General features: G+C 38.3%; 2 protein-coding genes across 5 annotated transcripts; one reads left to right on the top strand and one right to left on the bottom strand.

Annotated features, from left to right (window-relative positions):
* Positions 1-14,651: 14,651 nt before the first annotated feature.
* CRYZ (crystallin zeta) lies at positions 14,652-38,711 on the bottom strand. Of its 3 annotated transcripts, none has more exons than XM_089920895.1 (10): positions 38,603-38,698; positions 33,832-33,927; positions 33,593-33,716; positions 31,806-31,958; positions 27,629-27,792; positions 23,261-23,312; positions 18,777-18,926; positions 15,539-15,640; positions 15,343-15,438; positions 14,652-14,878 (listed from the first exon to the last, which is right to left on the bottom strand). In XM_089920895.1, the coding sequence occupies exons 3-10, from the start codon at positions 33,701-33,703 to the stop codon at positions 14,714-14,716; spliced, it is 993 nt and encodes a 330-aa protein (XP_089777021.1). In that variant the 5' UTR covers positions 33,704-33,716; positions 33,832-33,927; positions 38,603-38,698; the 3' UTR covers positions 14,652-14,713. The 3 variants fall into 3 exon arrangements, with proteins under 3 accessions (XP_089777021.1, XP_089777024.1, XP_022436787.2); XM_089920898.1 differs by having other exon boundaries at positions 33,832-33,881; XM_022581079.3 differs by lacking the exon at positions 33,832-33,927 and having other exon boundaries at positions 38,603-38,711.
* Positions 38,712-38,757: 46 nt separating this feature from the next.
* Positions 38,758-55,962, top strand: TYW3 (tRNA-yW synthesizing protein 3 homolog). 2 transcript variants are annotated; one of them, XM_022581085.3, is made up of 6 exons: positions 38,759-39,004; positions 41,595-41,675; positions 42,766-42,864; positions 43,082-43,153; positions 45,340-45,473; positions 55,484-55,962. In XM_022581085.3, exons 1-6 carry the CDS (start codon positions 38,831-38,833, stop codon positions 55,710-55,712), a joined length of 789 nt encoding a protein of 262 aa, XP_022436793.1. In that variant the 5' UTR covers positions 38,759-38,830; the 3' UTR covers positions 55,713-55,962. The 2 variants fall into 2 exon arrangements, with proteins under 2 accessions (XP_022436794.1, XP_022436793.1); XM_022581086.3 differs by lacking the exon at positions 43,082-43,153 and having other exon boundaries at positions 38,758-39,004.
* The last annotated feature ends 16,127 nt before the right edge of the window (positions 55,963-72,089 follow it).

The raw sequence follows: 72,089 nt of genomic DNA, 5'->3' as shown, positions 1-72,089 counted from the left end.
CCAATGTTCATTGGAGCTCTATTTACAATAGCCAGGACATGGAAGCAACCTAAGTGTCCATTGACAGATGAATGGATAAAGAAGATGTGGCACATGTATACAATGGAATATTACTCAGCCATAAAAAGAAATGAAATTGAGCTATTTGTAGTGAGGTGGATGGACCTAGAGTCTGTCATACAGGGTGAAGTAAGTCAGAAAGAGAAAAACAAATACCGTATGCTAACACATATACATGGAATCCAAAAATCTATATATATATGGTTCTGAAGAACATAGGGGCAGGACAATGATAAAGACACAGACGTAGAGAATGGACTTGAGGAAACAGGGAGGGGGAAGGGTAAGATGGGACAGTGAGAGAGTAGCATGGACATATATACACTACCAAATGTAAAATCGATAGCTAGTGGAAAGTAGCCACATAGCACAGGGAGATCAGCTCCGTGCTTTGTGACCACCTAGAGGGATGGGATAGGGAGGGTGGGAGGGAGACGCAAGAGGGAAGAGATATGGGGATATATGTATCCTCATATATGACTGATTCACTTTGTTATAAAGCAGAAACTAACACACCACTGTAGAGCAATTTTACTCCAATAAAGATGTTAAAAAAAAAAGCAGTGAGTCTTCATGAGGGTCAGATAAATAAGCAATGTTGCCAAATATGCAAGCTGTTTTGGCCCTCTATCAGGCCTGTGGGGGACCAAATGTTCTTAACCAGTTTTCCCATAAACTTTGACACGCTTTACATGTAGCCAGGTGGATTCAAAATAAGGGATAAACTGCTTTCTCTTTTGATGTTAATGAGTGAAAGAAAACTATTTTAAATCTATTGAAGTCTTTGGATGTATTTTACCATCATAGGCAAGATGATTTTAAACTAAGCTTTGATTCATATAGCCATACATGTTTCACCCTTGGCTTTACAGAATTGTTTAGTCAGTTTTCAGTAAGATCACACAGGTATATTTCCGCAAGATTTAGAGATGCAATCTGTTTTGTAGTAAAATACATAAACTGTTGAATGAAGGAAGGAAGGAAGGAATGACATCAGTTTAATGAGTGAGTGGACTTAGATTATAACATTTCTTCTAACACAAGATTACACCAAACACCGTCATCTCTCACTGGATCATTGTAATGGCCTCCCATTGCATATTCTGTACACCAGCGGTCCCCAACCTTTTTGGCACCAGGGACAGGTTTCATGGAAGACAATTCTTCCACGGACAGGGTTGGGGTGGGGGTGGCTCAGGCGGTAATGCGAGTGATGGGGAGCGATGGGGAGCAGCAGATGAAGCTTTGCTCGCTGGTCCGCTGCTCACCTCCTGCAGTGCGGCCCGGTTCCTAACAGGCCTGGGGGTTGGGGACCCCTGCTCTACACAGCAGCCAGAGTGGTCTTGTTGAGACAACTCAGATCATGTATTTCCTTGACTTCTTCCTGTGGCTGCCAGTGGTGGATAATAAGTGAATTGCCAGTGATTACATCTCAACTTCTATTGGGGCCTCCTTCTAGTCTGTTTCCCTGTATTGCAAATACCAAAAAAGGCAAGTTTTATGCCTTTCCCTTCCAGTGATGTTCAAGGCACTTATTCTCTGTATAAACCACTCCCTGCTTTACAAAGTGTTTTTATTTCTGTATCCAAACCCAAATGGGTACACTTCTAACTGAGATTAAAAATCTAAGTATTTCCACATCTATAAGGCTCCCTGTTACTGTGCTGTCACCTTCTATTACTCTCCCTCCTCCTCAGTCACAGCTCCCTGCTCTTCCTGAAACCCACCACATGCTCCTTCCTCAGGGCTTTTACTTGCTATTCCCTCTGCCAGGAAAGATCTACATATATCTATCTGCATGCCTGACTCCCTCATTTCTTCTAGATCTCTTGTTCAAATATCACCTTCATGGGAGGTATCCCTGACCAAGCTACATAAAATAGTAATTGCTCCCAACCCTCTCTTGCCCCTTACTCTGCTTTATCTTTCTGTATAGCTCTTATCGTCACTCAACATTCCACGTACTTACCTGTCTATCTGCTTATCACTGTCTCTCTCCACTAAAGTGTAAATGCTATGAATTTACGGATGTATATTCATTGATGTATAACCTGTCTATAGAACAATGCCTGTCTGAGAGCAGGTGCTTAACAAATATTTGTTAAGTGAATGATGTTTATTTGAAGTAGTTACAAAAGGTTTTCATCAGATGGGAAAGGTAGAGGTTTTCACAATTTACCAACTACTTACTATGTGCAAGTACTAGTCTCTACCTTACTTGAGACAAAAGACCATCGCCCATCCCTGGACAAACAAACAGAGCAGTGGGAGTCAGACAAGTCAAAGATAATTGTAGTCAATTATACCTCACTACAACTGGGAAAAATCGATGATTGCCATTCATTCACTCATTTAACAGGTATTTTTTGAGCACTTAATTGAAGAGAAAGAAAATTTTCACAAGCTTTCTCTGGGCCAAGCATTGTGGGAAGGCACAGTAAGATTTATGTAATATATTTTATGGCAACCCAATATGGTAAGTAACTATTATCCCTGACTTACAACCAAGAAATCTGAGACCTACTAAGGCCCCACGTTACCCCACTAGTGAAAGATAAAGATTAGACCCTAGTTCTGTCTGACTCAATACTGTTATTCTGCTTAAAGGGATGTGGAGAAAAGCCATCTAACCTGTTAGTGAGATCAGAACAGCCTTCTGGGGTAGAACACTGACTACCTCCAAAAGTAATATGCTGGAATTAGGCAAAGATTGGAGGGTAGGGCATGCCTCCATGAGTGGTGTGCATGAAATATCGTGATACTCTACTTTCCGTACAGAAAGAAACATGGGTATTCTGGGCTTCTGTTTTCATTAATCAAGTAGGCTAAATTTTGGCCCTCTGAATTACAATAAACACACACACACACACAAACACACACTCACACTCACACACACACACACCATTAGAAACAATGGCAAAATCAATTTAATATGTGATATAACCCAATCATGCAAGGCAAATAATCAGCATGAAGGAATTACATATAAAGATGAGACTGAGGAAGATCTAGTATTCCAGACTCTAACAAAAGAGATATGATTGCCTATAAACAATATTTTCCATTTATAGCATATAATTAAATAACTTACGTGGCAATTAAATTACATGCCAATTAAATAGAATTGCAAGTTTTAATAAAACAAGTTAAAAACAAGTGGAAGTTATTACTGAAGCACATCAATTGCTTTTTTTTCTACTAAGTTGAATTGACATTCTAAAAATTAATACTGACCTATGTTATGCACTTTCAGTATTTAGAATATAAGTATAAGAATTAGGCTGCTAAAAGTTTTCAAGGTAAAAATTAAATAAGGTTAAGAGGGTTACATGCTTGTTTCATCCAAACGAAATAATATAGGAAAATAAATGTTTTGATGGATTGGTTTTACTTTTATTTTTTTAAGCACATCTTTTTTTCTCTTAATCATCCAAAGTGAGGTTTTCTTTGAAGCAAGATGGCATGAGCTGAGCTTTGATAGCACATATGATCCAAATACCAATTTTGTAATTTATAGTTAAGGTACAAACATGTATACATACCTCTGTGTGTTCTTCTGGGACACAATTTAAACATTCCACCTACTTACCGGAGGGAAGAATGTCTTGCTCATCTTCTAAATACTGCACACAGGAATACATACAAATCATCTTAAAATTAATCAAATGATTACTTTCCAACTTTATCTGGAAGAAGGATTATAAGTGGGGAATAAATGGCATGGACAGGAGTAAAGTAAGTTCTGAGTCTGAAGGGCAAATCAGAGGGGAAGGCTGAGCAGCACATGCTACATTCGATTGACTAAACTTAAGTAGATGAAGCCAAGTGGTGAAAATAAGGCTGGAAATTGAAGGTTGATTATGGGTTTGGTCCAGGGTTAGGTTTCATTGAGGAGCTTTTGTAGGACGGTGTTTGAAGGTAGTTGAGGGTGCTCTAGTGACCAGCCTAGGCTTGATGGAATGTGAGGGCTGGTTAAGACCAATGGACTGAGGGGCAATGAGGGATCAAATGAATGAGGGGACTAAGTGAAGGTGAAGAGCAGGTATAATTAAAATAAGGGAAAAGGATTTTAAACTACCTCTGCTCTGGAAGCTGATTTCTCCCCTCTAATCACTTTAGAAAGGAGTATGAAATTTTTCCAGTCCTCACCCCCTGGGTACTCGAAGTGACGTAAATGAGGTCACAGTCACAGTAATAACACAAATTCTGTTATTTGAATTCAGTCACTGGCTCAGGGCATCCAGCTCCCTGAAAAATCTTCCCCAAGTATTTCTGGGGGACTCAGGGCTGTCTAGACTGAGTCTACTTTCCAAGAACCTGAGTGCCGCTGCTTTTCTACTGGGCACTCCATTCCCCCAGTCTGCCTCTGGCCACCCCCCACCCTTGGGAAAAATGGGCACAGTGCTTGGACCCACCTGGTTGCAAATTCCCTATTCCTTGGTGAAATCATAGTGGCCTGAATGTTTACTTTTTTTTTTTTTTTTTTTTTTTTTTTTTGCGGTACGCGGGCTTCTCACTGTTGTGGCCTCTCCCATTGCGGAGCACAGGCTCCGGATGTGCAGGCTCAGCGGCCATGGCTCACCGGTCCAGCCGCTCAGCGGCATGTGGAATCTTCCCGTACTGGGGCACGGACCTGTGTCCCCTGCATCGGCAGGCGGACTCTCAACCACTGCGCCACCAGGGAAGCCCCGAATTTTTACTTTTAAAACGCACTGTGAGTAAATTTTAATGCAACAATTAGGGTATGTTCCACAAATTAATACACAATGAACATTTATTGATTTATTCAAGAAATGTTTGCTAAGTTCCTTCTGTGTGTGAGGCACAGAGACGGATTTAGGAAATGAAGGACAGAGCCCCAGCACTCAAGAAAGTTACACCACTCTGGTCAGAGAAGCAGGCAAATAAATAGTAAACTGCAACAGCGTACGTGTGCTTATTTGTTTCTATGTTTGCGGTGTGTGTGTGTGGGTGTATGTAGACCCATCTTCTTCCAAAAAGAATTTAAAACCCTAGGCAGGGTGGCAAGTGTTCAGTTTTACTCTAGGAGCACAGAGGAAAGGTGCCTGACTCTGACTAGGGGTGGTTAGGGAAGACTTTCTCCAGGAGCTTATCCTGTTGGAAGGCCTGAAATTCCATGTGCTGCCTTGACCTCTTTGAGCCTCACAAGGCTCTAAAAGTTTAGCCATTGAGTTCCTCTGCTCTTGCCAGATAAGCCCTCACCTGGCAGAAAAGTCTCCCCACCCAGCTAGTTCCTCTATCAGTCGGACCGGCTGCAATCTATCCCGTCCTCAACTTAATGGGTTTTCCCTCAATGCCAGCCTGTGAAACGCTTCTAACAGACAAGTCACATCCCCCAGTGGGAACCACGGGGTCCCCTATCCTCTTGTTCCTACAAGGCCTGCTTCCCACACCCCATCTGACTTCTTCTGCCCCCAAGTGCACCTCCCATGTGGCCCCGCAGGGCATTCAGTGCCCTCTTCTCCGGGCTGCGAGGATATGTGACTAATAACTCTTGCTAGTCTCTTCTAACCAGTGTTGGGTTGTGTGTTGAGCCATCTCACACTATTTAGGGCAAGAGATCCCTCCTTCACCACCTGGGTGACTAGCAGGTGATCAGAACAGTCATGTCAGTTAAGTTTTGATGAATAGGGAGGTGGAGAAATGGAGAAAAGCATGTCAGAACAGAGATATAAAAGGCTATGGTATCTTGTAGGAAGGACCAGTAGGTTGGTAAGACCCGCACATAGTGAAGGCTGAGGCTAAAGAGGCAGGGCCCTTTGTGCAAAGCTATGGAGCTCATCATTCTTCCTAAAACACATTAAGAGATTTTAATCAGACATTTTACAAAGAACACTCTGGCCGTGTGTGGTCAATGGATTTAAAGTAGGGCAAGAATAAAAGCCGAGCAGCCAGTGAGAACGCGATGACAGAATTCCAAGCAGGAAGCACAGACAGTTCAGACCAAGGCACTGGCAGTGAGTCAGGTTCCGTAGGCACAAAGAGAATAGAATCCATCCAACTTGGTGGCCTCCTGGATGAAGGACTGGGAACACAGGAGAGGGAAGAAGAGAGAATGACTGCTGGACCTTGGTCACCAGGTTCAAGTTGTCTTCATGCACTGAGACAGGAAATACGAGAAGAATAGCAGGTTTGTGACTGGGAAGAATTCAATTCTGGACATACTGATTTGGAGAGGTTTGTGGAATATCCAGCTGGTTTCCAGTGGGGAGTCCATATATAGGCCTTAGAGCAGGTTGGAGATAAATGTTGGAGAGTCATCAGCTCAAAGGTGATACTAATGCCTGTGTTCAGTATAAGGGAATGCATAAAGACAAGGGGGATGCCAGTCAAGGACAATGCACACAGGAAGGAGTCACAGAAAGTAAAGCACATCCACGTTTAAGAGGTGAGTGGAAGAAGCGATGTTTGCAAAGAAAACTGAGAAGGGTCCAGGGGTATCAGGAGAATGATGTTGTGGAAGTCCAGATGGGAAAGAAATTGAGGTGTTTATATTTTAAAGGAGATAATGAAGGTACAGGATTAAGGGGATAAATGATAGAGCAAAGTTCATGAAGAGGCCAGAGCAATGGGATTCAGAGAAAAGACAGAGAAATTATGCTTAATAAGGGAAGTTATCACTTCCAATGAAACAGGAGATAAAGACAAAAGGATGCACATAAATTTCTGTGAATAGGGTTAGTATTTTCTTCATTGAGAGAAAAAAATTCCAGATAAATTGCCTACCACTGGGTGGAATAAAACTCTGGAAAACAGTGTTCCTCATTTGGTTAACCAGCAGGCTGACGATAAAGAGGCAAAAAAATTACAGCCACTTTAGAGTTTTCATTTATGTGGAAGTGTAATTGGATAGACATAAAAGGAACATAATCTGAGATGCACTTAGAAGCTAGTGATAGGTCTGTAAACAAGAATATGTGAAACCAGTTAATAAACTCAAAACCTACTCTAAGATGAAAGAAACTGCAAGACATGTAAAAACTCAAACTACATGTATAAACTGTGAAATAGAATTGCGGTGTTAATTCCTAAGAAAATAATAGTTCACCAAATAATACAAGGGTACGATTTTGTAAAAAAGCATTTGTCACACCTACTAAAACTGCTTTGATTAGAAGTGATGCTTTCAGTTGGATCTCAAATGTGATGCTGCAATCAAAATCAAGGTCCAAAACAAATTGATGAACCCAGGTTCCTCTTGGGTTTTATTTTAACCATGAGTGAAGTCTGAGAGCTCATTACTAGGAATGAAAACACAAAATTTTCCCAAGATCAGATAGTTCTTATCATCTGAAGAAAACTTTATCTTTTTAAAAGAAAAGGGAGTATTTTCAGAGGGCAATGTATTATTTCAAAAAACAAGAATAAAATAAATAAATCATTATGATCCACTTAGTGCAAATTTAGTACAAATACACTATAATTTTCTATGGAGAATGTCATAAGAATAAATCATGAATTATCAACACAGGTAAGAACTAATTCTGAATGTGCAGATGTACAATTACAGAAGATTCAAGGTAAGATAAATGCATGACTCTGAGATGTCATGTCACTTATTTTGATTTTTGATATTAAACTCTAGATCTTTTATTTTAGAAAGCATTTCTCTTAAATAGAATTTAGCTACTGATTTGTCAGAAATAACTTTTTGTTAAAAAATATTTGAGCAGTGGCACAGTGGTTGGGGGTCCGCCTGCTGACGCGGGGGGCACGGGTTCGTGCCCCGGTCCAGGAGGATCCCGCATGCCGCGGAGCAGCTGGGGCCGTGGCCGTTGGGCCTGCGCGTCTGGAGCCTGTGCTCCACGACGGGAGAGGCCACGGCAGTGAGAGGCACGCGTACGGCAAAAAAAAAACCAAAAAACATATATATATATATATTTGAAACTGTTGGAAAAATAAAAGTGTTGGGGGAAATTATATATATCTCCCCCACTAAGATAAAACATTTTGATAAATACCTACCAGGTATGTCTTGCAATGCATTAAGTAAACACAGACAACTATATGGAAGTAGAATTATATTATGTATATTCTGTATCTGCTTTTTAAACTTAATATTCTTAATACTATGTCTTGAACATCTTCCCATGTTAGTAACTAAAGATCTACAGGATCATTGTAATTGCTACATTATGTTACACTGTATGAATGTATTAGCTTTTTAATCACTCATTTGATGAAAATTTAGGTTGTTTCCATCATTTTACTATGATGAGCAATGCTGCAATAAAAACAATCTTGACATGTATCTCTACACACATGTCTATCTGTTTAGGATAAATTCCTGCAGTGGAGTTAGTGGATTAAAGGGAATCCACATTTTAAAGACATTGCCTATCTGTTCTCCAGAACAGAAACAATTCTCTACTCCCATCAATAGTCCTTTGGTGCCCACTTCTTGTACTACTTAAGGGGTTGAACAACTCTTTCCATAAGTTTGGAGCCACATGTATCTATTCTCGTATAGATTATCTACTCATGACCACTTCTCTTGTGGGGTGTTCATCATTTACTAATTAATTTGAAAAATTCTTTTTGAAAGTCTACTAATCTTTATCTGTTGCTGGAGATCTTTTTCTACTTTTCCTAATTTGGTCTTCCTTTCATAATTTGGGCTTTTGAGTAATAGTAGGAGGGACTTTTCACCTCTCAAGATTGTGAAAATATTCTATCATGTCTTTGTTTTCTGTAATTTCATTTATTACATTTTAAATGTTTGAACCATCTAAAAGTCTTTTGATGTTGCATGTGAAGTCAGATTGTAGTTAGTTTTTTCCAAATGGGTAGCCAGTTCTCTCATTGAGTAACTTTTCCCCCACTGAAAAGCTTTTTTATCACCCACAAAAGTGAGAAGCATTTCTAGATTCTATTTTGTTCCACTGCTCTATGGTTATTCTTGGACTACTATGTCCAAGAATATTTCATATCTTCTGGGACTTGTTCCAACTCTTTTTTTTTCTGAAGGTTTCTGGCTATTTGCCCTTTTTTACACACACACACACACACACAAACTTTAGAAACATTTTTTCAGGTTTCTAAAAAGTCCTATTGAGATTTTAGTATGAATTACTTTGACTTTCCAGAGTATGAGGGGAAGGAAAACCTTCACATGAATCTGACCAAGAATTCTTTCTTTGAGTGTTCTTCTATGTCACCCAGGAGAGTTTTATAGTTTTTTTTTTTTTTAAGATCCTGTACATTTCTTGTAAATTTGGTCACTTATACTTTACCATTTCTGAATTAGTAATAGTTGTACTGCCATTGTGAATGGGATCTTTTCCCATTACATTTTCTAACTGATCAACTGTTTTTTATTAATTTTTTGTATATTTATTATGCAATTAGCCACCTCTCTGAACTCATTCAGTTTTTCTATTTGTTCTCTTGCATTCTCCAGGTTTTAAATAACAGAACTGTAACTAATGATTCTTCTGCACACTCCCTTCCAATATCTGATTATGTAAAATTTAAGAAATTTAAAGGATATGCTTATTACTAGTACTTTTCATTAATTTTGCATAGACATAATATATACTATCAGTGAATAAACTTAGCTCTTTTGGTTAGCTCAGTAAAGATTTCCCTAACTACTATTTTTTTCCTGGGTTTTTTGGAGGGGGCACACATAATTCAAAAGCTGCATTTGTATTTGTTTTTTGTTTGCTCTACCTTATTTTTTTTTCTCATCCCGTTTCTTTACATTTTTGGAGAGGGATAAAATTTATCCATATGACCAATGAAGTTTTCTGTAGTCAGTAATGCTGACCTGTACCTCCTATTTGTAAATAGAGAATCTGTGTTGGGGGTTTCCTTTTATTCTTTGCATATTTCAGGATGCTCCCTCTTCATTCCTCCCCTTTTTCTCAACTTATTCTTTATGGCTAATAAAAATGAAAGAATAATTATTTAGACACATCTTTGTGTAAGACAGAGTGCTAATAAGTACTTCATAGACATTAGCTTGTTTAATTTGTACAAACTCTGAGGTAGATGTTACTACCATGTTACATGTAAGGAAACTGAGACTCCAAATCACTAGGCAACTTGCCCAGGACTCCACAGCTAGTCAGTAGTAGAGCCAGGATTTAAAGCCAGGTCTTTTGCCTCCATAACCCACGCTCTTAACCCTACCAGAGGGTTTCATGTGCCCTGGCTCTCCGCCCTGCTCATGAGGGAGCCCAGTTCTTTTCAGATATACATCTGGAGTGAGGTGGAGTCCTAAGTGCTGGTGCCAGTTCCAGCGCCTGCTCAACTAGGGCATGAGCATCTTCTGCTGTCACCTACAAAGTGGCACTTGCCATCTACCTCTACAAGGATCAAATTATGAGCCACTGCAGCTGCTGACCTTCAACACCCACTGAAAGGAGTTCAGGGCGGAGATCAGGAATGAGGCACTCTGTGCTCTAGGAAAAACTGGCAGAACAGGTCTTCAGATAACTATTTTCAGGAGAAGATTTTATGAGCCCAATTCTTGCATCTCCTCGTATTTAGAAAAGCACTAAAATCCTTCATGGTGACATCTGCTCCTCGTGACTAGCAGTAATCTTCTGCAAAAAATATGTGCTTGATTGTATGTACTTCCCCTTCACCAAAATCACATATATACTGACCTCCCCACCTCTACCTCTTTGGAGCATTTTCTCAGAGCTATCTGGTCTCCCAGGCTATAGTCTTCATTCTGTCCCAAATAAAAAACTTAACTCGCAACTCTCACATTGTGCTTTTTCTTCTTTTTTCAGTCAACAGCTCCACAATTCTTAGTCTGGCTTTGCTACAGTCAAATGTTCTTTGCATGAGTGCTGTATACTCTCCAGCATTTGCTGCAATCTGAGAGTCTGCTACTCTCCATCCATCTACAAGGCCATCTCTGGGGTGACTGTACATCCGAGAGTGCAAAGTTCCCCTTCCTCCTGAATCTGCAGTTGTACTAAAAATTGAATCCTGTAGCCTCTAAAGGAGATGAGGGATCCTGAGGGCTGGACATACATCCCTAGCTGGCTCAGATAATTTCTGTGTAATAAGGGGTTTGATTCTCTAGGCAGTGTATCTCTTGTGGCCTGCGTTAGAGGCAGTGACTGAGCGGAGGCTTTTTCTTACCTACTCTGCAGCTAATGTGGGTCAATAAATCAAACGATTGACACTGAAGTTAATATACATTCCCAACGGATTTTGGTACAGGGTTTCCTCTTATCTTTAGTTATTAGTAGTGTCGCAGTCTTTGTGGGTATTTTTACATGAAACTAGCAAAGGATAAAATCCAAGACTGCTCATCTGTGGCCACATTTGAAACACAATTAATGAGCATCTGTATCATGCAATCAGTTTGGGATCAGTGTTAGACTCCCTCTTTTTCCTCTCCCGTTGCGGAGCACAGGCTCCGGACGCGCAGGCTCAGTTGCCATGGCTCACGGGCCCAGCCGCTCCGCGGCATGTGGGATCTTCCCGGACCGGGGCACGAACCCGTGTTCCCTGCATCGGCAGGTGGACTCTCAACCACTGCGCCACCAGGGAAGCCCTAGACTCCCTCTTGAAGAACATATGTGGACTGTCCCCATCAAAACCTAGTGGTCATTGACACAGGCCAAAGTGGATCTAGATTTCTATGATACATTTCCCAGGCTCTTTCCTTGGATGGAGGAAGCTCCCACAATATGAGCTATTCCTAAGCCCTATGGATTAGCTAAATTGTCTTATGACAATTTTAAATGACATTAAAAAAAAAAATCGCTCTACCGAAAGAAAAGGTAGTGTTGGAAAGAGAATTAAGGATTGAGCTAAGGTGTTTTCCTGTCTGTGAGACATGGTTGAGGAGGCTGAGAGCCAAGGTCAAAGTGACCTGATCAGTCTTGCTGTTCTTGAGTTGTCTTGTGCAGAGAAAAAGCTTTTACACTGTGAATTGTGGAGGTCCCTTGGAACACATAGGATTTCTTGTCTCAGTAAAGCTGAGCTAAGGACATTATACAATGCTCCCTGATTTTTTTTCCCTTTCAGAAGCATCCAAATTATTTTGGTACTTCTATGGCCAAAGCTACTTTGGATAGCAGGAAGTAACAAATGCATTGAAATATTAAATGTGTAACTGGAAATCCCAAGCTACACCAGGTGCCCCTCATTTGTATCCCCATGTCACCCCTTTGTGATGGTCAGCTTTGTGTCAACATAATGTCATGTTTTATGTGTTTACAAAGAGTCACCTGATGATTTTAAGTAGAGTACCCTCAGTAATGCAGGCGGGCCTCATTCAATCAGTTGAAAGCATTGAACAAAAACTGAGGTTTCCCAGAGAAAGAATTATACCTAATACTGCAATATAAAAACTCTGCTAGCCTACCTCATAGATTTAGACTTGTCGGGCTCCATAATTGTAAGAGAAAATTCCTTAAATTAAATCTCTTTATACATACACATGTTTTACTCAGCTCTCATCCCTACTCAGCTCTAAGCTCAAAGATGTTGACTATGTCTTATACATCTTTGTATCCTCAAATTCCAGCATGGTGCCTTCTGAAACTCTAAGTATTCAATAAATACTTTGAAATAATGGATAAATGGATAAACCTTTGGCATGACAGTTTGCCTTCTTAGGCTCAGGGTGGCTGATCCATTTGATCTTTTAACACATTATATGATCCTAAGCAAATACAATTCTAAGGTCAAAGCAAATAGGAACAGAAATTCAGATGGTTGAAACGCAAAATAATGCTTGTTGATTCTACAAGTTATTCTCTACTTCGTATCAGGGACAGCACTGATGAATGGGGTGGTAGCCCTTGGTCTATAAGCACCAACAGTGCAGTGAACATAGTTTGCTGAAAATGGACAAGAGCAGAACTAGAACAACAAGGAGATTTGTACAGGGAACATGTCCAATGCTACATAACCATAGATATGGTAGTTAATGTACAAACTTTGGCTAGCTTTGCCTTTGAAATTAACTGAACTGTATCAATGGATTGTGCAGTGTTAAGTGAGCAGTATGCCTTAGCTTATTCTATAGATGAGGCAAATGTGAAAACAGATTAAACTGACTTTTGAGGAATAATTATTCCTTTATCTTTTTGAATGGGAAGGAATCTTCCATTTTGAAATGTATATAAAATGCTAATCTCTAGATTCATGACATTGTTTTTTTAACAATTTTTAAAAACATGTTATTTTTCACTCTACAAGACTCTAACCTGTAAAAGAAATAATAAACTTGGAAAATGCTAACAGTAAAACCACTTCAGCCATGGCACGTAGAGCCAGAAGCCAAAGACAGCCCTCAATTATAGAAGTTAGCAGTGGTTTCTGTTCACTATGAAAGCAGGATTCCACATTCAAACAAGAAATTGTCATTCAACAGAACAAATCAGGTCAAGAGAATCAACCATATAATATACTAACAGATAGGAGGCTGTGATCACATGAAGAAAAGCAAGAACAAAAATAACAATCAAACCTCATTTCCTGGGACATAATATTGATGGCAAGATTTCTAGGTAATCATTCCTTAATTTAGTTTAGATAAAAACTTCCAATGCAAAACACTATTAGGAAGTAACAGTGATGTAAAAGTGATGTAAGGCAAGTACTATATGTAAGACAAACTAGAAAAACAGTTTTTAATTTCCTCTAGAATTTACTGTAGTTACCATGTCATAATAACAAAAGCAGATCATTCTTAATGTGTAAATTCATTTATTAATTTAAATAAAAATATATGATCCCCACCACACAAACAGGTAACTCTAAATCTACTTAGAAGTTGAATCAATCAATAAGCATCTATTTGGAAACTATGCACCTAGTATCATATTATACCAAAGATAAGGCTCCTGTCCTCACAGAATATGGATCACTGGTAATCAATCATTAACCTAGTGAATGTCATAATATATTGGGGAATATATTGGAAAACTAACAAATTTCTCTGGACATCATTTATCTTGCCGTTCTGAGAGACTTGTAGATCTAGATGAGATTAGTTTGGAAAAGGTGTCTTGTTTAGTCCAGAAAATCTTCAGAGTCCAATATAGTTCTGGGCTAATCAGAGACTAAAGAACCTTTATAAAGTTCTTTTTTTTTTTTTTTAAGATTTTTGGATGTGGACCATTTTTCAAGTTTTTATTGAATTTTTTACAATATTGTTTCTGTTTTATGTTTTGGTTTTTTTGGCCCCAAGGCATGTGGGATCCTAGCTTCCCAACCAGGGAACAAACTCACACCACCGGCACTGGTAAGCGAAGTCTCAACCACTGGGCCACCAGGGAAGTCCCTATAAGGTTCTTATAAAGAAGTAGGCTTGGAAATCAAGCAGTCTTACTTTGAATTAGCATGTTTTAGTCAAAGGTATGGAATCAATGATCAAGTATCAGTTAGGAATTTCTGTAATGCCCTCCAATGCCAAGTGACCACTAATATTCTATTTCCTCCTATGATGAATCCTTGACGAGAGGCAGAAGGCATAAAGAATATTGCCAGCTATAAAATAAATTGCACTCCAATGTCTATGATCGCTAAAGATAAATCTTTTTTTTTAATATAAGAAACTCACTGAATCAAATGAATGCTAATTAAAGCAAATGTAGTGTACGTAAAACTGAGGTAAGAAACCTTTAATTATGCAGGAAATCTGTGGAAGGATTAATCATTTTAAGAGAAGAATCATTTTTCCAGTAGCCCCACTGCTATGAATGATATCTTCATGAGCCTGGGCCACCTTCTCCAATGGATACTGGGGACCTATTACTGGTCTCAACCAACCAATTTCCATTCCAGCTTGAAGAGCTGCTGCAAACTGCTGAAATTCCTCCTGAGGAAAAGAAAAAGTTTTTTCAGTAGAGGAACACATGACTTAATTTTCAGAAGCATTAAAATTTTTCAGAATCTAAGACAAAAAACATTAAGAATTTCTCACAAATACGTAGCTTTTGTCAACTTGTCCAGAACTACAAAAAAAGTAGTTCTCTATAGGTTAACCATTAGTGCAATTTGTCTGTGGCGGTCTCAGTTTACAAAATACCTATCGTCCTGAAGTAATTAGTAATTGTGAATAGTATCTCCTTTCTCTTTCATAAGTGCCTTGGCTTGGAAAATAAAATTATACTGTCACCCTATCTTCTAAGGATTATCTTCTAGGGATGTTATCTTCTAGGGATTAATCCTTAACCCACTTAGATAACTAACTTTAACATCTACTTAAATTTTCAGTCTGCCTGACTAGACAACTTATATCAATGTTTAAGGTACCCAAATCAGAGTCACTTCTTTTCCTACCTTGGTGGATGAATGGAGAGCAACTCCTATTATGCTAGATTCCTTTGCCATGGTGTCCCGTGGGTTTATTTCAATAGGACCCCTGCTGCCAACAACCTAGTATGAAAAACAGCATGTCTATAGTTAAAGATGACTGCAAAACAGAGTTAAATTACGATAAAACTACAATGTGGTAAAAAAAAAATGAAATACTTACTATTACTCGTCCTCCATGTGACAAAAGATTCAAATCGTTGCTAAGATTTACATTAGCTAGCATTTCAATAATCACATCAACTCCTTTTTCACCAATAGATTTCTATATAAAAGAATGCAGAGTAGATTAGGAAAAATAACTGTTATCATAGTCCCATATATTACAGAACTGTGTTTCAAATGACATAAGATGCTATATTTTAAAGGCTAATAATGCAAATTTTAAGATAATGTAATTATATAGTGATGCTGTAATTCCAAGGTACTAGCTACAACATCTAAAATGATAAAGGTCTGTATTAAATAAATTGCTATAATGAAATAAAATTTGTCCAAAATTTTCAGGCACTTAGACTCAACTTGACTATAAAGTACTTTTTCCTTAGCTGAAAATTTTCTATCTTCAAAATGTACTTCAATAGAGAAAGAAGGAACAAATCAAAAATCCAAAACTGGACATTGGGTTTCCCGTTTTTATTAAAAAACAGAAAACAAAAGAAAAAATCACTGGCTGTTTGCTGTTGCAGGATTTTGTGTGTGTGTGCATTCAGTTTTGTTCTAAGTGGTCTACAATCAGCTTGGCAGACTATTTCTTTTCCTTTGGGCTCTCAGATGTCGGTTCCCAGCATCTAAAACTGGATCTTAAATAAGCTATACATATCTACCTTATATTCATTTATTTTAACAAAAAAATGAATACCTGTGTCAGGCACTGTGAGAGGTACTAGAAATGCCAAGATGGACATAAAGAGCTCAAAACAAAGTGAGGAAGATGGAAAACACTACAATCTTCACTGTGATGTGATGGGCTAAGTACTATATTAGCAGAAATAAACCACAGGTTATGGAGGGAATAAAAGTTACAACTCTGATCACATGTAAAGGTCAGAGAAAATTCCACAGAGGTGATGACCTGGGCCCTGAGGGATGAGTAGGAGTTCCTTAAGTAAAACAGAAGGAAGAGGGCGCAAGAGGAAGTTAGACATGAGGCAGTCGGTCTGGACAAAAGAAACAGAAAAGCAAAGATGTAGGGACTAAGAGTACAGGTTGGAACTGGAAAGTGGCCCAGCAGACCTGGAGAACGTATCTGGGAAAGAGATGGGGGTGGGGGAAGAGGTGGGAGACAAGAAATTGCAAATTGGTTCAGACTGTGAAAACACATCAAATGCACGTTAAAAGATTTGGACTTTTGGGGGGCAGGTTAATTAATTCTTATGCCAGACACTGTTTTAGGCACTGAAGGTACAGCAGGGAACAAGAAAGACAAAAATTCCTATTCTCATGGAGCTCTCATTTCAGTTATTTCTGAAGACTTTTTTCTTTCTTTCTTCCTTTTTTTAAACAGAGAACCAAATAATGCTGGAGACAGTAGAGAAGGCAGAGGGGAGATTAGCTCAGCTGGGAATAATAGTCAAGGCTGAAGAAGATGAGGACTAAACTAAGTCACAAGGATGAATGGAAAAGAGAAACAGAGACATATATGAAAGGCATGTCAGAGATGACACTGATAGATGAGGTGACCAATTTGATGGGTAGGAGGGAGAATGGTGATTAAACAACAGGGACAGGAAATGAAATGTGGGTTTCTGTCCTGAGGGACCAGATGAGTGTCAATATCTAGTAGGCTGATGGCATGAAGGAATGAAACAGGCCAGAGGTAGTGTTGGAAACCAGCAGTATAAGGGTGTGTATGAGATGAATCAGGATGGAGGTGCAGCACCAGAGAAGATTAGAGAGCAAGGGGAAAGACCTAAGGAATACCAACATTTAAGTAAAATGAAGAGAAGGGAGACTGAAAATGAAGTCGGAGAAGTAAGAAGAGAGCCAGCTTCTAGAAGGTGTGGTCAGGGTCAGACAGGATGAGGACTGAGTCAAGAGCAGCTGCCTGGTAACTAGGCGCTTACCAGCACCCCTGACAAGCCGTGTAAGTAGCTGGGGTGGAAGCAAAACTGCAGTGGGAGGTAAGGAAGTAAGAGCAGTAAGTACCCCTGACTTTTTCAAGAAATGTGGTGGTAAAGGAGGGGGAGGAGGAGATAAAAGGTTAAGAGAAAGTTTTTGGAGAATGAGAGAGACTTAAGCAGAAGGAACCAGTAGAAGAGACGGAATTTGACTGCAAAACAAAAACATATTCTTAAAATAACTGACAATTTTTCATCTCTGATACTGGTATCATGAGTGCATACTCAATCAATTTTAGGTTCCCTCAACATATAACAAAGGAGTGCCTTTACTCAGTTTTTTGGCAAGATGATTTAGTGGTAATAAACTCTCGGTCATATTTTTCCTCAGTTTGTAATGACCTTGTTTACACAGTAATCAGTACCTGGAATATACCAATTCTTTCTCAACATGAGCAAGTAGTTTGGGGATTAGCAAAGTAATAGGTGTTTAGTAAACTGCTACTATAGCACAAATGGAGAACTTCAGAATCTGTTTGAATTCTGTTGCAGCAATGGAATGGATGCAATAATAACTAAATTCTATCTCGCGCTTTGGATGAGGTAGTGCTCACTCCTCTAAAGTATCCAGTAAACAAATAAACTTTACTCCCTAGGCTAAACAGATCCACTTTTTAATCAGTGGATAACTTCTCTTCTATGGAAAATATACACCAACAGAAATTATATTAAGACTACCTTTTTGTGGCCAGAGGTGGGGTGGAGGTGGGGGACGGGTGACAGGGGTAAAGGTGGGATCAGAAGGTACAAACTTCCAGTTGTAAAATAGGTAAGTCATGGGGGTGTAATGCATAGCACGGTGCCTACAGTTAATAACACTGTATTATATATTTGAAAGTTGCTAAGAGAGTAGATCTTAAAAGTTCTCATCACAAGAAAAAAAATTTTATAGTTGTGTATGGGGACAGATGTTAACTAGACTTGTTATGGTGATCATTTCACAATATTCACAATATATATTAAAAAAAAAAAAAAACCTGCCTCACAGCTGCAAATACAAAGCTGTGGCTTTACTTAAAATGTGATTTGCATTAAAGAGTACCAGTTTTTATAGCTATAAGCCTCTAGAGAGTCTATATTTTACTTAGTAAAAATAAACAAGACAGAAATGATAGTGAAGGTTTGAAAACTAGACATCTCTGTTAAACTAATTAAATCTTTAAAACACACATAAGCAAAACAAACAACTTTAAGAGAGTAGTTGATAAAAGAACTTACAAAAAAAATGTTGTCTCCCATGAAACAAAATTTTACTTTTATAAAATTATAGAACAATTTTACCTTAATTTTATCAATGTAATTAGCTTCTTTGTGATTAAACACTTCGTGGGCTCCATTTTGCAAAACAATCTTTTGTCCTTCCTCAGTACCAGCTGTGCCCAAAACCTTTAAGCCATAAGCTCTAGCAATTTGGCATGCTGCTATTCCAACCTGAAAAACAAAATATGGCCCAACATTTTAGATTCTTTGCATCCCTGCAAACATTTATTAAATACATATAATGAACTTTAGGTTCTTCTAGGTTCTAGCTATTGTTAAGAAGTTTAAGAGCCTAAACAAAGAAATAAGAACAACAGCTAACTATTACTGAGCATTTATAATATGCCAGGTATTACACTCAATACTTTCTATGTATTGCTTCATTTCATCCTCACAAGAAGCCTATGAAGTAGATATTGTTATTGTCCCTGGCCCACAGATGAGAAAATTGAAGCTTATATATATGGAAACAGGAGCTGGACCAAATCAGATTGCAGAGCTTGAGTTTGTAACCACTGCACAAAATGTTCATTTAGCATCTGCTTTGTGCAAAAGATACAGGGTTTAAAGATGATGAAAATGTGCTCACTGACTTTATACTTTAATTGTACATATAAAATATTACATAACAAAGGTAAGGCCTCTACCACTTAAGTGGAGGAGACAGGTACATACATGAGCAAATTAACTTATTCACTAATATGATGAATGTTTATTATTTATTATGTGCAAGACATGATTCTTCATGCAAGAAATTTATGTTCTAAGGTAGGGGGAAGATAATAAACACATGAAAAAATAAATGAATAAAGTAAATTCAGAAAATGAAAAGTACTTGAAAAAAATAAAACAGCCTATTGGATTATAAAGAGATAGGGAAAGGGGCCAGTTAGGTCATCAGGAAAGGCTGCTCTGAAGAGGTGAGACCTGAATGAAGTGAGCGATAAGCACGTGACAGTCAGGGAAGCCTGCTGGAGATGTTGTAGGCAGAATGGTCATGGTTGAACCAGGAATAAGCTTGGGGCCTTCAAAGGTCAGAAAGAGGGTCAATGTGGGACTTCCCTGGTGGCTCAGTGGTTGGGAATCCGCCTGCCAATGCAGGGGACACAGGTTTGATCCCTCGCCGGGGAAGATCCCACATGCCCCGGAGCGGCTAGACTCGTGTGCCACAACTGCTGAGCCTGCGCTCTGGAGCCCGCTGGCCACAACTACTGAGGCCCGCATGCCTGAAGCCCGTGATCTGCAATGGGAGAGGCCGACGTGGTGAGCGGCCCGCGTGCCGCAATGAGGAGTGGCCCCCGATCCCTGCAACTAGGGAAAGCCCACGTGCAGTGGCAAAGGCCTAATGCAGCCAAAAATAATAAATAAATAAATAAATTTAATAAAAAAAAAAAAAAATGAAAGAGGGTCAATGTGGCTTGAGGGTGGGACATGTGGGACAGCAGAAGATGAGGCCAGAGGGGCACAGAAAAGCCAAGGCACACAGGGCCTTGGAGGTAAAGGCTTTGGATTACATTTAAGAGCCATGCAGAACTACTGGAGAGTTTAAGCAGGAGAGGGATATGATCCAAATTAGGCTTTTAAAAGAAATTCCAATTATATGAGAGGCAAAAGGAAGGTAGGGGGAAATGGGAGTAGGAAGACCAGGCCTTCCTTATAGATTGAAGGTGGAAGGTGAGGAAAAGAGAAAAATTAAGGATGTCTCCCAGGTCTTTGGCCAGATTAACTGGGTAGATTGACTGGGATAAGGAAGATTAGAGAGGATCAAGTTAGTGAAAGCATTAAGAATTCACTTTGAACATGCTGAGCTGTATATTGCTCACCTAACTGAAGATGTAAAGTCATCAGCTGAATATGGGTATGGGCTAACAAGAATTCAGAAATGGAAACATAAATTTGAGATTCATCAGTTTAAAGCCACGGGACTTGATGAAATCACTAGAGCACTAGATAAATGTGCTTAGTATACAGGAGAAATAAAATTATTTTAGGAATATAGATAAAAGCAATTATTTAAATTGCAATACTAGGAAATACGTTTGATCACATGCCAAATGAATGGCACAGATAAGGGTCCCATACATTTAGAGCAAGCTTTCTCAAACTTGGCACTATTGGGCCGGGTAACTCTTTGCAGTGGGGACTATGCTGTGCAGTGAAGGATGTTTAGCAGCATGCCTAGCTTCTATCCACTGGATGCCAGACCCCTCTACCCAGTTGTAACAACCAAAAATGTCCCCAGACACTGCCAAATGTCCCCAAGGAGGAGAAGAGATGATACAAAATCACCCCTTATTGATAACCACTGGTTTAAAGGAAGGTAAAATGATTATAGATTAGGCATGATAGAAAAGAATTAAGGTGAAAAATGATGATAGAAACTAATTAAAATTGTAACAGAATCACAGACTCCCAGGCCTGAAATAGACCTTAAAGATTGTATGGCATATGGGAATGATGAGCCTGAACCCACTTGGGTTATGGTGAGGATCTGTTTGATTTCACCAAAACAAACACTGGGAGCTCACTGTCTACTGAGTGCAACAGACATTCAATTCCATGAAATAACAATACACTATGTGGTTAGCATGACTGATTTTTGCTACTTTAATTTTCAATTAAAAAGACAGGGGGCTTCTAAGAAAACCACATTTCAACCTAAGAGTTAATGTAAATATACCTCCTTATGCTCTAACTACTTCAAAGGGGCACTCAGTAGCTATTTTAAAGGTGCTGTTTATTCTATTCTTGTCAACAATTATACTAACAATATTCCTTCAATAGATCATATATCATGATGTATCAACTATTTTTTCTTCTATTTATTTTGCTGACGCTAAAATAGGGCACTCCCCACCAACATATCGGAATAATAGCTGTGTTCATACATTCTACACCATTTTAAATACACAACATAATCCCAAAGGAATTTGATTTAAATGAGGACAGAAAGTACAAACAGAAGCAAGACAAAACCCAGCACTGTTTCCCTCTGATAGGGCAGGGAGGATCAGAAGTGCTTCACACACCAGGTCACCAGCCTATCCCCGCCAGCCAAGGATTTAACAAACTCAGCCAGCACAGGGAACAGTGCGGATTCTGCCTTTTTAAAAAAAATCATGGTGAAGCAACCTGGCTTTTTACAAGAGAGTAAAGGGAATAAAAAGAGATTTTCTTTAAACTCTTCTCTCCCCTTCCTACTGAAATCTCTCCCTTTGATACAGAGCACAAGGTTAGCTCTCTGAAAGCCAAAGCAATTTAAATACATGAATGTTTGACAGATCCTTTAGTTATTTAGGGTTAAATTTAATTTAACCCCCAAATAGCCTCTTCGCTGAAGCTAAACAATGGGCGTTTTTGGACAAGGTATATCTGTCATATTTTCTCAAGCCCCAGAAAGACAATCTTGGTGTTTTTTAGTAAATAGTCTGATCCGTGAAATCCTTCAGAATTAATCTATTGAAGGTACACAGGAAGCTGGGTGTGAAACCTGGTGATACGTTCACATTAACAGATAATGCAGAGGTCTGAATTCTCTGTTTGTATTATCTGGCCATGTTTAGAGGTAAATTCACATTTTCAGGATGCCTCTCATTATTCTGGGAACAATGTGCCATTAACAGGTTACTTCTTTCCATCTACTCTCTGGAATACACAGTGCCCTGAAAGGGTTAAGCAGCTTCCTCAAGGTGAACCATCCAGCCCCAGGCCCTGTATTTTAAAAATGCGAAATCCTGTCTCCAAAATTTCTAAAGCCTTTACGTGCAGGATAGAGGTCATGTGGATTTCTTGTTAAATTCCAACCTCAGAGCTCTAACTTTTCCTCTAAGCTCCTCGGAGGCAGATCGACAGCCAGTTTCTTGAAGAGGTTTCTGACAGCCTTGCGTTGCATGATTTCACTGCAGGGCTGATTTTATAAGTTCTGAGTCCCCCTCCCCTGCAGCCCCATTAGCATTTTAAGCCATGGGTTGTGGTGTGAGGGACACAGCTGTATACTATGTACCCCACGAATGTCATCAAAGCGCAGCAGGCCAGGAGGAAGGGAGCTAGAAAGGACAAAGACTCACAGTGTGGCTTTGCAGTGCTGTCTGGGGCAACAGCGGTAAAGCTTTAATGAGCCTTAATTTCCTTATCTAAGGGAATGTAGAATTTACATTAACCTTAAAGAACTGTTTAAAATTCTAAATAAATATTCTTGTAACATTCACTACTTGAAGAGAAAAACAAAGCCGGCTTATCTAGGTCCATACCCAACACAGGTGGAAAACCTAATGCATACATTTTTGACCTGGTAATCTACTGAATTTATTAACCAAGAAATGCTAAACTAATGACAGGGAATCACCTTCAGAAGACGGAATTTAAAGAAGCCTCGCTACAAAAAGAAAAAAAGCACCCTTGACTATATTTACAAATTTGGCTTTTAAAAACAACTTAAAGAAATACAACGTGAAACGCACAAACGTAAGCTCTTTTAAAAATAAACTTAAAGAACAAATACTTACCCCTCCACTAGCCCCATGAACCAGAACAGTTTCTCCAGCTTTCACACGGGCACTGAAAAAGAAAGTATAGCTTCATCACCTTACTCTGGAGCTAATTAGGCTCAATGCTTGTCATAATTCTTAAGAGAACTCTACCCTCAGTTCAACTAGCACTTACCCAAAGAGGAAACTCATCATGATATATAACCCAAGATATTCTCCAAGCTCCACAGGATCAAACAATGGTTCTTCAGAGCCACAGATAAAAGTAAACCTTCAATTCACTTATTCATTCAACAAATGTTTATTGGAAGTCAATCACATGCCAGTCACCGTTGGGATGCCGGGATCACGTTATTGGGCTACCTTCTCAGAGGCCTTGTTGGTGTGTTAAGTGAAATTGCTTCACCTAGAGGAACTGGAGTCCGCCATTCAGTCCCACAGAAAGTGTCGCAAAACAGGGTCGTTACAGCTCAGTCTTTATTCCACGGTAAACACAGAGTAATACCCAAGTAAACATAGCAGCTACTGCCTTCCTTCTCCATGCCTTTGAACATCTGGCTGCACAGCCTCTAAGCCCTCGCTTCAGGAAGCAATGCTGAGTCAGCGATGGTAAGAGAGTACGAAACACAATAAATCCTGTCGCACAGGTTCCCCTGTCAGCCCCTAAAATGTCCAGACCCTCTGGTGAAATGACATATTCTTTTTACTTCTGGTTCATACCACTGTTTTTCTATTACACTGAAAACATGGAACGTGCAGCAAGACAAAGAGGGATGCCTTATCATTTCAGATGGCCAAGTGCTGATGTCACAAGCCAGCAACCAATGCGTGATCCAGGTCTGACGCCCAGCAAGGGTCCTTTACTCACCAGGACAATAGGGCGTGGCCACCCCGTACAGACATTATGTTCAAGCTGGGAGTGAGAGCACAGTAACCTGGAGTCCTGCTCAAGCCCCCGTGCCAACAGCTGACAAATGACAACTGCGTCAGTAAATGAAGTTTCTCCAACATGCTTGCTTGGAGATGAGGGGTTGAGGGCAGTGAGTTAAACTGAGGGTTTGCAATGATAAACTGAGATAGGTATTACCAAAACATTTAAAAAAGTAAAATACAAATGTAAGGGAATAGGATCACTAATGTTATGCTAGGGGTCATGAAATACTTCCCAATGATTTTTTTTAAATCTTATAAACAACTCCTCACACACTAAGCACATCCTCCTAAACCTCTGGGCCTGCAGTGGGTGGAGAAAAAGCTGGCTAACCCTCTCCTGGATCCCCATGGCTACGATCCATCTATCCTTGTGTAGGATCACTGTGATGGTTAATTTTATGTGTCAGTTTGGCTGGGCCATGGTGCCAGATATGAGTCAAACATTCTGGATGTTTCTGTGAAGGTGCTTTTTTGGATGAGATTAACATTTAAGTCAGTAGTCTTTGAATAAAGCAGATTATCTTCCATAATGTGGATGGGCTTCGCCCATTCAGTTGAAGGCCTTAATGGAACAAAGACAGACTTCTCCCAGAGCAAGAAGGGATTCTGTCAGCAGACTGCCTTTGGATTTGAACTGCTACTCTTATCGGGCTCTAGAGCTTGCCAGCCTCCCCATCAGATTTTAGACTCACCAAGCCTCCACAAGTCAATCTATCAATATATACATTCTGTTGGTTCTGCTTCTCTGGAGAACCCTAACTAACAGTCCTCTGTCCCTGGGGCCCACGGCAGGCCTGAAGCATGTGGCCTGGCCTTCTGTGCTGCTGTAGCACCCCATCGCAGTTACTGAAGGCTAGGACCTGGCACATAGGCTTCCTCCTCCACCCCCAATCCAGCCCCAATCTGGGAGATTTCAACATTCACGGGAGGAAACCCGCAAATCACAATTCCTGAATTCTCCTCTGCTTTTACCACTCTCTCCCTACACCTGGTAGCCACCCCTAACCATTCTACCTGAGGAATATGAGACACTAACAAGCAATATTAACCTCCTATCCTGATTCTGTAAGCCCATACTCTCTCACAACTTCTTCAGCTTCACAGATCGCTGTCTCTCAATTGCTCCTTTTCTGCCCTCTTGCTGCTCCTGGCCTCACTTCCCTCCCTAGTCAGCCTGGACCCCATGGTACATTGCCCCAACTTCTCTCTGTCTTCCTCCTTCAACGTCTCACCTCCCTGCCCACCAACTTTCCATAATTACACTACCTCCTCCAAGCTTTACAGATGAGTTCTCCTTTCGACCTGAAGCCAATCTCTCTATCTCTGTCCTAAGTCGTCTCCTTGCCCTGCTCAGGATCTTGTTCCATCTGCCACTCCGCCCTCTCTTCCAAGCCTTCCATCTCTCCCTCTCTGACAGATCCTTTCTCAGCTACAAACATGTCCAAGTCCTGTCCATCCTTAAAAAAAACCTTTTGTTCCCACACTCTCCTCAAGTACTCTTCTACCCCTTCCTGCCTGTCTCCCCCACTTTTTAAGAGTAGTCTCCATTCAAGAATCGATTTTTTTTTCCCTTCCTCAACCCACTCAATCAAGCTTCTGTCCACCACTCTACTGAAAATGAACTGACGAAAGCCACCGATGACCTCCTAATTGCTAAGCCCGGCTGGTATTTTTTCCCAAATAGCCCTCACTGCTGCATTTGACAACTAGCTTACCTCCTTGTTAGCAACATCAACTACTACCCCTAACACTACCCACACTGACTGTACTACTCGCATACTAAGAGCTTTACATGCACTAATTACCTCATTTAATTCTCAGCACACCCCATGAGGTACGTGCTATTATTATCATCCATGTTTTTCAAGTCAGTAAACTACAGTTGAGACAGGAAAGCAACTTGACCAGTAGTAGGTGGAGACAATGCTATAACCTAGGTATTCCTGTCTTCAACACCTACGAGCTTAACAGATGTTTAACAGACATGGTGACTCTGGACTCTCTTGCCCTTGGGATACACTCCCTTTGGTTCCCTTAGGACTCTGTTCCCTACGTTTGACCACACTCTTCAATGTTAATGCTCACTAAGATTCTAGTCTCACTCCACTGTTCTTCTCACTCCCTGAGGGATTTCAATGACTTTCATTTTGCCAGCTCTCACCACATGCTGACAGCCCCAAATTTATACCTCCAAGCTTCAAGCTTCAGACTCTTTCATCCGACAGACTGCTGGACTTCTCCATGACGATGTCTGTCTTAGTTTCACATTCAAAACTGAACTCAGTTTCCCTTTGAAACTTTTTCCTCCTTCTCTTTGTCAAAGTAAACATCACCCAAGTTTAAAGCTGTAAGTATTCTTAAGCTCTTTCTCTCCCTCATTCTCCACATGCAGTCACCAAATATTTCTGATTTTACCCCCTAAACAGTTGTCCTTTCCTCTCCATCTCTACCACGACCCTTGCTCTAGCCCTTAAGTATTGTTCCTAGAGGGTACTTCTATAAGACCCTCCCATCTCTTTCTCCATTCCTGTCATCAAATCCATCCTTCGCATAGCAAATAGGTGATCTTATTGAAACACAAATATGACAATATCACTCTCCTGAAAAAACCACTGTATGACCCCCCCCAATCCCTTACGGAACAATGTGTGAGCGCTATAATCTAGCTTTTTATTGTCTGAATCCCGCCTATTTGATAATGGCAGCTAACATTTATTGAGAGATTACTATGTCCCAACCTTATTCTTCAGCACTCTTTGCCTTGAAATCTTCTATCTAACAAAAGCAAACTGCTATAGCTCTTTCTCCCCAGATACCATGATGTTTGCCCCCCCACACCAACTATTCCCATTGTCTAGGATGCGCTCCCCACTCCCAGCTACCCTTCCCCAGGATAAGTCCCTCTGATCCTTTTCAAATACCTAGAGAATTTAATTACAATATAGATTCTCAGGTATCATCCATGGAAACTGACCAGTGGGTCTAGGGTACAGCCCTTTTAAGTTGCAGCAATTAGTTTCTGGAGCTGGATAACAAGATTTTTGAACCATGGCTTTAAAATAATCCAAGTCTTACATCTTGCCACGAAGCCCTAGCTCATCACCATAGGCACATCCCTTGTGATCCCATAGATACCTATGCACATCTCTACCACTGCCCTTTCTACATTATACATCAATATTATTACTCTTACTCCCTTACTCCCTCCCTTACTAGACTGTGAGCATGTCGAAGACAAAGACAGTGTTTTGCTCTTCTTTTTTTTCTTCAGTGATTAGAATAGTCTCCCAAATTAGCAGTTTCTACTCCATAAATCTTAATGGGAACCAAATGGGAACCAAAAATGACCGACGGTGGACGGGTGGTAGGAAGCATAAATTATATATTATCCTCCTCCAGTTAATGTTGCCCTCCTCTAGTGCTGATTATAAAGCTGACAGAGGGTGTTATTACCTGTGAAGCAGAGCTCGAAAAGCAGTAAAATACGGGATCCCGATGGCAGCTCCTTGTTTAAAGTCCAGTTTTTCTGGCAGTGTGTGAACAGTGTGATCGGCTGCCAGAGCATATTCTGCGTAGCCCCCAGAGATTGTGCTTGTAGTGAAAACCCTGTCACCTTTCTGGGGAAAGCAATAAATTAATAAATGCTTTAGGGATTAAAAATGATGTCAAAATGGGTACGATCCTTTATAATGCAACCTTTATAACAAGAAATAAATGAGTATTTATAAACTGTTTTCTACATCCTAAGGTCTCATAAAAATAACTTCAAAATACCGAACATTTTTAAATGTTCTATTAATGGGAACTAGTAAGAAGTAAAATCAAGGGAAATAGGAAAAATAAAAGAAAGAATGTCCAGCATGGTCTAATAATAATGATGATAACTAACCTTTATTGAGAGCTTGCTGTGCTAGGCACTGCATTAAGTGTCTAATGAGTATTATCTAATTTGATCTTCATGACAGCCCATGAGGAAAGTACTTTCATTATCTCCCTTTAGATAATCCCACTACACAGATGAGGAAATTGAGGCACATACAAGTTCAGTAATTAGCTCAGATCAAGCAGTTAGTAAATGGCAGTTAATATAAAACTTTTTTTTTCTTTTTTTGGTCCAAAATACTAGGGAGAAGAAACAAATAAAATGTAAGGTTTCTTCCACACACCAAACACCTGTTCTAAATCTTTTCCATAGATTTGTTTCTGTATTTCCCCCATTTTTCATGCATACACCAAAAAGCGGGCAACTCTGCCTGGATCCTGAACAGCAAAGATGAGCCAGGACAGATGTTTTCACCTGTCACAGCACTAGAAACATAAAAACTCTCAATAAACAAACGTCTGCTGGGTCCTTGCTACTGGAAAGCAGATGCATGACTGAGGGTAAGGTAAGGCACCACACAAGCACTACAGGCCTGCCCAAAGTAACCTGCACACTAGGGAAATTAGACTGCTCAGTACAAGCACCTCTCCTAACTCCTATTTCTTCTTTTTCTCCATAATACATGGAAATCTTATAAGATTTCTTTTTAATTGAGCATGAAATAGGCAACAGAGTTGTTGCCACCTATGTAGGATTACAGATTCAAGAATAAATATATATGAGAGTGTACACACACACACACAATAGTTTACAAAGATACAGGAAAATAAAAAACACCTGTAGAAAATATTTTTCATGTTGTTATGCAGGTCAGCGTAAAACCAAACTTAGTGGCCAAGTTTGAGAAAGAACGGTCTTCCATTCCTTTCAGTAATATAAGAGTACACTGTACAATGATGAAAATCATTATCATTTTTTGCCTCTTCTCATTATTGCCCCCTTGCAACACACACACCCAAGATAAAGTAAGAGAATACAGTTTTTCATAATCTATTTCACAGGTCTATTAAAGAACTAGCCTCAACAATCTCAATGTAGTAGAGAGAATATGAACATTAGAGTCTGCCATAGCTACATTCAAATCCCGGCTCAGTCATTTATTAGCTGAATTCTATGTCAGCTATGAATTACAATAAAAGCTAACTCCTATTTCTTAAAGAGAATAAAAAAGGAAATATTCCTTGGAATAAGCAAAACAGTAAGGCAATAATTCTCAATATACTTAAATTTGCCCTATAATAAAGCACTATGTGGTGAGGTAGAGATAAAAAAGGTACAAAAGGCATCTAGGAGTCAAAGACAAGCATCACTGCTTAACAGTGTCGCCTGCAAATGGTCAAGTATGACTAATTTAAGATTAATTCTGTTTTTACAGCTTAAAAACACATTGCATTGATTTCAATATCAAACCTGTTCTGAGAATCCACTATGGAAAGTAGTACTTCAAGTTCTGTGATGGATATTAATAGCAAGACACTCTCCCTAATCTCAAGCTTCTTAAATGCTAGGAAGAGGAAAAAAAAGGATAGAAATAATTACAAAGCAAGGCAAATATGATGGGCCATCAAAGATAGGTACAAGAAAAAGAAAGGAATTATTTCTAAGTTGAAGGACTCAAGAACAGCTTCACTGAGAAACTAGTATTTGAGGTAGGCTTTGAAGGACAGAACAAGATCTTGAATTGAAAACCACACCTGGGAAAAGTCATTATGGATGAAGGAAACAAAGTACGTCAAGGAACAGTGGCAGGAATAGGTGCTGAGAAATCATCAGCATTCATTCCCAACGAATAAGTAGTTTAATGTGTGGAATGTAATAGTTTCGGGAGATAAAATGAAAAGAAATGAAAGCTGGAGGGTAAAAGCCCTTGAACCCATGTTTATAAGTTTCAGTTTAGTTCTGCCACGCAGAAGAGCCAATATGAACAAAGACACAGAGATGAAAGAGCATGGGATATGCAGGGAAGAACAAACAGTTATTACTAAAGAATAAACTACAGGGTGAGAAGGAATGGGAGATAAGAATGGAAAAAGATAGGTGGGGGAGAGAGCACGAAACAGTCTTCTTTCATAACATAAGCAGTTCCAGCAGTACCTTGAAATCTACAGAGAATTAATGCAAGAGTTAAAACAGAGATGTATAATAATCATAAGTACATTTTAGCAAATTACTCCTTATAGAGCAAGGATAGATTCTCAGGGGAAGAAGGGAGGGTGGTAAGTTGTACCTATTACAGAATCCAGGTAAAGGACCATGTAAGATAACCGGAACTACACTACAGGCAGTGGGGGGGAAAAGAGGAGAGAGGAAACAGTTCCAGTAAGGGAGAGCTGAGTGAGGGAGAGTGAATGGAGAGGTAAGCCTCAAACCCCAGATGTCACCAAGACAGTCACACGAGACAGCAGCAGATCTGCTGTGAGAAAAGATGAGCTCCCTTTTAGACACAATGAGTAAGAGGTTCCTGGAGGTTGCCGATGTGGGTCCTGTGCCCTGCAACACAACCTTCTGTGATGATGTAAATGCTCTGCATCTGCACTGCCCAACAGGGTAGCCACTAGACACCTGGGTCTATTAAGCATTTGAGTAAATGAACTTTTAATTTTAATTGAATGTGAATTTTAAATAGCCATGTGTGGCCAGTGGCTACTGTACTTGGACAGCACGGGTCCAGAGCTTATTAGAAGATTCTAAGCTAAGGATATCACATGTGATAATGGAAACCAAGGGTGTGTATGAGACCATCATGAGGGAGAAAATATAAAAAGCAGAGTCTAAGTAGGGACGGCGAGCGCTGGGCAACACACCAAGATGTGAGGGGCATGCAGAGAAAAGGGAGCTTGAAAAAGGATGCCCAGAGAGGAAGGGAGAGAGAGGATGTCACAGGAGCTGAAGAAAAAGATTTTTAAGAAAAGTAAGTGGCTGAGAGTGTCAAATGTCACACAGAAGTCAAGAGAGATAATGACATAAAAGGGTCCATTAGCTCCAGCAATATAGAGGCCATTAGTGACATGAGCAAGCATCGTTTCAGTGGAGCGGTGGGGGCAGAAGCCAGAGTGCCACAGGCGGAGGAGTGGAAAGCTGTAGGAATTTGCACGGCTTCCTGGGCCCGGGCCACGTTAATCTTCGCTGTCTCAGTTCAATTTTGGTAAATGTGCTGCCATAGTTGAGCAGGTCAAGGAATCATGAGGAAAGATGAAAGAACATGAATATACTATGTTTTTTATGTCTTTTGGCACATAAATAACGAAAGCCCTGATCATAACATTTTCATTGACTCGGTCACCTTGGTCTGAGTCACAGCTCTAAAAATGTAGAGCTGACCTTGCATTTTTTCATCTTTTACTGATTATTCAAAAGAATTAGCCTTCCCTGTATTCTGTGAAACTAATTTTATAGAAGAAATAAAAAACTATGCTGGCTGTGTATTACCAAGAGTTAGGAAATAGTATAATTTCCTTGCTTCTTTTCTTTCCTTACGTATTTCTGTCAAATCAAAGGATCATAGTTCAATTCTGCGGGGATATGGAAACACAGAAATGACCCAGCACTTATTCCCAACAATCAGACAAGCAAGGTCTCTGGATAAAAGGTAATTTCTTTTTTGACTAGAGGAGTCCCCCAAGTGGCAGAAATTGTGTAATGGGGCCTTTTAAAGACTTAAACACAGATATATTTTACAGCTATGTTAAAATGTTAAAAATATACATACATATTAAGCTAAAATAGAAATAATTAAAAATGTAATACCTTGAAAGCAGATACACTCTCTCCGACAGCTTCTATTATTCCAGCCACATCTAAGCCAGGAGTATAGGGTAGAAGTGGTTTTCTACTGTAAGTACCAGAGCGAATATATGTGTCCACCGGGTTTACACCACATGCTTGGACTTTAATTAGAACCTGCAATAACAATGTACTTTAGTTCAAACAGAGCATTTAGGCATTCATTCAGCATTATGCTAGGACTGTAGTGATTATGGGAGCTATAAAAATGGTGAGGAAAGCCCTGCCTTCAATGAGCTCACGTTACAGTTTTACAAACCAACATATACACACACTATAATATATAAAATAACTAATAAGAACCTGCTGTCTAGCACAAGGAACTCTACTCAGTACTCTGTAACAGCCTATATGGGAAAAGAATGTAAAGAAAAAAGAGAGTGGACATATATATATATATGTATAACTGATTCTCTTTGCTGGATACCTGGAACTAACACTACATTGTAAATCAACTATACTCCAATAAAAATTTAAAAAATAAAATCTGAGTGCACTAATAAAAAGAAAAAAAAATAAGACAGAATGGTTTATGTGCTATATTATAAACACTTGGGAAAACCAGTGGCGGAAATATGAGCGGATGTGTGGCAGAGACCACTATGTGCTCATCAAATCTATTTCCTCCTCCTCCTAGGCAGGTAGGAAGAATATTCCTTCCTGGCTCCTTCACAGTTACGAGTAGCCAAATGGAATGTGAACAAAAGTGATGAGAGCTCCTTTCAGGCCTGGCCCACAAAGACCTTCCTAGGCAATTCACATAGTGTCTCCACCCTTTCACAGCAAACTCAGAAGAAAGGTGTTGAAGGTGGCAGAGCCACATGATGGAAGAAATCCAGGTCCCTAAATCACTTTGGAGGAGAACTCTATCCACCAACATTTTAGAATTGTGAAATTAAGTGAATGAGACACCATTTTCTATTGTTGAACCCTTGACGTTTTGAGGCTACATCAACAATAGAAGCTAATTTTACCTTAACTGATACAGAACGATTACTTCTGATATAGAAGTAAGGAAAGGTCTTACAAAGGAAGTGTATTTGAGCTAGGTCTTAAAGAATGAGTCGAAATTCTTTCAGAATGGGACAAAAAGGCTATTTCAGGTTAAAGGAATAGTATGTGCAAAGACAGAAGGAATGACAGGACCTCTCGGGGAAACCAGATAAAGCTTGTGTTGTTACAGCAGTCTGTTGAGAAGGAATGATAAGAAATAAATCTTTGCCAAATTATGGCCACACTGTAAAAACTCTCATAAAGCTTGCTAAGGAAATTAGACTTGAGAGCCATGGAAGGTGCAATAATAAAAATACACAATTTTTATTGAAAAAGTATATTGTTGAAGTCACCGGAAATGATTAAACTCTGCATTTAAATTTTCTTATATGCGAAAAAGCATGTATGCAGAAGAAAATTATTTTCCCCATGCATAAAACAAAGATCATGACTGAAAGTCTGTAATAGAATAACTTGTTCAAACCTACTTATGACTCCATTCAGAAAAATCCAATTACACAGATGATTCTCAACTTTAAAACTTTTCTTACAAGATGTTATTCCTTTTTATACATTTACTTCACTAGTTAGAATTATGTTAGCCTTGTCAGAGCTTATAGAGGCAAACAGTGTAAACTCTGTCCTAATTCAATGTCTTTATAAAGCATTGTGAGTTTGCTTCTTTCGAACATTAGCTTGATGTGCTAGAGATGCACACTCAGTGTAATTATTGCCTGTTTTTAAGTAATGATTTCCACCTGATGGTCTTTCGGAATTGGTATGGCAACATTCGACTGGAGTTTCAGCACTTCTGGTCCACCAAATTCAAAAACTCTAATAGCTCTCATCAACTTCTGTCCAGTCGCCATGGTGACCTAGATACTAAGGAAAAAAATTAACATATTGTCATATTGTATCTAGGCTATCACTATGTTTTTTCCCCTGGAGGGAGAAGATCAAACAATTTTTCAAACAACAGTTTAAATCATGGGCTTACCACTGATCTCATTTCATGTTTGAGGACCTTTCATCTTACAAATCCTTCAGCTACAAAGCAAAGTACTTCATATTACTTCCTGCAGGGATTCAGTGCCTTCAACAAGGGAATCAAACATACAAACAAAAACATCTGGATAGGTGAAGCATGATACAATATCTTAGGTTTCCTTTGGTGTAAGCTTGGGCTGCAACATCTTGGAATTCTAGGAGCTAATTTAAGTTTTCTTAACATTAGATAAATAGATCTTCTTTTGTTAGATTATGTAATATTTCAAATATAGAAAGAAATATAAAGAATATAATAAACATTTAACTGCCACCCAGCTTTAACAAATCTTAACATTGTAAAAACCTACAACATGTACATGTAACCAAAGCCTCCGGTACCCATCCCCAATCCCATTTCTGTCCCACAGTTTTAAGAGATGACTATTCCCATAAACTCAGTGCTCATCCTTCTCAGGCATGATGTAATACCACTGCCACATGTATTTGCATTGGTAAACAATATGTGCTATTGTTATTGTTTTGCATGTTTTCAAACTTTATTTAGATTGGATCATATTGTACTGAATTCTGAAACTTGCTTTTTCTTCTCAGCATTAAGTTTTTGAGATTTATCAATGTTGAAACACTTAGTTTTATGAAGCTCATTCATCTTTACAAAGAAGAACAAACATTAAAAACTAAAAACACTGCTTTGTATGTAATCTTTTTTAATCATGAGGGTAATTTATAGTTAACCTTTCTCCGCTACCACTGTTAATATTGAAATGAAAACTCAAGAGTTAAAATAAGTTTAGAAAAGGTAAAGAATATTTATATAGAGAATTGGATAACTTTGAAAATCTTATACCTATAGAGATGCAATGAAAGGGCTTTGACTGATCTCCATAATTTTATTTGTGTGCTATGACAATTTCTTGAAATTAACCATATCAAATATCGTTAGACTCTGCCACCACCGGGAACATCTTTGCTAACTTCTGGAATAATCATATTCACCAACCATGAGCCACTGAAACATCAAAAAGAGTTGCAGAAACTAGGGCTTGAGATGAAAGATCTTTACTGTACTGCAGTTCAACACAGGACTCCTCAGAACGGAGCCCATGCTAACTATAAAGTAGCCTTCCACGTGTGAAGGGAATCAAAGCACTTTGATGGTATTAATGGGAAGTTCTTGATATAATTAATCAAAAGTTGTGTCATTTAAAAACCCTTTATTTAAAATGATTTAATATAGTACCTAGCACAGAGGAGAAAGTAAACTCTCCATTGCTAAAAGGCTGTTTAGCAATGACATATCCTGAAGGGCAGCCCTCTTATAAAAAAAAAAAGGGGGGGCAGAAGCAGGCAGAAGCCTCACTGCACTGTAGAGCACCAAGCAGTCCTAGGGTGAGAAGTCCTGTGCAGGGAGCTAGGACCAGGAAAAGGCAGCTCACGCCATACCTACCCAGCAGTCTCACTACCGCATTTCTATTTGGGTCTTCGCTCAAGCTGAGTATTTCTTAGAGAAGAAAGTGAAATATATACATAAAGAAAATAAAACAGAAAAAGAAAAGGTCGCACAGATCAGACTTTTCCACTCTGAAAATAAGAAGATTTTTTTTTTTTTCCTTTTTGTCTTCAGCATGGTGTTGTGGAAAGAGTGTGGGCTGTGGAATCTGACAGTTCTCAGTATGAATCCCAGATCTATCATGAACTAGCTGTGTGGTCTTGGGCAAGGCAGTCACTTTTTTTGAGCTTCTTCATCTGAAAACTTGAGTTCCACTCAGGGTTACTATGCAAGAGACGGCAAGTATCAAGCACAGAACCTGACAAATGTTTACTCCTATACATAGTGATATCACAGTTCCTTTCCCATCTATTTTCTCCTTTCCAATTTCTTATTCGTTAAAATATCTTTGGTTCTATAATTCTATAGTCATCTTTGATTTAATGTGACAATATTTACAGCACTTCTTTGTAAAATCAAGTCCTTAGCCTCAAAGAGTTCACAGTCCAGAGGATCATTTAAACAAAACACTAATACCAAACACTGGTTGTTATTCATTCAACATGTATTTTTTGAACGTTAACTGTAAGCAAGGCACTGTACCAAACTCAGAGAGCACAGAGGGCAAAGAGAACAAGCCCCACCCCTCCCCAGCTCCTGCCCACTCCGCCCTCATCTCCCCCAATGCACGCACATACCACGTTAAGAGGAGTAGCTCTTTTTCCACTTTCAATATCTACCTACTTCCTACCTATTTATTTCTTTCAAGCTCTCGCATCTATCTTTTCATCAACAGACATCACTGGTACCCTCAAAAAGCTGTAGCAGTAATAAAAGCAAAATTACCCTGAAATAGGATCTGTCAAAAATATCTAGCACATACATTTTTTCCCCTCACTTTTGGACATTTGCTAAGTTGGAAGAAAAGAACAAAGGAAGGAGAAGATTCATCCTTAACTCTGGATTTAGAAGACCCCCCTTCTTTGCCCAGTACTACACCTTATCCTATGGAGCTCGTAAGGAAACAGGGCATGACCTTGACAGCTCTGACTTCTACTTTGTTTCTGGAGATCTTACTTCCCACTGAACCTTTGCCACCATGATTGATCAGGCTCCAATCTGCACTCATTGCCTTTGAACCCCCTCAACTACCCACAGGATCCTCATCTGCTTCACAATATAGGTACTATGCTAAAGAAATAATAAAATGACACAACACACTAATAGTAATTACAATCCTTAAACCCTTGCGACACCTGATTTCTTCTAAAAAGCACATCTTTCACACCCATTGATATAATTTTCACAATAGGTAGAAAAGCAACAGTTATTAAAACCACCATTTAATTGTATGCAGAAGTGGAAATAAAATCACCATCCATGTTATGGATGAGAAAACATTCAAAGGGTTAAGAGGCTCACCAGGGTCACACGGAAGCACAGCTGGAACCCAACACCTTAAATATTGTTAGGTGTTTTTTTCCCCTTACTGTAAAATCCTTTTCATCTCACCCTTTGAAATGCTGGCATATAGGACCTTTAATTTCTTAGAGATAGCAGGTAGCATTACATATTTTATGATTAAGGTATCTGCTCTGAGTCTGAAAATTTTCAAATGCCCATAAGTTAAGGGCTCCACTAGAGATACACTGGATATGATTCTATTAGGAAAACTAATAATTTCCCTATCTGTAAAATGGGGCCAACACTCCCTAGCATAGGGTCCTTGTGAAGATGAACTGCAACAGCACATGGTGAGTGCTTCAGAGCACGCTTGACATGCTGTAAGCTCTATTATTCAGAGTAAATCATTTGCAGTCAGCAGCAGGCTTGTCACACTGCTTGTGTATTTTAATTAAGCCTATACTTCAAATAGGTTTTTCTATTTATCAAATATAAACTTTAAAAAACTAGAGCACCTTGGTTTAATGTTGGTTTTACTTTTTACCTCTGAAAGGTTGCCAACCATACTTTGCAAATGGAGGAAATACAGAATTTAAAATTCTTCCTCAAAGAGTGATATTTTCCAAGCTACACTTGAATCCATTTGGTTTAAATGAAAATTAAAGAGATAGGGAAAATGTGGGAAATACATTTTCACACAAAATGAACAGATCAATTCACAAAGCCAAAGCAAAGGCATATCATAAAAGCAAACAGAAAATTTTTAAATAATTCTTAAGTAAGAATTTCTAGCAAGAAAAAAAAACTTGGAAAGAGAATAAAACACTACAAAATGTGCTGCTTTTGATCAAGAATGACTCATGTCAGCATATTATTTTTTATTCTTAACCCAGAAAAAATTTTAACAATTAAAAGTAGCCACAGCAAAGTCTCTTCCTGGCCATGTGACCTTGTCGGGTTACTTCACTGGCCTGGATCTCAGTACCCACTTCTGATAAGAAGGGGTGGAGGAGGAGTTGAATAGATAATTATCCTAAACCCCGCCAGGTATTCTGAGGAAAAGACTGGATGGAGCAGAGCTCGGTGGGATTTACTACTGCTGACCAGACATTCATGGAGCATCCCAGTGGTTTCAGTGGGAATCACACCGCCATTTCTACTAGTTGCGGACCAACAGTCCAAACCTTAGCCTTTCAGTGGTTCAATCATTAACACACCTTTCTTGGTCACTGATATAAGTTTCCTCTAGGAACTGCGTAAATATCCCACGATGTGTTCACAGCGTGTTTTGTTAATTTTCTTTCTTTTGAAAATTCTTCTAGGTGGGAGCCATGGCGGGGGGCGGAGGATGAAAAAAATCTACACATTTCTCTCCAAAAGTAAGACGGCAACTCTGATGGCAAAGCAGGAGGAAAGGCCGGACAGAAAGAGCCCTGGGAAACAGGAGCCTGAAACGAGAAATTGGCTCCTCCGGCTGCCTGTGGCGGGGGGTCACAGCAAACGCGCGCGGCCGCAGGAATCCAGATCCCAGGCCGGGCCGAGGGGAAATCTAGAGGGAGGATAGGCAGGGGGAGCGGGATGCGGGGAGTACCAACGGGCGCCCCGCTGTGGCACCCGAAACGCTCACGCTGCCAGAAAGCAAAGCCGGGCTCTCAGGACCAGCAAGTAAAACTGCCCTGGTGATTTACGGATGACCAACTTGCAGCCCCTGGAGGGGAATAACTTCGGCCACGAACACCTTATTCACTGGTTCTAGGGGAGGACGGAACGCAGGACAGGAGCGCAGCCAAAATCCGGCTCGGTTCCTTTGGGACGAGCGCGGGGGAGTTCAGCAGCCTGAACTAAGGGGGCTTTTTAAACCACTTACCCGGTTCTAGAGTGGGAAATCAAAATCTGTGAGGGATCCCTCAGGTTCCACGGAAAAAAGACACGGGCCGCGTCATCCGCGGCGCTTTCAGGCTCCGCCTAGCCCCGCCCCCAGGGGCGGGCCCGAGGAAGGAGTTTGGACCTTTCCGGCCACCACTGGCTTCAATATGGCTACCCCCAGGGAAAGGCGGGGTTAATGTGAAAGTACAGACCCTGACTCCCTCGTCGCATGGATCGTAGCGCAGAGTTCAGAAGATGGAAGGCGCAGTGTCTGAGCAAAGAGGACCTCAGCCGGAAAGGCAGTGTGGACGAGGATGTGGTAGAGCTTGTGCAGCTCCTAAATGGGCGAGAACAGTTTTTCACCACCAGTTCCTGCGCTGGCCGCATCATCCTTCTAGACCGGGTGAGCAGGACCCTTTGTGTCCTTCCAGCGCCTGCCCTATAGTGTGCAACACCAGGAGCCTTGTGCTCACCCAATGTAACACCCTGTCTGTGTTTATTCTTCTGACCGGTGGTCTCGGTTTCTTTATCAAGGAAACTGAGAGGGTGACTTAAACCAATGCTTCTAAAATTTTAATGTGTCTGTTAATCACTTGGAGATATTTTAAAATACAGATTCTGATTCTGTAGGTCTAGAGTAGGGTCTGATCTGTATTTCTAACAAGCCCCCAAGTGATGCTGAAACTACTGGCCTGGGAATGATCTTGAGTTGCAAGGGTTAGAGAATTTTATTTTTTTAATACTAAGGAATTTTAAGGACTTCCCAGCCTGGCGAGGCGGCTGTCTTCTCGTTAACCGCTCTACCAAATCGTTGTTAACCACTTGATTGAAGATCGCTATGGTTAAGAAGTTCACTGCCTCCTAGTGGCTCACTCCGTTATTACAACTCTGGTAATTTTTACATTACCTGAGAAAGTACATTAGTATGTAGTCTGTGATTGTGGTCAGTTCCTCAGGCTTTGGAGTGATACTGCTTAGATTCTAGATCAGTTTTGGGTATTATTGGCTATGTGACTTTAGGGAAGTTATCTAAACTTAGCCCCTTCTTGTCCCATGAACTAAGGATAATAGAGTATCCACTTCATAGGGATTCTATGTAGAGGAAATGGGATAATTTATTTGAAACCTTTAGCACCGTGCCTGGCATATTAAGTGCACTGTAAAAGTTAGCTGTGTGTTCATTTTAACATTAGGACTGAATTCAGAGCATGAAAGACAGCACACTCATAAATTCACTCTTTAGCTCCTCACTGACAGACCATTTGTCTGTCTCCCAGGTGAGCAGAGCCTGCTCATTCTTATATTGCTTCCATTTGCCTCTCTCCCAGGTGAGCAGGGCCTGCTCATTCTTATATTGCTTCCATTGCCCCCTGAGCACTGGCACTCTTGCTTGTCTTGAGCTCTCTCTCTTTCTCCATTTCTCCTGCCCTGTCTTACCTGGATTTCTGCAGTGGTTTCCTAACAGGTCACTGAACTCTACATGTTCACTGAACTCTACCAGTCTTTCTACCCCAAACCATGTTACATACAGTTAATAGATTCCCCTTTCTGAAGCACAGCTCTGTGCATGTCACTCATCTATGCTGAAATACTCTAGTATACCTTTCAGCTCTATTTTCCACTGTTTCTCTTCATCTTAATCTGTTTACTGAAACAACTATTCTCTTTTCCCTCTTATATTTATCTGCCTTTGCCTTTGCTCATGTTTATTTTTCCTAAAATGTCTTCCCCCATTTCTGCATATCTGAGACGTACCTCCCCAGACTCCCCTTTTCTACCTGAATACAAACACACACATCCATTTGGAAGCCATGACTATTTCTTCTGAACTGCCTTAGGACTTTTTCTGAACCTCTTTTCATTTTATGTATTATCTTATACCTTGTGTTTATTTTCACTTTGCCTTATTTCTGGAAGAATTTGGATCAACTTACAAATAGGCAATAGAAAAAGAAAAGTGAGAAAATCTGCATAAAGGGAGTATAGATAAGATGAAGCAGAGATGGCATTAGTTCTCAAAATATACCACTAGACTCTGTAAATTTGCTAGAGGTGGGCCACACATTTGGCTGTAAGATTTAGAGCAGCCAGCATAAGATCAAAAACATAAGTCACTGAGGTCATTCAGTGAAAACAAATCAGTTATTTAGGACAAGCACAGCTCTTCTCCTTTCCAAAGCCAGACAGCAAAGTCCCCTGTGTACCCACTGTATAAAAGTTACGTTGTAGAAAAAAGAAAGAGAAAATGCATAACTTTAAGAAAAAAAAAAGAAGTTACCTTGTAGAAGTATAGTGATTTAAAAGTGCATGTGTTTCCTGCATCCTCTTTCCAGTGTCCTTGAGGGTAGGATCTGTTTATATCTAAAGTACCTCATAGAACTTAGCAAATAAACATTTTTCTAGTTAATAAGCAAAAAGTTACGTTAAAATATTTGCCCTCTTGAAATTTTGATGTTTCAATCCTAGCTCTGCCCTTTGGGACTACACATAAGGTCTAATCCAGAGGTCACAAATTTATGCCTATAGCGACTAGGGACATAGGAAGGTATGAACAGATCAGGTGTCAGTAAAAAGTGGTAGGTCCTGTGTGGGACTGGAACAGTGCTTTCTTACAAAAGGAATTCAAAAAAAATTTTTTTTAATATTGTGCTAATCATATAAAACAGCTAGAGTACAATTTAGGGGCTATTCGTGTACAGTCCCTTGTGATAATCCCTTTGCTCCTGACAAAATCATGACCGTATTTCAGAAAATATTTATTAAGTTCTTTTACCTTAATAAACAAATTACTTTCTTTCTATCTCAAATAATTTGGTTTCATTTTTGTTAACATTTATGTTAACTTTACCCAAAAGCCTGTTGAATTGTTCTCAGTAATACTTAAAATCACGTGGGATTATTAATTTAAGAAAGCCTAAAATATGCTATACATTGTACTTATTATTTTGTAAATATTATATGATAAATTAAATTATGTTATTTTTTCACTTTAGGGTATAAATGGTTCTGAGGTTCAGAAACAAAACTGTTGCTGGCTACTGGTTACACATAAACCCTGTGTGAAAGATGATGTGGTAAGTTTTTATATATAAATTTAGAAATAAACTTTAATTCACAGTCACTTTAAATACATATGAAAAGAATAGAAAATTCAAGGTGGTTTATGTATAGAATCATAATGACTAGATTATAAAGCCTAAAGAGAATTCATTACAATGGCTTTTTTTTTAAGTTGTGGGAGGTTATTATCTGCGCTGGATTATTTAGTTTCCTAAATTAAAATGTTTAGATGAGTTCATATAAGTTTGCATTAGTCAGGCATTTTACATTACTGGCTCAGGTGCTTAAATGTTGTCTTCAGAGCTCACTCAGTCTCCATCTCCTTTGGGTACTGGTTCTCTCTGTATATTTGCCCTTCTCTTCTGTGGCAGATAATCTTTGTGGCAGGAAATATAGCTGCCAGCAACCCCAGCAGAAAAAGATTTACTTTTTAAGATCCATGTATCATTTCCAAAGGACACTGAGTCATCCTTCCTGGTTAGGTGTTCTCCCCACTGAGATCAGCTATTTTTGCCAGTAGAATGGAATGCTATCCTTGATCACACCTAGGCACTTGGCGTCTCTGATATTATGATAGTGGGAGTGATGAGTGATAGGGTCACGCTTGACAGTGCCACCAGAATCAAATGATGTGAAGGAGGGAAGATGGTGCAAGGAGACTAGGCAGACAGAAGTAACAACTGCCTTATATAGCTTGTAGCTGAGACATAATAGTATATGTGTCTCAAACCTCGATCTAACAGCAAAACATTTAGACAGACCTTCTAGTACCTTCTAGACCTTCTAGTCTTTATGTACCATATTCCTTAATGAAAAACTTGCTATGGAATTAAATAGAGTAGTAGTTGACTTTTTTGAGGTATGGTTGAAAAGAATGACACAGAAGGTTTATGGGAGAATTAGAAATCAGGTCTCTTAAAAGAATAAGTGGATCAATAAGTTTTGGAGAAAGAGGACCAAGAAAACAGAGGGAAAAGTTACTGTGGAAGGATGCAGAATGAGTCTGAAAGTTCCTTGGAAGAATTGAAGTTACGTAGGATAAAGGTTCACCAAAGAACAGGATCATGTACTTGTGTCTGATCCTAACATTTTCCGTTTATTTAGATTGTAGCCCTAAAGAAAGCGAATGGCGATGCCATTTTGAAATTTGAACCACTTGTTCTTCATGTGCAGTGTCGACAGTTGCAGGATGCACAGATTCTGGTAAAATTTTGCGATTATACTTGAATTTATAGGTATGTGAGTAGATTTAATTTTAAACTTTAAATTTTCTACCAAAATTAATGCAATGCTAGTTTAATCAACTAGTGTTTTATTTAATTATAGATTTGGGGTTATAAATGTTTCTGCGGTTTGTAGGGCTAAAGTGTTTATTTGATTAGCCAGATGGTCCAAATTTAACAAATTTATTTTCTTACAGCATTCAGTGGCAATAGATTCTGGTTTCAGGAACTCCGGCATAACAGTGGGAAAGAGAGGAAAGACTATGTTGGTACGACACCTTTTGGCAAAAAGCAATTTTTTGATCATGAAGTAATCCAGATTATTGAATAACCTTCTACTCAAATCTTCTTGTCATTCCCTTGCTCAGAAACCTTCAGTGACTGACTTTTCTGTACAGGGCGAAGTCTAGAGTTGTTAGATTTACATTTGAGGTCTTATTTTACAGTATTCCCCTCCACTTACTTTTAACTTGATTCTCTCCGTCCTCCTCATCCTAAATAGTCAAGGCCCAGTTTAATCAGCACCATGATGTAGTGGAAAGAATCACAGACGGGGGTCTAAAGTCTTCTGCCTGGATCCATCAGGGACTGAATTGTCTCAGCTATATCAGGGATCTATCGAACTACTGCCCTAGGGCCACATTCAGCCCCCAGGCGGGCAGTTCCAGTACACCCATTTGATTAATTACTGTCTAAGGTTGCTTTTGTGCTACGATGGCAAAATTGAGTAGTTGTGACAGATATTATATGGCCTGCAAAGTTGAAAATATTTATTATCTATCCTTTCACAGAAAAGGTTTGCCGACCCCTGGACTAGAAGATCTTTAAGGCTCCTTCTAAGTCCCACAGCCTCTCTGAGTCCTTTTCTGGCCAAGCCAACCCCTAGTGATTTTGCCCTATTCTCTCTGATCACACGTGGTAGCTACTGTTTGTGTTTACTGTTTGGCATGGTGTACATTGTTTGCTTTTGAACTACTTCAGATCGGCTTCCATTCTAGCTCCCTAGACTTTACTTTTTTCTATTTTTAACAGATAGCCTGTTTTCCAAAATGAGGTGGCTTAAGAAGAAGACATCTGTAAAGCATGACTAAATAGAAAATGAAAGCTTATAGTACTGATTTGCATCCCCATCTCAGTCCCCACTGCATGTGGTGGCCCAGGCAAGAACAGAGCCACTCTTTCACCTTCTCTCCTTTATCTTCCATATTCAATTAGCGACAAGTCCTGTCCCATCTACCTCTGATTCCTCACTCCTGACTCCACCTCTCCAAGCCCTCTGCCACTGTGCCTGCTTGAGCCGTCATCGTCCCTCACCTCTATCTTTATAGTGGTCTCCTGACTGGTCTTCCTCCTACCCATCTTCATACTGTCAGAATCCCCCTTTTAAAGAAGTCAAGGTCTCCTTGTGTTTTCTCAGGCCTTATTTATGTTCATGTTCTGCCAGCATAGTTCCACCCCAGCCAGACAGAATACTATTTGTTATTTCCCAAATGTATTATGCTTTTGATGTTCCCATGACTATAGAAAAGTTAATCCTCTGGCTGGAATGCTCCCCTTCTCCCATTTTTACATCTGGTGAAATTACACTTACCCTTTAAAATTCCAATTCAGATGCCACATTTCCCGTAAAACCACGACCTGTCTCAGTTAGTTGCTCCTCTTCTACATTTCCTTAGCATTTTGTGTGCACATGTACGTGCGTGCATGCACATGTACACGAATGTGTTTCTTCTGTCACAGCACCATGATGTATGGTGATTCTCTGTTCACTTGTCTGTCTCCTGTTCAGAAGTGTTAGCTCTTTTAAGGGCAGGGACCATGTTATATTCATCCTGTACCTTCGTACCTTACATGGGGCTTAGAACACTGCAGATGCTTAGCAAAGGCTTGTTGAATGAATTTTTATGCCTCATAATAGTTTTTGTTGTTTCTTAACCTATATCCAGTGTTTGGATTTACTTGGAATATGTTGACTGTTTCATCGGCAACCCTAAAGCATTGAGAAAGCAGCCACTTTGTGAGATAGAAAAGGCATGGTTTATCTTGTAACAACGCTGCTCAAGCAGTGCTAAGAGGCCCTTTAGCATCCAGTCCATTTTGATTTTCCCTTGAAGCTTCTGTTGAGGTTTCATTTATTTCTTTTCTTTAGTGTATTAAAGCTTCCTTAGCTTTAGTGACAGTGATACTGTTACGTTCATTGGATTCTTTGATAATATGTGCTTCTCTGAAAGACAATGTATAGCATGACTTGCTTTACAAATGATTTTATGCGATGGGAAAATCTATTTGAATCTCCTTTGTTTCAACTGTATTTAACTAAATTATATCAAAGCACAAACTTAAATGTTGTAATGGAGCTAAACTATATATAAACACAGCCCTGACTGGGACTTTTCTTTAGTTATCTTCAGTTTCTCTAGTACATAAGTCATCATATATAAATTGCTCCTTGCAGGCTGTCCGGAGCACACATGGCTTAGAAGTTCCATTAACCCATAAAGGAAAACTGATGGTGACAGAGGAATATATCAACTTCCTGATAAAGATAGCAAATCAAAAAATGGAGGAAAACAAGAAGAGAATTGAAAGGTATAGTCTTACATGCCTAGGGCTTCTTTGAAACTATTAATATACACCATCGTCAGTTTATACTCCCAACTGCTTTTATATTTGTAGCCTTATCACGAATAATTAAGATGATGCAAGTAATTGATGAGAGTAGGCCAGACTGCAGTGGGTACTAAATGGAGCATAAAGGGGAGGAAGCTCCATGGAGGCTAGTGGGACACGTGACTGCCAGCAACAGGCATAAAGGAGAAACAGTCACTCAGGTAAGTGAGCCCAGCAGCCCCAGGGACCATAACTGATCCAGTTGAAGGCAGCCAGGGAGGAGGTACACTCTGCCTCCTGGTTGTGACCTACTGAAGACTACCTAGAATCTCCTTTTGAGAAGAACAGCCTGGTTAATTTTAGTCTGATAAATATTTTATACCTCTGGCTAGCTCAGAACCCCACTCCTGTCATGCATTAGATTTGAATTGGCATAATTGTACCAGTCAGAAGGATTATGGCTATCCAGTCACTTCTTTATATTTCTCTTGTTCTTAAATCTCACCTCCTGGTAGATTAATTTTACATGACTTTCTTTTTCAACTTTTTCCTAAGAATAGAATCTTTGATGTAAAGAAGTTACTATTATGCTGCCTTTTATATATGAAGATAAATGCCACTGACCTACCATCAGTAAGATGTAAATTTCTGAGTTATTTAAGGACTGATGGTCATCTTGTTGTCATTTATAATTTTCTTTTTGCTTTTTCCCCCACCCCTTTGGTCACCTCACAACTAGCCAATCACTGCCTAAGTAACTCCTGAGTCATTCTTCTCTCCCCACCCTTCCTGCCATGTTCTTTATTCAGGACCATTGCAGTAACCTTATTAGCTGGTCTCATAGTAGAATGCTTCCAGTATGTCTTTCTGCTAAGCCATTCTCCGTATCACCATCAGAATCCTGTCTGGAATGAAAAGGAATACTATTGCTTAATTTGCCTGCTTAAAATTCTTTAATACCTAGAACTTTTTATGAAGCAGCTAAGGCCAGAAGTGCCAGTGGCAGCAGTGTGGCATGGTGGAAAGGGGTAGAAATGGGCTCCAGAGGCAGAACTGAGTTCAAATCCTGCTTCCCCCACAACTTACTCAACTCTCTTGGCTTCATTTTTCTTGTACCTACTTATCATAAAGAACAATTTTAGTATACACTAGATGGCATATGTATAATGACAGGCCCTGTCCGTGTTATGTCATGTATTCTTAGGATAGGATAGCCTTTCTCCTTGTTCACCGACTCATACAGAGAATAAACCTATAATCACATCAGTACCACCATCCAGGCTTTCTTAACCAGGGCTCCTTATTTGAACCACAGAATTAACAAAATTATTCGAGTGACTATTTCTCAGTTCTCCCAACAGTGGTATATAACTTGTACTAGTCTAGACATATTGGAGAGAAGTAATTCATGACATACAATGGATGTCCTCAGGCATTAGGACTGAATTTTTTAGCGGAAGCCTGGCTGAAAAAAGCTGAGAGGTTACCTGGCCACAAGGTTCTTTGAGCAAACATTCTAAATATAGTGATGATTTCAAGTAAGCAACTGAAGGTACCCAGCCACTCCACCAGACTACAGAGTTTGAACTGTATGTAGGTACTTACTGGTAGCATTCCAAAAGTTGACTACGGTTGTTAGATAGTATTCTAGAGAGACTGTTTGCGAAAATGTATGAGGTAGCAACTCAGTTTCTCTGTTTCCTTACTTGAATTTCAATAAGATTATAAATATAGCCCAAGATCAACTAACTATACACCTGGTGAAGTTAATTGAGTCACGTTCACCAACTATAAAATCAAATTATGCTTTAAATCCATTGACTCAGAAATATGTTTCGAGATTATGGTGTGCATGCTGCTATCAAGAGAGTCATGCTCATCATATAAAATCAGTGAAAAATTAAAGAAGGGTAAAAAGTTTCTTAAGATACTGATTAGAAGATTACATGTGAATTCAGAAAGGGTGAACAAATTTGGGAGCTCCTTTGGGAACAGCTGTATATTCAACCAAATGCAGAGAAAGAGTTACTCTTCTGCTGTGGAAAAGAGAAAAAATAAACACTGGAGGTGATGAGTTCTGCAATCAGACGTTGAGTACTAAAATTGGTTTCTCACAGGACCAAAGTTTCATAATTCAAACAACTATAATAAGAGAATTTTTAAAAGTTAAAATCCTAATGTGTAACATTCCAGCAATAAGAAATATTCTTGAGATACGAAAATCAAAAGGTAAAATAATTTTAATAGAAAAAAAAGCCTCTTTTGTAAAAAAACAATTCCTAAGCCCACTTCTTAGTGGGAAGAGTAAGAAAATTTCATACATAATGATTTCCAGGTAAAAAAATATGAAGTTTGGAGATCTATTTACCCATTACAAGTGGAGGGCTATCTTTGTAGCTGTTAATAAGAGATCAGGACTGACTTGGGTTGGATGGAATGAGCCATGTTCTTCTTCTCACCAACTGTAATAAGACAATAAATGTTAAATAAAATGTAGAATAAACAGAAATAGAGTTATAGATGTAGAAAACAATCTTATGGTTACCAGGGCAGAAGGGGGTGGTGGGAGGGATAAATTGGGAGGTAAGGATTGACATATACACACTACTATATATAAACTAGGTAACTAATAAGGATCTACTGTATAGCACAGGGAACCCTACTTAATACTATGTAATGACCTATATGAGAGAAGAGTCTAAAAAAAGTGGATATATGTGTATGTATAACTCATTCACTTCGCTGTACACGTGAAACTAACACTACATTGTAAGTCAACTATACTCCAATTTAAAAAAACATGGCATCTTAAAAAAAATTTTTTTTAAATATAGAGTAAAAGGGCCAAATATATTGGCATATAAGATTGATAAAAATAAAGCAAGTTAGACTGAAAAAGTAAATGAATATTTCCAATGGTTGTTTTTTTTTGTGGTAAAATATACATAACTAAAATTTATAATTTTAACCGTTATACAGTTCATTGGCATTAGATACACTCACATTGCTATGCAACCACCACTATCACTGCTATTTATCTCCAGACCCTTTTCATTTTCCCAAATTGAAACTCCATGCCCATTAAACAATAATTCTCCACTCCCCAAACTCCCAGCCCCCCGTAACCACTCTTCTGTTTTCTGTCTCTTATGATTTTGACTATTCCAGGTACCTCATACAAGTGGAATCATACAATGTTTATCCTTTTGTGTTTGGCTTATTTCACTTAGCATAATGCTGTCAAGGTTTATCCATGTTGTAGTGTGATCAGAAGTTTACCTTTTTTTTTTCTTTTTTGCGGGCTTGCTGTTTTTTTTTAATTTTTATTTTATATTGGACTATAGTTGATTTACAATGTTGTGTTAGTTTTAGGTGTACAGCAAAGCGTTTCAGTTATGCATATACATATATCTATTCTTTTTCAAATTCTTTTCCCATTTAGGTTATTATAGAATATTGAGCAGAGTTCCCTGTGCTATACAGTAGGTCCTTGTTGGTTATCTGTTTTAAATATAGTAGTGTGTATATGTCAATCCCAGACTCCCAATTTATCCCTCCCCCCACCTTTCCCCTTTGGTAACCATAAGTTTGTTTTCTAAGTCTGTGAATCTGTTTCTGTTTTGTAAATAAGTTCACTTGTATCATTTTTTTAGATTCCACACATAAGTGATATCATATGATATTTGTCTTTCTCTGTCTGACTTACTTCACTTAATATAATAATCTCCAGGTCCATCCATGTTGCTACAAATGGCATTATTTCATTCTTTTTAATGGCTGAGTAATATTCCATTGTATATCTGTACCACATCTTCTTTATCCATTCATTTGCGATGGACATTTAGGTTGCTTCCATGTGTTGGCTGTTGTAAACAGTGCTGCAATGAACATTGGGGTGCATATATCCTTTCCAACCATGGTTTTCTCCAGATAGATGCCCAGGAATGGGATTGCTAGATCATATGGTAGCTCTATTTTTAGTTTTTTAAGGAACCTCCTTACTGTTTTCCACAGTGGCTGCACCACTTTACCTTACCATGAATAGTGTAGGAGGGTTCCCTTTCTCCACACCCTCTCCAGCATTTATTGTCTGTAGACTTTTTGATCATGGCCATTCTCACTGGTGTGAGGTGATACCTCATTGTAGTTTTGATTTGCATTTCTCTAATAATTAGTGATGTTGAGCATCTTTTCATGTGCCTCTTGGCCATCTGTATGTCTTCTTTAGAGAAATGTCTGTATAGGTCTTCTGCCCATTTTTTGGTTGGGTTGTTTTATTGATATTGAGCCACGTGAGCTGTTTGTAAATTTTGGAGATTAATCCCTTGTTGGTCGCATTGTTTGCAAATATTTTCTCCCGTTCGGAGGATTGTCTTTTCGTTTTGTTTATGGTTTCCTTTGCTGTGCAAAAGCTTTGGAGTTTAGTTAGGTCCCATTTGTTTACTTTTGTTTTTATTTCCATTACTCTAGGAGACAGATCAAAAAAGATATTGCTGCGATTTATGTCAGTGTTCTGATTGCGTTTTCCTCTAAGGGTTTTATAGTGTCTGGTCTTACATTTAGGTCTTTCATCCATTTTGAGTTTATTTTTGTGTATAGTGTTAGGGAGTGATCTAATTTCATTCTTTTACACGTAACTGTCTAGTTTTCCCAGCATCATTTATTGAAGAGACTGTCTTTTCTCCATTGTATAGTCTTGCCTCCTTTGCAGAAGTTTACTTCTTTTTAAGGCTGAATAATATTCCATTGTATTTAACATATATTGTTTATCCATTTATTCATCAATGGATGTTTGAGTTTTTTCTACCTTTTAGCTATTATGAATAATGATGCTGTGAACATGGGTATACAAATATCTGTTTGACTGTCTGCTTTCAGTTATTTTTGATATTTACCCAGAAGTGGAATTGCTAGATGATGTGGTAATTTTATATTTAATTTTTTGAAGAACCTCCATACTCTTTACCACAGGAACTACACCATTTTACATTCCCACCAACAGTATACAAGGGTTTCCTTTTCTCAACATCCTTGCCAACACTTGTTGTCTTTTGTTTTTCTGATAATTGCCATTCTGACAGGTGTGAAGTGATATCTCATTGTGGTTTTGATTTGCATTTCCCTCATGATTAGTGACATTGAGCACTATTTCATATACCTGTCAGTAAGAATTTCTGTTACATCACTTTGCTGCTTTCCTTCGTGTTCGTGGTGCTTTTTCTTAGCTTCCTTCTGGATTTCTCTTGTTATTCTATCTGTTGGTTAAATGCTGTCGTTCTCCAGGATTCCTTTCCTGGCCCATTGCTTTAGCTACTTCCCCAGATACTGGTAGATCTTCCAAATCTCTCCTGAGTCCTGGGCCCATATGTCTAATAACCTGTTGAATATATCTAACCAAAATATCCCATCAGCCTTTCCTTAATATCTTTCTTATCTTAATCTCAACGTCATTTACCCATTTCCTTGGTTCAAATTCTCATTATCATTTACCAGCATTATTACAGTTTATGCCTCAGTGAAAACAGAAATGTGAACCATATTAAATTACAGTTGTTTAATTGCACATGTCTTTTTTTCCCCAGTACAACTTGGTCACATTGTGTATAGGACTGACTTTCCCCTCCCACCAGCCAAACACATACCCATACATACACACACTTCAAATATCTCTCATCCTAAAACCTTATAGAGTGTCTGGCTCACAGTAGAAACCCAATAAATGTTTATTGAGTTCATCCTAAACAATAAAGGAACTTAAAAGTTAACACAGTATATTGAGTTCACCAAAGGCAAAGACAGTTTCTTATTATTTTCTGAGTGTCTGACAGGAGCATAGTGGTCAATAAATATTTGCTCAATTTAGCTGACAGACTCTAACAGTAGTACTACTTTTATGGCTTCAAAGCCTTAGGGTGATTATTCTGGAAGATGTAAAATGGCTTACTCATGGGGCAAGCAGGAGTAGGCTCTTGCTACACAGTCCAGGCAAGAATTAACAGGACCCTGAGTAACAAAATGAATGGGAGAGATACTGCAGAACATAACCCGAATGTGGCAGCAGATAGAAATGGGGGGAGAAGAGAAGGAGTCAAGTCTTATTTTTTGTAATGGAACTAAAGCTAGTAAATAAATAACTCACATATTTCCCTATATACTTAAGATCAGAGAAGTAGATAATGAAGATCAGAGAAGTAAACAGTGAAAACACGTATTTTCTGATAGTTCCTCCTTGGATGTCCCCTCCCTTCAATTTTTCCTCTCATAATTCCTCTCCCTTTACTAGCCAGCTTCCACTCATCCTTGCAATTCAGCCCAGGCATTGGTTTTTTTTCCAAGGAATATTTCATGATCTTTCATGGCACGTTGAGTGTATCTTTATGGCTCTGCAGCCCCCATTAAACCCTGAGCTCCCTGAGGGCACAGACCACATTTCTTACCTGTTTCTAGCACTGGCATAGGCCCTGTCACATACATGTTTTTAATTTTTTATTTATTTATTTATTTTATTTTATTTTTTTGCGGTACGCAGGCCTCTCACTGTTGTGGGCTCTCCCGTTGCAGAGCACAGGCTCCGGACGCGCAGGCTCAGCGGCCATGGCTCACGGGCTCAGCCGCTCCGCGGCATGTGGGATCTTCCCGGACCGGGGCACGAACCCATGTCCCCTGCATCGGCAGGTGGACTATCAACCACTGTGCCACCAGGGAAACCCACATACATGTTTTTTAATAAAAAATTCTAGAGCTTAAAATCAGTTAAAAATCCAAATACATGATATATGAGAATAGCCTTCTTTTGTTATTTGTTAATAATGGAAGCCTTAAAAGGGTATGAAATTGTGCCTAGATTTCATTAATTTTATGTTCCTATTTCTGAAGTCAACGAAATACCAGCTTTTTATTGCACATGGTCCTCTAACAGATCCGAGAAACAAGAATTCATTTTCCCAGGACTGTTCTGAAAAGCTCTCATGAAGAGAAGTATATACAGGTTGCCCTATGTCATGATAATCTTGACTGTGGAAGTAGAAAAACTGAAGACAATTTGATTTTCTTTTGAGGGGGGAAAAAAACAGTTACCTGAGCATACATTTCTTTTTATACTCCAAACTCTTTTTGTTGCCTTTGAGAGCTGAGAAAATTACACTTTGAGAATTGGGCTTTAGAATGCTGTATAAAGGGTCATATCATGAGAAGAGAACATGTAATTGGAAAACAAATTTCTGACTTATTGAGTAAGATAGTTTCCCAAAGGACATTTTAAAAGTTCCCTTAACCAAGGAAAACAAAAAAGTAGTTGAAGTTTTATTCTTGGCTTTCAACACGGAAAGGTCTTTGTTCCATTTTACCAGTTGTATTTTTGGTACCCCAAGGATATAGCTTTGAATTCTTAGGTTGTTTGATAGAAGATTAAAGTAAGGCACCTGTTCCTCTTTAATTACCTTTTTAATGTAATTGACAAGGTATTTTACACAGCTGTTAATTCTCTGTGATCATAAAAGAGGAATTTAGTCTTATCTTTAATTTTCTAGGAATGCAGTAGAATCCAGAGAAAAGACTTGGTTACCTAAGTTTAAAGAGCAGGGTTGGGTAGAGAGTGATAGAAGATAAAGTTGCACATCATGAATAACCTCTTGTTATCAGATAAGGGTGATTCATACCCTTTTGTAGCATGCTTGGATTTGATTTAGATAAAATGAGTTATGCTACTGGGTCATTTTTTAAAACCATTCTAAATAGGCATTGTGGAAGATGAGAAGAAAACCAGTCATTGAAGTCACCCAGAATGATGGCAAGACCTGGAGACAAAGATAAAGCCAAGTGTAGACGTTTCCATGAATGTAAAGGACTGAACAGAATATTGTTAGATAACCAGAGGGGCACATGAAGGAGTTTAGTCTGGCAAACTGTTGGTGAGGCAGGTGAATTCTGACCTTATCACTCAACTCTGAGGCAGGGTATGGAAATAATAAGCAGTCTTCACTTAAGAGGAATGCAGGGCAGTGGTGTCTTTGTGGGAAACCAGGTTTCAGTTAAGTAAGGATATAAGGAATGCATTAAATGAAAAGGTTGTTACCATGTTATGGGGTCTAAAAAATTAAACATCAGTTAATTTTTTCAAAGCCTTTTGCTATAACTCTTAAAATACTGTTTTCCCTTTTACTGTACCTCCCTCTTTGAGATTGATTTATTCATTTTAGAAATATCAGTTAGCCCTTATTATCTGCCAGGCATGGTGCTGGATATCAAGGTGCACAGTGATGAGTATATAAGTTCTTGAAATATGGATAGGATATTAGTAATCATGTTAGGTATATGTTAGCATTGTGTGGAGTATTTGCTAAGAGGTGATTATCTTGGGTTTTTAAGGGCAGTTTTAGAGCTTTTGCAAGCAGAGCTTAGCCTGTTCATTGAATTAAAGAAAGAAGAAAATTGGCCCAAATAGCAATCTCTTCTGCAGATGTCAGAAATTTCCTGTCATAGCCTCCCATTATAATAGGATATTAAAGCATGATGAGATCCCGACAGTGGCAAAGGAGTTCTCAACTTTTAGATCATTTTATTTGGGACCTAAGATAATACATCCATATTTACCTTTTTTGTTCAGTAGTTATTTATTCACTGATTTGGCATATTTTTACCCAAGTGTGGCTGTACTGTACTCCATGCTAAGCATGTAACAGAAGACGAGATAGATGGAGTCCTTGGTCTTATGGAGTTTATATTCCGTAAAAATAGTCGTTTTTGAGAACTTACTCGGTGCCAGGCACTGTGCTAGGTACTTACATATATATCCCTCCGATAGCCCTGCTAGGTACAGGATAATAGCTAGTTTTATAAATGAGGAAATCGAGACTCAGTGAGGTTGGAATTAGCCAACCTCAGCTTTCCCAGGGGACCACTCGTGTGAAGCACACACAGCATACCAAGCCATCCTGCTGCTTTCCAACGTATGCTGAAAACTAACACAAAAACTCCAGCAGGAAAATGAGTAAAGGAAAAGAATAATTTACATTAAAAAATTAAAATAGCTAATAAAAAATGTTCACTTTCAAACAAAGCAATGAAAATATAAATAATGAGAGACCGTAATCACCTATAAGTAAAGCGTGTTTTTTGATGTAATAGTCACTGTATGAGTGAAGTGGTCTCTCAAGCTCTGCCCTTAGAAGCATATTTTTTGAATACCCATTCTGGAAAACAGGTAGTACTTATCAAGAGCCTTAAATATTTATAACCTTTAACCACGCAGTTAACATTTCTAGGTATCTATCCTAAATAGCTAGAAACTCAGATCACATCATTTCCAAAATGTTTATCACATTGTTGTTTGTATTGGGAAAATTTGAAAGTAAATTAAGGCCAATCTAAGTGGCATAATGTTATACTACCATTAAAAAGTATTATTTTGTAGTTCATTTAGTGATATGGAAAGTGTTTTCAATAAATATTAAATTTGAAAAAACAATGTAAAACTTTATATGTAATATCACAATTGTATAAAAGACAGTAGGTGTATGTATACATGTACAGATGTATTAATTCAGAATACACTAATAAACTGGAAGGAAAAAATATGAGAGTCATTATTTTTAGGTAGATATGTAAAGGTGATCTGTATTTGTAACTTCACATATTTTGCAAATTCTCTAAAATGAGCCTCTATTACATTTATGATTCTTTTGAAAGAATATGTATTTTCTTTTTTTTTAATCTTTGTTTGATTCCTGTATCTGGAATAGAAATTAAGGTAGGATAGAGGTTATCAAGAGGTGATTCCAAACAAGTTTTCAGGACTGTTCTTAAAGAACTGAAACATTTCTTTTCCTAAGTAAAAAATCATAAAAGCAAGAAGCACGTTATTTCTGTGATTTATTCTATATCTTGAGGTTAATATGAGACATCAGGTTTATGTAATTTATAAATTCTAGGTGTATTTCATTTTGTTTCAGAGCACACAGATATAACAATAATACCTTATTTCTTTACAGGTTTTACAACTGCCTACAACATGCTTTGGAAAAAGAAACTATTTCTATGACCTCATATCCCAAAGAGAAAATCAAAGAGAAAAATAACTCATCATATACTCACAAGAAAAAAAGAAACCCAGAAAAAGCATGTGGCAAATATATTACTGAAGAAAATAATAAAGAACTTGAAAATGATGATCATGATGATCCAGGAATCAGTGTTACTATCTTCCCTGAAGATTACTGAGATTTGGTTCTGAAGTGTCTTGGTAGAATAATGTTTCTAATAGATATTATAAAGCTGCTCTTTATAGGAGTATTTTAGTTAGTTGAGTGTATCAGCCTTTCAGAAAAACAAGATTTAATTTTTCTCTATATTTTAGGGAAACCCTTAGCTTTTAAAAATAGCTGTGTATAATATCAATATTTGCTCTTAAATACCATTGTTTTTAGTCACATAGTCATTGCAAAAATAAAATTATGATTTTTAATGCTTATCCTTAAGTTTCAGTTTCTACTTCTATAAAACAGAAGAACTATAATACCCTTTCAAGAGAGCCTTAACATTAGGAATATTAGAGTAAAAATCATAACAACATTTTACTTTTTTTTTTTTTTTTTTTTTCCGGTACGCGGGCCTCTCACTGTTGTGGCCTCTCCCGTTGCGGAGTGCGGAGCACAGGCTCCGGACGCGCAGGCTCAGCGGCCATGGCTCACGGGCCCAGCCACTCTGCGGCATGTGGGATCTTCCCGGACCGGGGCATGAACCCGTGTCCCCTGCATCGGCAGGCGGACTCTCAACCACTGCACCACCAGGGAAGCCCTACTTATTTTTAACTTTGAAACCTCCAACCTTCAAGGGGGTCACTTTGCTTCTTGTTGCCATGGAGTCCAAGGACAAGTTTTTTCCTCTCTTTAGCCATTGTGGATAAAACAACTGATATCCTTTTTGTTCAGGACAAAATATTATACTTGAACCCTCTTTCCCATTACTTTTCACAAACCAGAGCTTGCCACTGGCACATCCTCCATGAAGCAGGTGGGCATAGTTTTTCACTACGCCTGGTCAGAAATGATAACTTATGACACAGGAATCTCAATAGAACAAATGTGCTATGAAAAATTGCAAAGAATCAGAAGCCTCGGGTTTGAGTTCTGACTGCTACAGAGAAGTTGGTGGTCCTTAAGCGAATCACTTAATTTCCAAGTGCTTCCATTTCCTCTTCCGCATAATAGTAATTCTGATCCCTCCCATATTTACACCAGAGGAGTGTTGACAGGATCAAGTTAAATAAAAATGTGAAAGCACTTAATAGACCATTTTGCATATATGTTATTATTTACTTTGCTATTTATTTTCATTATAAATTGAAGATTTTTCACAATGTATTTTCAGAATATCAAATCATAGAAAGTATACATTTAAAGAGAAATTTCTAGTTAGTCATAGAACTAATAAATTGAAAGACAAAAACACCAGAACATCAAGTAAGAAAAATTATATGAGGCAGTCAACATTGAGTTGTGATTTTGGCATTTCCTAATATTTTTATAATTTGCTTAAGTCCTTATATAAATTAGATTTGTATCCCAGACGCTTATCTTCTGACAGACACCATTTCATACTCTCATTTTTTAAAGTCAATTGATTTTATAGCTATCTGTTGTCCTCTAAGCAAATTTATCAGGGATAGGGTCCAGGAAGCTCCAAAATTACTGTGAGATTTTTCTTTACTTCTTTTTTCTTTCTTTTTTTAAACTATTATTATTTTTTAAAATTTTATTGAAGTGTAATTGATTTACAATGTGTTAATTTCTGCCATCCAGCAAAGTGATTCAGTTATACATATGTATATATTCTTTTTCATATTCTTTTTCCATTATGATTTTATCACAGGATATTGAATATAGTTCCCCATGCTATACAGTAGGACCTTGTTTATCCATTCTATATATAATAGTTTGCCTCTGCTAATCCCAAACTCCCAGTCCTTCCCTCCTCTGCTCCTCTCCCCCTTGACAACCACAAGTCTGTTCTCTGTCTGTGAGTCTATTTCTGTTCCATAGAAAAGTTCATTTGTGTCATATTTTAGATTCCACATATAAGTGATATCATATGTTATTTGTCTTTCTAACTTCACTTAGTATGATAATCTCTAGGTCCATCCATGTTGCTGCAAATGGCATTATTTCATTCTTTTTATGGCTGAGTAATATTCCATCGTGAATATGTACCACATCTTCTTTATCCATTCACCTGTCAATGGACATTTAGGTTGTTTCCATGTCTTGGCTACTATAAGTGCTGTTATGAACATAGGGGTGCATGTATGTTTTCGAATTATAGTTTTGTCTGGATATATGCCCAGGTTTACTCCTTTTTTCTATCATGGCTCTGAACTCTCTCTTTGGCCTTTAAAGTAAGATACTAATATTTCCCTTAGTCATTTTGAGTCCTCCATCTTCTTGCCATCCTGCAACATCTGGCCCCATTAACACTCTTAGACCCCTGAATCTGCCCTTTCATCAGCATCCTGAATGCTTTCTTCTCAATCATTTCCCTGTTTATAGTGAATCATCAGTTATTTTTCTCTCCAACACTTTAATATTTTTCAACATTTATTGCACCTTAGAATCATCTTTAGAACCTTGAAAAAAATGCAGAAAAGACCTGAGAATCTCCAGGGATAAGCACGTGTATTTTTTCTTTTAAAGCTCTCAAGTCGTTCTCTAATTGGAAACTAAAGGGTAATAACGCTGTAGGCATTCCCAAGTTTCTGTCTTTGGCCTTCATCTTGCATTCCTGTCTGCACCCCAGCTAACTCATCCATCCCAGTAGCCTTCACCTCTGAGACAATGACTCCCGCCTCTCCTGTCCTGTTCTGTCTCCTATGCTCTGACTAACTGCTGGGCCTCTCCAGTAGAGCTGTTACTTTTCAAAAGTGTTCTCTTGTTTGACTGTTTCCTGGTTCTTTGGCTAGAGAAAGCAGACTTTTGTTGGGGCTTTTTGTTTGTTTGTTTGAGCCCATTGACATTTCTGGGTTGCTGGCTTTTCCAATGCCCAGCCTGGGATATGTGAGGTAAAAAGAAAACCCAGGGAACTCACAATTACGTTGTTCTTTAGGTCCCCAAATCCCTAGCTGGTCTACCTTTCCCTTGTCATCTCTCAGAGTCTTCTTATGTTTATTCTATACATAGTGTCCAGAGTTTTTATTTTTATTTTTGGCTGTGCTGCGTGGCTTGCAGGATCTTAGTTCCCCAACCAGGGACTGAACCCAGGCCCCAGCAGTGAAAGTGCCAGGTCCTAACCACTGGACCGCCAGGGAATTCCCTGTCCAGAGGTTTTAGTTGCACTTAGTGAAAGGAATAGGAAAAAGTATATCTACTCCATCTTCCAGAATCAGAAGTCTAATATATTTTTTAAATTAATAATATTATCACATCATGGGGTATTGTTGAGGATACCTCTGGAACCCATCCAGATTGCCCAGATAATATAATCTACTTAGTGCTGTGCCCCATCTCCCAGTTTGTATGCTTGGCTGTTCTTGCTTTAGGCTGCTGGAGCATCTTCATTCTAAAGTAGAGGAGACAAAGCCTGGGAGTCTGTTTCCTGCCCTCTACCCACCCCCACCACACACACACACTCACTGTCTCACAGCCAATAATGACAAGTGCAGAGTTTCAAAACAGTTCTGTTGCCCAGAAATGGGATAAACTTGGATGTGCAATTGCCATTTAAGCTCCCAGCAGCATCACGCTAAGGCTGGGACGTCACCTTAATCCTATCATGTTTTTCCCACTCCCTTCCCCATTTCTTCTGGGAGCTCCTGCTTAATAAATCACTTGCACTAGAATGTTGTCTTCTTTTACAAGAACCTGACCTAAAGTACTGAGATTATTTTGTCTATATTTGAGAAAGTGATGGCATACGTTTATTATAAAGAGCTGATGTTTTAATGTGCTACAAATTATATCATTGGTAGTGATTTAAACTTATGAGGCAAATAAATTTTTATATTAAGTACAGAGTTTTAAAAATTCTTTTGGGGGAAGTATCGAAACAACAGTATTTGAGGATCACTTCTACAATACATACTGTTATAAGAACTTGGCAGGAATAATTGATTCTAGGCAACGGAGTACTACCATCACAGTTCAAGGGGATACCAGGTCATTTAGGTTTTAAAGGCCAAGAAACAAGTTCACTTGACAGAAAAATCCAAGCAAAACTCTTGTAGACAGAGGAATGTGTAATATGAGGCACCAAAGAACATGATGTATTCAGTGATGGTGAATCTTCCATTAAAGCTGAAATACAACATGTGGTATGAAATGAGTCAAGCTGGTTGAAGCACAATTGTGAAGGGCCTTGTGGTCCAGCATGGAGGTAGACCAGTGTTTCCTAAACAGGGCTGTTCAACAGAATTCCCTGGTGGGAATGGGACTGGGCGTGCCAGGCTGCTTTCTAAAACACTGAATCCCAGGCCCTACTCTAGACCTCTCAAGCCAGAATCTTCAATCTGGAGTCTTGGAATCTCTTTTTATTTTTTCCTTTCTCTCTGGGAATCTTTATTTTTTAAACAACTCATCCAAATGGTTCTGATAAAATCAACCCAGCCCTTTTAGAAGCCACTGGTAACAGACGTAATCCTGAAGGCACTGGAGAGGAATTAAAGATTTTTTAACGAAAAAGGAAAAAGCAACGATTATAGTTGCAGTGTATCTATATCACAGATTTTGTGTATTCATGTTATATTCATGTCATAGCTCCTCCTATAATATAGGAGGAGCTTCCAATATTTTAATTAGTTAAGTCACTGTCCTTATCGTTAGGTCTCAGGCAGCTGCCAGGAGGAACGGCCACATGTATAGCTACGTGTTGGACTCTGTACAGCTCCAGGAGAAGGAGACATTCCCCACAGATGACAATGTGCATGCCACTCTTTGAAGTCGTGCAGTGCACATTCTTATATACAGTACTGCTAGGAGGGAATTTGGGGAGGAAAAAATCTTAATCTCAGAATATCTGGAACATTTCTTCTAATTTAATGAGTAGAATATGGAAATACTTGCCAGGCAGGTAGATGGAAAAAGAAGGAAAAAAATTTTAGAAAATAAGCCCTAAATACATAAGAATTGTAGGAAAAGCGTGTGCGTGTAGAGGACAGCATCCTGTGATGGAATGACTACACATTCTATTGTTTAAAAATCTCTCTAAAGGCCTTGTAATCCACTGACTTTCTTTCACTCATCCAAACTGACCCCCAAGGGAACTATGTTTCAAAGATTCAATAAACAAGGTCCTACTGTAAATAAACAATAAGGTCCTACGGTGTAGCGCAGGGATAAACCATACTGGAAAAGAATATTAAAAAGGATGTATATACGTGTATAACTGAGTCACTTTGCTGAACAGCAGAAATTAACACAACATTGTAAATCAACTATACTTCAATAAAAAAGAATTCTATAAAGTATCTGCATGAGACTCTGGAAGAGAGGGGCTGCCCCCTAATCCCTTTGCCTGATGTAACAGAACCACCCTGGACCTTTTAGGTTAGAGAAGAGCGGCCAGGCGCTGCCAAGAGCCCAAGAAGACACTGAATCCCACTCACTCCTTAGCGTCCCTTAACATGTTATTTTACTTATATATTCAATCCACATGCCTGATCAACAATATTAATAACTGCGGCAGGGATATTTAGTAATAAAATACAAGATAACCTATTGAGAGTTGCCTTGTCGTTTGTTTTTATTGTCATCGATCCGTCCATAATGAAAGGAAATTTTTTCCCTTCCCCCAGGACGGAGGCAAGCACCTATTGCTAAGTCCTGGATTCTCCATTGTTTAATTTTGTTAACTACCTTTGTGTACTAAAAGAGAGGGAAAAGTTTATTGAGTCAAGTTTATTGAGAAACAGAGAGGGAAATTAAAAAACATGGTTTTGTTTTTGAAATCTTAGGCCAGACATCATAAACTAGTGGCTGAGTTACAGCCAAGCACATGTGTTTTGTTTGGCCCACACAGAGGATATTTTTCCTAATTGAAACAATATTTTAAAATATGATGACTTTTTTTAAAGTACATAGTTTTTCTTGAAAAATTGGAGGATCTGGCTACACTGAGCCAGCTCTTAGCAGAGCCGAGGACTGGCTCCCCCTTTTGGACACGCTTGTTTTCCTGTTCACTACAGCTGCAGCACCACCTACTGGCTCCCTGTCTCACCTGCTGCAATCATTCACACTTCAACGCTTGGTTCCTGTGGGCACCAGGGTTGGCAACACTTGGTTAGAAATTCGGGGGAGTTAAACTATGATGTTAGTGTACTATATAATAAATAAGAGATTAGAGCAGGACAGGCTATATAATTTTCAGAGGACACTGCAAAATGGAAACGTGGGGCCCCTCGTTAAAAATGTTTAAGATAAACAAGGATTTACTGTATAGCACAAGGAACTGTATTCAATTTCTTGTATTAACCTATAATGGAAAAGAATCTTAAATATATATATATGTATAAATGAATCACTTTGCTGAACATCTGAAACTAACACAATATTGTCAATCAACTATACTTCCATTGGAAAAAAAAAATCCTTATCCAAATACACACTGAAACAGAATTTTCATGTAAATCCCAAAGAAAAGTTAATGGACTTACAAAAACATCTAATGCTTTCTTAAGTAAACCTCATCTCACGGTTTAAAAAAGAAAAGAAAAGAATAAACCTCCATTGTTTTCAGCTAAAAAAATAATGTTTAAGAATTACAGGGACTTCCCTGGTGGTGCAGTGGTTAAGAGTCAGCCTGCTAATGCAGGGGAACATGGGTTTGATCCCTGGACCGGGAAGATCCCACATGCCGCGGAGCAACTAAGCCTGTGCGCCACAACTACTGAGCCTGCGCTCTAGAGCCCGCGTGCCACAACTATTGAAGCCCGCACATCTAGAGCCCGTGCTCTGCAACAAGCGAAGCCACCGCAGTGAGAAGCCCACGCACCACAGCGAAGAGTAGCCCCGCTTGTCACAACTAGAGAAAGCCTGCGTGCAGCAACGAAGACCCAACACAGCCAAAAAAATAAATTAAAAATAAAATTTTAAAAAGAAAAAGAATTACAAAATGGGGCTTCCCTGGTGGCACAGTGGTTAAGAATCCACCTGCCAATGCTGGGGACACAGGTTTGAGCCCTGGTCCGGGAAGATCCCACATGCCACAGAGCAACTAAGCCCGTGCGCCACAACTACTGAGCCTATGCTCTAGAGCCCGCATGCCACAACTACTGAGCCCACGTGCCACAACTACTGAAGCTCACACAAGAGCCCACAACAAGAGAAGCCACCACAATGAGAACCCCGTGCACCGCAACAAAAAGTAGCCCCTGCTCACCACAACTAGAGAAAGCCCACACACAGCAACGAAGACCCAACGCAGCCAAAAATAAAATTAAATTGAAAAAAAAAGAATTACAAAATGGTAACAACAGAGCATTAAGGTAAGTTCAGGGCTCTTCTAAGCAGGGGGACCTGTGCAACCACACATGTTATTATACCCATAAACCAGTCCTGGACTGCGGGCTTGGTGCTTTAAGAGCTGAAGACAGGAATAGCTGCCAGGGTGTTTAACCCTCCTCCCTCACTAGGAAAGGGGCAGAGTGCTGCAGGTTCTGTGATGTGCCTGAACTTGGAGCACCCTTGAGGTGGCGGGACCATGGGTGGCTGTTTGGGAGCCTGCAAGGCCTGAGCACTCATCACTGATGTTCTGGAAGCTAAGGCAAAGGTCTCGAGGGCTGAACTTAACCCCAAAGAAATAAAGCCTCCTTCAGAGCCACCTTATTTCAAATGAGAGCAAAAACAGTGATGAGCACCATGTTTTGAAAACAAGGGCTTCCCCCATTTTTGACAGGAGTTGTGTATGTTCCTGGGCTAAGTGTTGAAGAATCTTGAAAAATGGCTGCTGTCACCCTTCTGTGGGTGGTCCTTGAACAGGCTTTAATTTGGTTGTTGCTGATGGGGGAGTAAATCTAGCCCTACCTTAGAAGTTTTATAATAAGGAAAAGTTTTTGGTTAGGACTTTTGGCCTTTAAAAATGAGCTTTGACCCTCAAGCCTCTCCTTTTCCTGCTCTACCATACTGCTCTCAACATGCAGACTTCTTTTACTGCAAAATAATTTTAATACCCATAAATGCTTATGTTCAATGTCCTGGATTTTTAATGCATTTGTTTTTTGCTAGTCATTTATTTCTCAGCCCTTTTTCTTTTTTCTCTAAAATGGTTCAATTTAAACTTTAATTTTAACCCATTGCATATGTTACTATTTATTTATTTAAATTGATTTTATTTTTTAGAGCAGTTTTAGGTTAACAGAAAAATTGAGAAAAAAGTACAGAAAGTTCTCATACATCTCTCCACTTCCCCCTTCCCTGGCACAGTTTCCCACTTAAATTAGTGTGGTGCTTTTGTTACAATTGAGGAGCCAATATTTAAACAGTATTATTAACTAGAGTCTATAGTTCACAATTCTCCTCATCTTTATTCTCTCCTTCTGAAATTGCTATTAGTCATATATTGGACCTAGTTTATCTATTCTCTATCTCTCTTAACCTTTTCATCCACCCCCAACCCCTGCCCCTATCTCTTTGCTTTATGTGCTTCAATCTGTGTCATTTATTCAGGTTATCTTTCAGTAAATGCATTCCCTCTTCAGCTGTATCTAATCTATTGTCTAGCTGGCCCACTGAGTTTTACATTTCACAGACTATACTTTATTATTTTATTATTTCTGGACATTCTCTGGTTCACTTTCAAATCAGCGGCAGATTATTTAAATGCTCTAGGAATTTCTTTCCCTTTCTATATACCTTTTTCCAGATTTCTGTCAATTTTATTAACACAAAGTTTTCACACATCTGAATATCACAGAAATGACCTACTTTCTTTAGCTATTCCAAGGATAACTGAAAAGAAAGTCCTTCCTCCAAATATACACCATGAAAGAGGAAAAGTGAAATCTTTCCCAATAACCAAATTGTTTACTTGCCAGTAAACAGCTGTTTACTTCACAGTAGGTCCTTATTAGTTATCTATTTTATATACAGTAGTGTATATATGTCAGTCCCAATCTCCCAGTTTGTCCCTCCCCGTCTGTCCCTTAACCCCTGGTAACCATAAGTTTGTTTTCTACATCTGTAACTCTATTTCTGTTTTGTAGATAAGTTCATTTGTACCCTTTTTTTAGATTCCACATATAAGCGATATCATATGAATTTTGTCTTTCTCTGTCTGACTTACTTCACTCAGTATGACAATCTCTAGGTCCATCCATGTTGCTGCAAATGGCATTATTTCATTCTTTTTTATGGCCAAGTAATATTTCATTGTATATATGTACCACACCTTCTTAAAAACAATAAAAAAGGGCAGTTTAACATGTATTAATTGCACATATACATATCCACCACCACCACCGTATTGAACTTTGACTACTTGAAGGAGAAAGCTATATTTCCATCATTTTTGTATCTCCAATGCCTTGCACATTGTTGGTTTCTAACAAATATTTTTCCAATTATTTTAATTTATAGTTTGTTTCCTTTAATTGAGGTATAATTGACATATAACATTACATTAATTTCAAGTGTACAACATAACAATTCTATATTTGTATACATTGTGAATTATCACCACAATAAGTCTAGTCAATGGTACATCACCATACATAGTTACAAAAATTTTTTTTCTTGTGATGAGAACTTTTAAGATTTTTCTGTCTTAGCAATTTTCAAATATGCACTACAGTATTATTAACCATAGTCACCATGCTGTATACTACATCCCCATGACTTATTTATTTTATAACTGGGAGTTTGTATCTTCTGGTCCCCTTCACCCATTTCCTCCACACCTCCCCCATCTCCCACCTCTGGAACCACCCATCTGTTCTCTGTATCTATGAGCTTGATTTGGGGGGTTTTGTTTTTGTTTTTAGATTCCACATATAAATGAGATCATACAATATTTGTCTTTCTCTGACTTATTTCACTTAGTATAATGTCCTCAAGGTCCATCCACATTGTCACAAATGGCAAGATTTCTTTCTTCTTTATGGCTGAACAATATTCCCGTGTGTGTGTGTGTGTGTGTGTGTGTGTGTATCACATTCTCAGTCAAAGAGATCTGATTCCCTGGCATTTAGAAACTACATTCTGAACTCTAGGTGTGACATGACAGCAAGTGGTTTTTTTTAAAAATAATTATGGAATGATTCATCAGTGCATAATAATCAGTTACTAAGTGATCGTCATTCAAAGGTTGGATCCAGGAGTTCACACCATCCATGAGATGTGATGACAGAAATGACATATAAAACTGTCTACTAAGTTCATTCCTCTGTGATGTAGCAGCAGGAATGTTCATATTAATATGTGGAAATGCTGTTTCATTATATTCATTTAATGAATTCCTTTGTTCTTCAGCTTTTCATGACTTAATATCTATCCCTACCTAGTTTGCAGAATATGGTAAGACTTAAATAAGCTGTTCCTCACTCTTTGGAGGAAAGCACTATGCAGAGATGAAGAAATTCTAGCTAATTTCATTTTACTTAACAATTGCCAATAACTTATGCGAACCTCCTGTTAATCTTGCAGCTAATTTGTACTGATGCTTTGAAATGAGGCAAGAGAAAATTAGTAAGTCACATGAACTAGCCAGTGTTTCCCATAGCAACAGGCATATTGTCAAACTGAAGTTTAATTCATCAGTTCTGTAAAGGAGAGGGTAAAGGAAAAAAGAGAAACAGAATGTCCACACTGTCTAGATCTTTCACAAGTAGCCACCAGGTGGCAGAGCACCACACACAGTGGACCTAGCAGAGCAGTTAGAGCATCATTTAAAACTGAGATGGTGTGGGTTTTGCTTTGTTTTATTTTCTTTACAACACCAATACAGAATATTTTGGTGTTTTTATTTTTAAGAAAAAATAGTACTAAGAAAATTAACTCTCCCACTTACTCTTCTAAAAAATAAGATCACATAACATCAAATGATATTTTCATCATTTGGTATTTTAATAACAGAAGCTAAATATCCAGAAGCTTTCACCTTTGTTGTTCCAGTATGCTATTAAAATTACATTATGTCTAAGGCACAAAAGGAAAGAAATACTGGGAACAAGCTATGCTTCAAATTTTTAGTCTTCTTGAGTCTAAAATCTACATAGAATTATAAGATCATCTTCATATCTTTAAATATTTTTCATACACATAAGTCATGTGTCTGTGTAAAGAATTCATAATAAACATTTTTATAAATTCAAAAGATAAATCTATATATCTATATGTGCATAGGCTCCGAAGGAAATTGCTGTCTCTCTCTGTACAGTATATCTGTATTCCACCTACAGGTGTCCTAGAAAAAGGGTGGGTAATTATAGTGAAATTTATCTGGATTATAGATTTCCATGTCAAACTTTTTCTTTAGTGTTTTTAATGTTACTATGCCTCATGCAGTCCTGTTTATTCTTTATGTTAAATATAATGTTCAATACTTAGACAAGTAGTTACAAAATTTAAATATCTACATTCAATCGCCAAGTCTATAAATAATCCATTGCTGTTGATTTAAAACAATCATTCTGAGATTGATGTTCCTTGATTCCTGATGACAACGTATCCTAGATTTTGTACAGGCGCTGACAGAGTTTTTTGATCTCTGGATTTTGAGGGACTTCTGTGACACTGAATTATTTTCCTGATTGTATAGGTAAAATGTAAAAGGTACACTTTCAATTTAGAGTATAGTGCTGAGGATTTCAAAATACAGCACAGCTGGGTACTTAGGACTACAATTGTAGTTTGGTGTGGATGTGAAGCCTGGTATGAAAGAGTGTCCTTAAAGATAAAGTTCATCAAATGCTGACAAATCTTCAGCGATTTATTTCCTTCTTACTGCTGTTGTGTGTTAGATGTAGTCACAATAACACCTGGTTTGTCCTTGTAATCTCTAAGTTACACTTTGCATTTGAAAAATGAAGGAGCATTTTTCTTCAATATTACATTCTTATTTTCACTTACAAACTTCTGGAAGGACTTGGCATGTTTCCTCCGTGAACTTAGGTTTTTGCTTTCTTGCCTGGATCTCCTTTTTGGATCCTAAACTTAACTGTTTCCCCAGACTTCTCTATACTGCACTCTAAGCAAATCAACCCTCTAAATGGGAAAATACTATTTGTGGGGACATTCTTTCACTCAAGGAATGAAGAACAGTTCCTTAAAAGAGTTGCTTTTCATCAGCCATTTCTACAGTCACTACTTATTTCTGTTTTTCCATACTTTTTTAAATTGGAAAGCTACGTAGGATGCCTTAACTCTTGGTTCATCAGTCAGTGGACTGCCGCAGTGTTGACGCTGAGCAGTCTAAATATAGAAATGAGCATATAGCTTGCATCAGTTCCAGTATCATGCCTTGTTTCTATGGAAAATACACGATTCAATTTAATTACATAATCTGCTGTTCTCTAAGACAGGGCTTCCAACAGGGCCAAACAATTCTGAAGAAGATTCTTCTCTTTTTTTAAGACGGCTAATCAGAAGGGATTTGTGATATTCAAATCACTAAGAGGTAATTATGAATGATTTTGTGCAATTCAGAAATGAAAAATTCCTCCCCAAAGCCCCAAATCTTCGAGTCTATTTTGTTTTAAAAAAATGGAAGTTTGTTGCTTCACTTACCTTTCACGTTAGTGTTGTGCGTGGATTTCTCAAATGCCGAAAATGAAAATATATTCCTATAAAGAAAAATGAATAAAGAAAGATGAGTGGATTCAAAGTGACAATAAGAAATGACACATAATGTACTTCTGGAAGCAGAAATTTCCACAATGATGAAAGACAAGAGAATTTATTCCATGAAAAAATATTAATAATGGGTTTCAACAGTGAGATTTTTTTCATTGTTTCTTTACAGTCAGAGAAGAAAAATATTTTCCAGAAAACTTTCCATAGTCTGTTGACACGAACATCAATTTTTGCTATTAAAGTAGAAACTAGTAATTACATTTTTTTAAAATGACACTCTGGTAATTATATATTTTAAATATGCATCCCAATGTTTAATTAGGTCATATGACTGTAATATCAGCTTGCATTAACAGCAGATTATCAAATCCTAGCAATTCATCCCTTAGAGAAATACAAGAAGAAAAGGCTGCTATAATTGTGAGATTTAAATAGAATAAACCATAATGCAGTACAATATTCTTTAAATATTTTAATGTTTACTGATGTTATTGAGTAATGAAGTTTATCATCATGGCATATTCTTCTTAGATAATTACTCTGGCAGCAATAAGCACATAGGAAGAAACATGGTGTTTTCCTCTTTCAGGAAATCTTTCAAATTAAACTGAGAACAAAATTCAAAACATATATTTGAAAGTGGTTTTGTGTATTTTTAACACGCAAAATGTATGTAATATTAACTTATTCTGAATTTAATTACATTGTGCTTGATGTTAGGTAAGTAATTTTGATTTTTTAACCTATATCATAAATCTGTATTTTATTAGCTCTTACTTTTACATTTTTTCTAATATTCATTGAGAAATTATGCAGTGCAAACAAAATCTCTTATTTTAACATAAGTAGCTATCATTTACAATCAATAGCTTCTAAAAAGCTTAAACATATGCCTATATTTTGTATTTTAATGTTTCATTTTGCGTTTACTCATTTATCACAAGCGCAAGGTTTTTTTGTTAATTTTTGTTTTCTTTCCTCTTTGCTTCTTAAACCACATTTGACGTTACTAGTTTTATTTATTTTTCACACACATAAAAAAGTCATAATTGTGTTTAATTATTCATTATTGAATCTTAATGCAATCTTCCTTCGGTACTGTTTTTCTTGGTAAAGAGACCCCTTTACAATGCGTGTGTTGCATTTCTTTGTTACCTTGTGGGAACTCTATTCCTTAATGTTATATTTTCCTTCCAAAATTTTCTCTTTAAGATATAAAAATTAACTGTAAAATGGCTACTGCAAAATTCTTGTGTGTAGGTTTAATGATACAAGTGCTTTTAAATACTTACAAATTGTAGAGTTTCGTTATAATGTGTCTAATGATTTACACAGCTAAAACAGCTTGAATAATTTCCCATTTAGTCCACAAAAGCTAGGATTTCTTATACAGAGGTAACGTACTACTCAAGAAGCCTGCCTTGAAATTGTTCCACACACTGTCCTTGACAATGCTACCAGAATTTTTATTAAAAAATCCTGCCTTTTTTTCTCTTCGTAGTTACATCTGCTATAACTCATAGCTATAAGCATATGTTTCGCAAAAATAAAAAAGTCCTTTCTGAGGACAAAAATCTAAAATTGCTTGAGTGGATCTGAGGATTAGATATTCTTTTATTTAATGGGCAAGAGAAAAGAGATTGCCTATCATATGCTTTATGTCTTTGTGTACGCTAAAGCTGCTTATTGTATTACAAACAGTGACAAAATGTGTGTGCTAACATTACTATATTTATAAATGATATTGGTGCTTATGATTTACCCTAAGGGATCTATTTCCTAACACTAGGGGTCATTTTTGCTTGTGGAAATATTCTAAGATATTTAGTTTTAATAAAATAGAAGGTTAGGAGTATGACATTTCCTAGAAAAGTACTGTCCTTGAAAAACATTTTCCTGGGCTCAGATCCCTAATTTTTCCCTTAGTTGGACTGTGAATGAATTTTGTTACTTTGTCTAATTTTAAAACTGTAAAACAAAAGTATGCTTTGAGTTTCTTATCTAAAGTTCATTTTTGTTAATTCTACCAAAATGCTTAGGCTACTTCTGAGGGCATGATGCTTCATCTCATGTTTTTGCCTGTGATCACTACTTTATATTTTGTCAGCTTTCAGGTTTACTTGGTCTTTTTCTTCAAGGCGTTACATTCTGACGCTCCTGAGCCACAGTGAAAGTCTTATTGATTTTTTGCTGATTTTCAAACTGCTGTGAAGTACAGCAAATGTAGCCATCAGAACAAAGCTCTTTCCCTTCCAAAACAAAATGAATACCTCCCATTACAATATCTCAGATTTCCTACTCTTAAAAGTTTTAAAATTTCAAGCTCCTTTCTAAAGTACTTTGTTGTCCCACTCTGGGACTTAATAATATCAGTCCCTTACTTCTTTTAAAAAATTCATGTTAAGGCCATGGTGAGGGATGTGAGAGATGATATAAGAAAAAAATTTTTTCCAGAGTAGCATTATGTATTTTAGAATGTGCTACAGATTATGTAATATGAATTATGATCCTGTTTATATTGAATGGAGTGGGTAATTGCAAGCTATAAATCATTTTTGGGTATCTGAAAAATTTAGCCTCCTTACTCCAGTTACACACATAAATAAAGATAGTTATATTTGTTTTTCTAAATCCAATTTTTTAGATCTGCTTAAAATCTGTTGTTCTTCAAAAAGCATAGTATATTATGTTTAACATTTTCAATTTAAAATCAAAGTATTTCCTTTGATTCAAAAATTCAAAAAATTAGGTATATTTTCTATACCTAGTATTTGCTAGACATATGGAAAATACCAAAAGGAAGTTATTTTTTCTACTAAAAATGAATAATTTTCAAATACGCATTACGTTTACATTCATTCAAACGATAGGGAGTTGCACTTTTTTTAACTTAGAATCAGAATTATGGCCTAATTTCCCAGACATGTCAATTGCCTTTTGTACAGCTGCAGAGGCCTGTAGTCTGCCCACAGAATTCTTCTGCTGGTTGTCTACCTGAAAAGGGAAATGAAAGAACAATACTGTGTTTTGGTTCTGCTACTAATTGTCTATTCTGTTTTGGGTAACTGGTCTTAATTTGGGAAATTAAAGAGAAAGAAGTATATATTCAACTGATGATATTTTAATCATCTTATACGTAAGGACAAAAGTGTTCTAAACTACAGCGAAATTTTACTACAAGGATAATGGAAAGTGGCGAATCATGCAGAAATAATATTATTGCTCACATGATAGGCTTGAAGCTGCATGTTGATGTTAAGCATATCCTATTACAAAACTCACCAGTGTCTGCACTATATGAGGCTAACATGGCATATTACCAAAAACACATAATTTAAAGCCACTTCGAAGAATGGTATTGAAAGAATAAGATACAATGCAAAAGATGTGGTGGTGGGACTACGGATATCCAAGTCTTCATTTAATCTCTGTCACTTACTAGCCTGTGACCTTCAGGAAGTTAGTGCCTCTTCCCAGCCTTTGTTTCCTCATTTGCATAATAATTAAGAGGCTGAATAGGGTGAACTCCACTATCTTTTCTGCCATTGTGATTATATATATCCCTCTGTCCCGTACTCTTATCATCTAATTTTCTTTCTCAGAAAGCAGCATGGTCCAAATCTGTTTCTTACATTACATGAAATACGTATGCTCAGCTGCTTTGTGAAGAAAATGTTACATACACGTGTATGTGTGTCTCGCTCAGTAGAATATAATTACATTAATCTCCAAAATAGTACCAATGTAAAAGGTATCTCACGTTTATGAATGTAAAAGGTTAATGAAATGACTGCCACATATATATCCATTCTAATGTACAAATTCA

This window comes from Delphinapterus leucas, chromosome 1 (assembly GCF_059928025.1).
Source record: "Delphinapterus leucas isolate spDelLeu-1000000601 "Yukka" chromosome 1, BTC_Dleu_Yukka2, whole genome shotgun sequence".
Lineage (NCBI taxonomy): Eukaryota > Metazoa > Chordata > Mammalia > Artiodactyla > Monodontidae > Delphinapterus > Delphinapterus leucas.
This window is presented reverse-complemented; position numbering and strand designations above follow the sequence as displayed.

Coding starts and splice junctions, on each gene's coding strand:
- CRYZ (XM_022581079.3), bottom strand. CDS start 33,703: ATGGCGACTGGACAGAAGTTGATGAGAGCTATTAGAGTTTTTGAATTT. Junction 27,793..31,805: donor AGAGTGTATCTGCTTTCAAG/GTATTACATTTT, acceptor TGCTTTCCCCAG/AAAGGTGACAGGGTTTTCAC. Junction 15,439..15,538: donor CACATGGAGGACGAGTAATA/GTAAGTATTTCA, acceptor TTTTCATACTAG/GTTGTTGGCAGCAGGGGTCC.
- TYW3 (XM_022581085.3), top strand. CDS start 38,831: ATGGATCGTAGCGCAGAGTTCAGAAGATGGAAGGCGCAGTGTCTGAGC. Junction 39,005..41,594: donor GCATCATCCTTCTAGACCGG/GTGAGCAGGACC, acceptor TTTTCACTTTAG/GGTATAAATGGTTCTGAGGT. Junction 45,474..55,483: donor AACAAGAAGAGAATTGAAAG/GTATAGTCTTAC, acceptor ATTTCTTTACAG/GTTTTACAACTGCCTACAAC.